The following is a 71,629-nucleotide window of genomic DNA, read 5'->3' as shown; positions in this document are numbered from 1 at the left end:
TGCTTTTCTTTTGGTGAGTTGCTGCCTTATCTGTCTCATAATCCTTTTGCTCCTCTTTTTCTATTATTGGGTTTATTTTGTTGGCTTTGGGCGCTAATTAGGCTACAACACCTAAGGGTCTATTCAGCCATGGTGATTTTATTTATTTATTTTTGACTCATTCTCTCTTTTAACTTATAAATTAAGAGATCGATCTTAGTTAATACCTAAATTATGTGAGTTATTTTCCTGTCGGAATCTTACTATTTAAGAACTTAATATTGAAGGGAACATTGCAATAAAGATAGAAATAATGGTTATGGTTCTTTTTAGTCACTATTCATTCCTTTCTATTATAAATCTCTGGGTTCTTTTTTAGTCACTATTTGAGAACTAGGTTCATTCCTTTTGTGCTCTTTGTTTTTTTTTTTTTTTTTTGGTTTTTGATTTTTCTCTTTTCTTTCTTAGGTTGTCTCCCCCACCCCCCTCCCTTTTTTTCCATTCTTTTCTCCAGCTTTTTTCTCTTTCCTTATTCTTTCATCTCTCTCTGCCTTTTGTTAGTGCTCTCCCTGTATGCATTCAGATAAACAAAGAGCCATCGATTTGGACTTGTGACAGAGACCATTATCAGAGTAATTGTTGTCTGTTCTATCTCCTTTCATTTTAATTATTTGAAACATAAATCTGCACTTGCATGCGTGTGAATTTCTTGTGTAATGGGTAACTTTCATAGTGTTTGGTTGCTGTGAGATATAAACGCAGGATATATTTGTTGCAAAGAGTGTTAATTCCATCAAGAAAATATCAATCTTATGATCAAATGTTGGCACGAATTTCTTAGTTGCTAATGTTTGATAGATCATAACTCATGCCATAGTTGCTCTGATAGTAGCATAGTCATATGATTACAAATTTCTCTTCCATTAATTGCTCCATTAATATTTCTGTAGAAAAATCAGGACTTAGATAGAAAGATCCCTAGATTATAGGAGTAGACGTATCTATAGGAATTAGTTACAGTTGTTTAGATTTTATATTCTTGGTATTACTAGTGTATATAAAAAGCTGAACATCCTAATGTAATCAATTATGTTCCAATATTAAAAGCAGTGTTCTGGCGTGTTTCCTTCCTCATACTTGTTTACATGGTATCAGAGCCAAACTAAATTAAGTGTGAGTTGAGGAAAACAATGGCTGATAATGGAACAAGCAGGGGTGATGGTTCAAAAGTCTCTTCGGGCTCCATCCAACCAATCCCTAAAATTATTCCCACTGCAATATCTGATATTCAGTCCCACACTTCCCTACAAATTACAACCCAAAAATTGAATGGGAAGAACTTTCTCAAATGGTCCCGTTTTGTGATGATGGTCGTCCGTGGTAAGGGAAGACAAGGGTATCTTGATGGAACTATTCCACAGCCGACCCCTGATGATCCAAAGTACTCTGCTTAGGAATCACAGAACTCGATGGTCATGGCGTGGCTTATTCATTCTATGGAGGATCACATTGCTGATACCTATATTTTATTCCCGACGGCGAAAAGTATTTGGGATGCCGTCTCTCTTGCTTACTCAGATCTGCAGAACTCGTCTCAAATGTTTGAATTGAGAACTCGTGCTCGCAATCTCCGACAGGGGGAGAATGATGTTACTCAGTATTATACTGAGCTGACAAAACTCTGGCAGGAGTTGGATCTATTTATCACTCGACCGTGGAAAAGCACGGACGATGCCGTTGCCGATCGCACCTATGATTTCCTGGCTGGCCTGAATCCAGAGCTTGATGATGTCCGCAGTCGTTTGATTGCATTGAAGCCATTGCCGAATATTGGCGAAATCTTTGCAGAAATCCGACATGAAGAACATCGTAGGAGAGTGATGCTTGGCAATTTTTCGAAGACTGTTCAAACTACACCTTCCACCGACTCGTATGGTTTGGTGACTTGTGGTTTGGACTCTCGTACAGATGCGCGAGGCTTGAAGAAATGGTGCGATCATTGCAAAAAACCATACCACACTCGAGAGACATGTTGGAAACTTCACGGTAAGCCTGCTGTCTGGACTCCAAATCGTGCTAAAGGACGTGATGGAAAAGGGATGCAGGTTTCATCCGACGTAGTGGCAGATAATCAACTTGGCACAACCTTCTCAAAGGAGCAGTTAGATCAACTTTGAAAAATGTTTTCTGCAACACAGTCTGCCTCTTTGATAGCCCAGCAAGGTACCTCTGTAAATTCCTTCGGTGGCCTGACTACAAAAGCAGAACCTTGGATTATTGATTCCGGGGCAACCGATCATATGACAGGTTGTGAAAAATTGTTCATGTCTTATTCTCCAAGTCCTGGAAATCATCGCGTTAAGATCGCCGATGGTTCTTTTTCCGCTGTTGCTGGAAGTGGATCCATCCAACTTGGATCAAATATTGTTTTGAAATCCGTATTACATGTTCCCAACTTGTCTTGCAATTTGTTGTCCATTAGCAAGCTTACCCGTGATATGGATTGTATCGTGAAATTTTCTCCTTCTTCTTGTGTTTTTCAGGACCGGATTTCGGGGAAGAAGATTGGCAGTGCTAGGGAACTTGCTGGTCTCTATTACTTTGAGGATGATTTTTCTGTGCGTGGTTTGGTTCAAACGGTTGTTAGCACCTCCTCAAACTCTCGACTTCAGCACATTATTTTGCTTCATAATAGACTAGGACATCCAAGCTTCAGTTATATGACATTTTTGTTTCCATCCTTGTTTAAAAATGATGATTCATTTCAATGTGAAATTTGTCAGTTGGCTAAACATACTCGTGTTCCTTTTCCACCTCAACCTTATCACGCATCTAAACCATTTGCCCTAATTCATAGTGATATTTGGGGAGCATTGTGACACTCGCACGAAAAAAATGGTTCGTTACTTTTACTGATGATCATACTCGTGTTTGTTGGGTCTATCTTTTAAGAGAAAAGTCTGAAGTTGCGACTGTGTTTCAAAACTTCCACTCCATGATTCACACTCAGTTTAATGAAAATATTCGTATGTTACGCACCGATAATGGTAGAGAATTTTTTAATACTGTCCTAGGAGATTTTCTCTTAAAAAATGGTATTGTTCATCAAAGTTCGTGTGTTGATAGTCCACAACAAAACGGTGTCTCAGAAAGAAAGAACCGACATTTGTTAAATGTTTCTCGTTCTCTTATGTTCACAACCAATATACCAAAAACCTTTTGGGGTGATGCAGTTCTCACTGCTTGTTATTTGATTAACCGTATTCCCTCACGTGTGTTGAAACATCAAACTCCTATTGACTATTTTCAGCAATTTTATCCTGACACACGACCCTCTACTCCTTTGGAATTTCGTGTCTTTGGATGCCTAGCGTTTGTTCATAATCTAGATCCCCATAGGAGCAAATTTGATCCTCGATCTCACAAATGCGTCCTTGTTGGATATTCCACCACTCAGAAAGGATACAAGTGTTACTCGATAGAGAGGAGAAAATATTGTGTCCAAAGATGTCACGTTCTTTGAAGACCAATTCTTTTTCCAGAAAAATTCTCTTCAGGGGGAGCACAACTGTGAAGAAAACTTTTCTGAGGACAATTCAAAAAATCCGGATTTATGGGAGTATTTTTGGCATATTTCCCCCCATTCAAACAAGCCTCTCAAGATATCCTCTTTGCCAACCTCAGAGACTTTAAACCCCCCACAAAATCCGTCTCCAGCCACAAAATTTTCAAAGCCCAGAAAATCCGCCAGCTGGTCCACAAAATCCGCCAGCACAAATTTTTCAAAGCCCAAAAAATCAGCCAACTGGACCACAAAATCAGCCAGCTGGATCTCAAAAATTTGTGCTTGATTCGAACTCAATTTCTCCAGAGATATCCCGAGAGAATTACCCTCAAATCCAAAATCCATCTCCGCAAATCTCGACCTTAGAAAAACATCCAAATTTGATTCAAAATCTTTCACAAACCTCTGATCCAAACTATCGGATAGATACTCCACAAAATCAGATTTCCGCAGACAACCTAGAACAGAGCCAAGCTTCCCGTCCAGAACAATTGTTTGATCTAAAATATGCACGGAAAAAAAGGTTCGAAGGGTAATTGCGACCTGCAAGCTCCACACTGCCCAGAATCTGACTCGAAATCAGGTATGAAAGATAAGTTTTCTGATCTCCATCTGCCTGTAGCGGTTAGAAGGGGTATTCGGTCTTGCACCAATCATCCAATATCAAGATTTGTAGCCTATAATCATTTGTCTGACTCTGTTCAAGCCCTTGTGTCAAACCTGGAAGATCAAGAAATTCCACAAACAGTGCAGGAGGCGTTGAACAAACCAGTATGGAAAAAGGCTATAATGAATGAGATGGAAGCATTGGAGAGTAATGGTACGTGGGAAGTGGTACAAAAACCGAAGGGTAAGGAGCCCGTTGGCTGTAGATGGGTGTTTACCATTAAATACAAGGCTGATGGCTCGGTGGAAAGGTTCAAGGCAAGGCTGGTTACTAAAGGTTATACACAAACATATGGGGTGGATTATCAGGAGACATTCGCTCCAGTAGCTAAGAAGAACACTTCGAGTTCTCCTTTCTCTTGCGGTAAACCTTGAATGGCCTTTGCAGCAATTAGATGTTAAGAACGCCTTTCTAAATGGAGACTTAGAAGAAGAAGTTTATATGGAGCTTCCTCCTGGTTTTGATCGAGAAGGCAGCAATGGTAAAGTGTGCAGGCTTAAGAAGTCCTTATAAGGACTTAAGCAGTCACCAAGAGTGTGGTTTGGGAGATTCGCAAAAGCAACACTTCAACAAGGATATCAGCAAGCCCAGGCAGATCACACTTTATTCTTTAAACGGAATAATGAGGGAATAACTATTCTCATAGTTTATGTGGACGATATAGTCTTGATAGGGAGTGATACAATGGAAATGGAAAGACTGAAGAAGGAATTGGCTGCAGAATTTGAAATGAAAGATCTAGGGAGTCTTAGGTACTTTCTCGGCATGGAAGTTGCAAGGAATAAAACAGGGATCTCAGTGTCACAACGGAAATATGTGTTAGATCTTCTGCGAGACACAGGAATGATGGGCTGCAAACCTATGGAAACACCAGTTGACTTCAATAAAAAACTGGATAATAATGGTAACAGCGAGCCGGTTGAGAAAGGAAGATGCCAGCGTCTTGTTGGTCGACTTATCTACCTGTCTCATACTCGGCCGGATATCGCCTTTGCAGTTAGCCGTGTTAGCGAATTCATGCATGCTCCAAATAGTGAACACTTCGACGCAGTCCTTAGAATACTTCGGTATCTCAAGGGCACTCCAGGGAGAGGACTTTTCTTCAGAAAATTTGGAGAAAGAAATGTTGAAGCATACACCGATGTTGATTGGGCCGGGGCAATAGAGGACAGGAGATCAACCTCTGGTTACTGGACTTTTGTTTGGGGGAACCTAGTAACTTGGAGGAGTATAAAACAGCCAGGTGTGGCTAGAAGTAGCGCTGAAGCTGAGTTGAGATCATTAGCTCACGGTATTTGTGAGGCTTTGTGGCTGAAGAATTTGTTAAAAGAAATTGGTGAACCTCTGGAGTCTCCGTTGAAGATTTACTGTGACAACAAGGCAGCGATCAATATCTCACATAATCCAGTGCATCACGACCGGACAAAACATGTGGATATTGAACATTTTATAAAGGAGAAAATAGAAGATGACACCATCTGCGTGACATATGTTCCTTCATCAGAACAGACGGCTGACATCCTTACCAAGGGTCTTTCAACATATTTGTTTGAGAAGTTTGTAGACAAGCTGAACATGTACAATCTGTACAGTCCAGCTTGAGGGGGAGTGTAGAAAAATCATAACTTAGATAGAAAGATCCCTAGATTATAGGAGTAGACGTATCTATAGGAATTAGTTATAGTTGTTTAGATTTTATATTCTTGGTATTACTAGTGTATATAAAAAGTTGAACATACCTAATGTAAGCAATTAAGTTCCAATATTAAAAGCAGTGTTCTGGCGTGTTTCCTTCCTCATACGTGTTTACAATTTCTATTATGTGATTCTTAATATGTGTGATCATGTAAATGTGTTCTTGTTGTTGGTGGACTAGTCCAGCCAAAGAAGGTATGTTTCTTTGTTGTTGCATCTTATAGTGTGCATTACAAGTTTCAACCTGTTGCTACACTTGTAAATAATGATATCTTATTACCTTTCTATAAGTATTCTTTCTGTAATTACTTTGGGTTGTTTTGTTCTTCTCTAAACTAAACATTCATCACAGTGCATTTTGTGATTTTTGACAAGTTAGGGAGGACAAACTTGATATGGATGAGGGTACAATCTCATGTGGCCAAAGTGCTGTCCCATCATGATCATCTTACTCTGATTCCATGATGGTGTACTTGCATGTTTCCCACTGTTAAGTATGAGAGTTCAAAGCAGTAGATGTCTTTTACAAAACCATTCGATAGGTTGGTTTTTTTACTCTTTTCAACTTTGTAACTTCCAAACATAATGTCCAGTTCACATTTGTGAAGAATGCTTATATGCATCTTAGCCTTTTTTTTAATTTGACTATGTTGTTTCCATGGTTGTAGATTTGCAATTGGTGAAAAAAAAAAGAATCAATGTTTGGGGAATAATGAACAAATGATTTACTTTTATAGTAGAATTTAGTTTTTCCTTGTATTTAAAATATTGTTCCTATATGGAGGTTGATTTATATCTGATAAGACTGTGGGATCTGGCGTCGAGTTTAAATGAGAATTTTGTTCTAACTTTCTGGCAAATACACGACTAATTGTCCACCTAGATACAAAGGATATCAAGGTCTGGCCGGTAATTAATTATTCGTTACTTTCTTGAATGTGGTACAGCTAGTTTTAGCTGTTCTAAAATGACTTCATTTTGCAATTTCTTGCCAATCATGCCAAGTTTTACCATTTCAAAAGAACTGCACACAACTTTTGCTTGTGCAAATATCCTAGTGTGCGATACAAAGTTTTAATTCTATTCTTGAAAGGATTTTTTTGTTTATTTTTTTATTTTTCTAATTATTTAGAAACAATGAAAATCTAGATATTATTTTCTTTTTTCCTATTGTTTAATTACATGATTTGGAGTTCACTTCTATTGAAGCAACAGAGGACAGTGGACAGATGAGCGTACACATTTTACATAGGTGAGAAAGGCAAACCCTTTTCTCTAATAAACTCAATTGTTATTGTTAATTTGTGTTTGTATGGTTTCATTTGTCTTTTATAAATTATATTTATTGTTTACTTCTTAGTATTTAAGTGTTACTTATTTATTTATTGATTCATTTCCTTTTTATTTATGTTTATACTTTCGAAGATGAGGTGTTACCAATAGGTAAACATTATATTCATTTCCAGACAATGGCAAGATGAGGTAATACAAAAAAAATGACCTCTAATCTCTTCTTCTTTGTTTTAAACATTTATTCATAATGAAATATTGTCAATTAAAAACAATTTATTTTCTTCAACTACAAATACCTATTAAATTCATTGTTTCCTTATTGGCTTCATTATGTATCCCTGGTTATTAGTATTTATAGTCACTGAATTAGTTATTAAATTTTGTCAATTAATTGGAACATGTTCCCTTACTGTACAGTTGATGGATAAAATTTCTTAAATGCATTTTATGACTTTGTTTCTTTTTTAATTTTGTCCTTTTGTTACTTATTGCAGATGAATTATCTTATGTATTATTTTTTTTTCTATTCAAGTCTTACATAGCTACACAAGTTAATTAATGAAAACCATTTTTATTGTACTGAATTTATTAGTCAATTAAAATCTGTTTAGCGTGGAAGTTATATTTTAGTTTTCTTAGTTATTTACTTTAGGGCCGGCAATATGGGTCACGACACGACGACACGACTCGAAAACGACACGAATTTTGCGGGTTAAGGTTGAGAAAAAAGAGGTTCGGGTCAGAATTGGGTCGACCTGAAATTGACACGAAAAATACGGGTCAATTTCGGGTTGGCCCCGCCTAACCCGAACACGACATGAAACTCGTAAAAAACTAAAAAATACATATATTTTTCATTTCATATTTTAAATTTTATTATTAACTTGTGATATCATAATAGTTATACTCAAAATCTTATACTATTATTTGCTTAATTTCAATGGATGTTATTGTAATTTAGTGTGTTATGAATTTTAAGTTATTTTTAATATGTAAAAAACTAAATAAAAGTATACAATTTTCGTGTCAATTTCGGGTTCACGGGTCAATTTCGTGTCACGGGTCATTTTCGGGTCGTGTCGTGTCAGCTCGTAAAGTGGTCGTGTCGTGTTCGTGTCGCGGTTTTTAAAAAATTTCGTGTCACGGGTCGTGTTCGGGTTGACTGAAAATTTAAAAAAAACAAGCAAAACACGACACGAACACGACACGTGACACGAATTGCCACCCCTAATTTACTTGCAAGACTACCTTCTTTTTCTTTTTTCTTTTTTTTTTTTGGTATGTATTGCTTTGATTATTCTATAAATTAAGAAATAATAGCCTTATTCATATTGCCATTTATATTCGTCCACTTTACTGAACCTATTTGTCTATTAAAGTTTGACGAGGTTGTAGTCCTCTATTTTTCTATGCTAGTTAATTACTCAATTGTTATTTTTATTTTAGTGTATGTAATTCATTCCATTTGTCCTTTGTAATTTCTATTTATTGTTTTTTTTTTTTTACATTTTGTCCTTTTTAATTTCTATTTATTGTTCATTTTTTGATATTTAGATCTTACTAAGCACTTTTTATTTTTTGTTTGTGTTTATACTTTCAAAAATGAGGGGTTGCAAAGAGGCAAATATTCATTATCAAACAATGACAAGAGAAGGTAACACTTCATATATTTCAGTATCCTTTATTATTACTTTTCTGTCACTGGATCTATTTGCAATATTTACTGGAACATGTTTTTTATACATACTTTTCATAGTCACCGGACCATTTTGCATATTTTATCTTCTGTTTTCGTTCTATTATTTCGACTCTTACTCATTTTTCTTCTATTTTTTTCCCTCCTTGGTAGTTTCTGCAAGAATTTGTCCTTTTCTCGATTTCTTTATTGTTCACGTATGCACCATTGCATTTGTATTAGATTTCGTTTCTTCTAAAGAATGCGGATTACGGAAATTTTTTGAAGATCTAAGTTCAAACATAAATTATTGGAATGACACATAAATTGTTCTGAAGTCCAATTCTCTTGCATTCTCTACTACTTCCCCCTTGCCTTCTGTTCTAAAAATAGCTTTGGATGAATGATGATGGGGGTATTGTCTCTACCGTTGCAAAGTGATAGAACCCTGCCCAGGCCTCCTTTGAGATTTACCTATACTAGAAGGGGTAAAAAGGGAAAGGCGAGTGATGTGGTCAGGATTAGTGACGCTGTTGAGTTGGCAATTCTGTTAGAGGAGTTTGTTAGAGAGGAAATATAGGGGAGGCAAGGTTTTAAAAGGCGGAATCCGGCCTCGAGGCGCTCGAGGCAAGGCGTAAACCTCAAGGGCGCTTTGAGGCGTAAGCCTCAAAAACTGCCTATAAAAAATTTAGAAAAAAAAAACAAGAAATCCTATAAACAAGATTTGCATTAAAAACAAGAAATTTAACCAAATATCCACATAAAGACTAAATAATTATCAAAGCCTAATATCATAAGGATCATAATGCACTTCTAAAAGCCTAATCTCCCAAGTCATCAATCATCATCACTACTAAGAGAAGCATCAACCAATTTAAATCTCTCATTGTCCACAAATTCTTGACTGTCAGTGTCAGAATCACAATCTATCCACTCTTCTTCTTCATCCTGTTGCACGATCTCCTTGCCTCTATCACCTAATAATAAAAATTAAACGTAAGTTACTGTCTCTTATATGATAATTAGAGTAAATAATAGAGAAGACAACTAATAATTCATACAGCATATCTTGCCACTAACCTATCCTCTTCTTTTTAGAGCTTTTTTGAGCTCTAGTACTAGTACTAGTACCTTCTCCATCCTCAAAAAGATCAATGTCAAGATTGTCAATTGCTTCATCCGTTTGAATTTCGCCTTCATTTTCATTTCCAGCTATCCATTCATCATCAGATGGCAACTCATCAATGATTAAGGGATCTTCATCTTGCTGAAGTGCCTTTTTTTTTTTTCAAATGTCAATCGTTTAGCTTCTTGTTGAACATGATGTAGACCAAGGAATTTATCTTTTGTGCAGTCAAACGATTTCTTCTCTTGGTATGAACTTGGTTGTGGGTACTCCAATTGCGTTCACATCCCGAAGATGAACAAGTGAGACTCAAAACTCTAATTGCAAAGCTAGCCAACTTTGGGGTACCATCTCCAAATTGGGACCACCAATCATCTGAATTTAAAATTGAGATGAAAAGAATTATTCAAACAATCTAAATTGTTTTATTAGTCAAAATTAATAAGATAGTTTCTACTTACTAGGATTGCATTTCATGTATGATGCTTGAGCTTGACGAAGGCCAAAAAACCCGTTCTGTCGAAATTCATCTAGTTGGAGGTCGGCCCTCTCAGGATGGTTGGAAGGATTATCGGAGTATCGAATCCTTGGATTCAAGTAGTATGCCGCGGTATGTAAATGTTGATGCAACTGAAAATCCCACTTTTTTGTCAATGATCTCCCAAATCTCTTTGTAGTCTTTCTCGTCACCTCCCAAGTTTTTAGCAATTTCCTCTTTTGCCTTGTCCATAGATAGCCCTATATATAAATCCCATGGTGGGCATCTTTTCAGTGTCGAGTAATCTCAACACCTTCACTATGGGTTGTGTAGACTTAAGAACATACCCAACAGCAGCCCAAAACTGATTATCCATCATGACTATCTTTTTCACTTCTTTCCCATCCGGTTTCTTTGCATATGAACTACTGTTCCATTCCTCCGATACAAACATAGATTGTAGAGGCTGCATTAGTCGATAGATGCACTCCAAAGTCAGATAGGCAGTAGCAAATCTTGTTGCAGCAGGTTGAACAAGATCCCTTTTGGTAAACTTTCTCATAAATGACAACACCCAAGGGTGATTATACACAATTGCTAATTTTTTTTGCTTTCACCAAAGCCCTTTTATGTTGTGGCAATTCTCCTAGTTTCTCAAGGATCAAATCAATGCAATGGGCAGCACAAGGAGTCCAAAATAAGCGTTTTCTTTTCTCCATCAGTTTTGCCCCAGCAGCCTTATAAGCACTTGCATTGTCAGTCACAACTTGAACACAACAAGATCTTCCCAAACTTGTTCAACAATCTCGTCAAGCATCTCAAACAATAGATTTGCATCTTTCTTTTGATCAAAGGCATCAACAGATCTCAAGAAACTCTTGTTTGTTTCCAAGTCATTTGAACCTCCTCCATAAATTTTTTAGTAGTAAGTACTTCCTCCTTCAAAATCCATGTTCTAAGCTCATGCATACTTGGGGGTACAAGACTTTTACCATAGTTGTCAATTGATCTACACACATTAAAATAGGTGGGGCTCCTAGCAATATTGAAAGCAAGTGCATTTTTATAAAAGAACCTACCAATGTCAAGACATACTCGAGAACGAGCCTCTCTTGATGTCGTTCTAAGGGAAGGTCTTTCGTTTGCTTACTTATCATCCACATTGTTCAAAAACATGTTCATGGGACCTCTAACTCCTCTATCACTAACCACTTGCAGCGATTGAAAATAGTCGACAAATCCATCACCATAATAAGAGCCAACATCCACCATTTCTTCAAATTTCTTATGCGCTAACTGTTTTTCAGCAGCCCACTTGTTCATATAGTCGTTAATTTCTTTCTTCACATCATCAGGAAGCAAGGTGTTCTTTCATCCTCTTAACACCTCCTTTAATAATTTGATTGCAAAACACACATTGGAGGTAAACATAAGTCATTTTGTCATTTTCTGATGTAATTTCTTTTCCATATTTCCAAGCTGGATCCTATCTCCCACTACGACTACCGCTAGCATTTTGTGGAGGTCTCATACTAATTCCTAACTTTGGAGCAGAGGAACCTTGCGAAGAAGAAGGAGGAGGTGGCGCAAAGAAGGAGACGCACGACAGTCGGCGAAGGAGGAGACGCATGACAGCCGGCGAAAGAGGAGGCACACGGCAGTCGGCGAAGGAGTTGCGAAGAAGGAGGCGCGAAGAACCACAGAGATTTGGCTGTAGTGGTCGGTTTTAGGGTCTCTGGTATTTGGGCTTTTGGGGCTGGCGGGCCCAACTCACTAAGGGTTCAAAAAACTACGAAAAACCCTAAAAAAAAAGGCGGACGCCGGGCTGAGGCGCTGTTCAAAGGCGTGCGCCTCTAGTGGATGAGGCACACGCCTTAACTCCTACCCTGTGAGGCGTAGGAGTTGAGGCGCTTTTCCAGTGCCTCACCTCGAGGCGCGCCTCAAGGCGTGCGCTTTTTAAAACACTGAGGGGAGGGGAGGTGCGCTAGGGAGGGCATTGAATCTTGTGAAAGTTAGCGTTGGTCTGGGAGGGGGAGAGACCTCAAATTCTCTCAATTCTATCTTTCTTTTCCTTTTGGTGTTCGTTTTTGTCGAACTTCTCTGTAACTGTGGAATAGAGGAGTGTTCATCAATAAAAGGAACCAGAACCCAACTTTCTGGGTATTTTCATTTAAATTCCTAGTGTTAATTTTCATTATCTGGATTAAGGCAGGGCAGGTACCTATCAGTTGGTATCAGAGCATCGGTCCATGGCCAATCTTCCCACTGAGTTACGACCGGAATGAGCCGTGGACGTGGAGCGACTCCTCCAGGAAACGGTGCGACTCCTCGGAGCTATGACAGATCTGGTTCCTAGGCTGGAAGAAGACGTGACAATCCTTGCCAAACGAGTAGAGCGGGTGCAAGATGCGATGGCGCGCATGGAAGCTCTCCTAGGACGACACTTTGGAGAACGTGAGCCAGCTCCACAACGAGGAGCAAGGGACAGAGACAGGGAGCGGGAGCGTGAGGACTGACAGCAGTCTCCAGCTCGGCGAGGCCGAGTTAAGCACCGTGGGAGGAGACTTGAGCTGCCCATCTTCACAGAATGTTACTTCTCGATTAACGATGTGGTGGAGAACGAGGTGTTGGCAGCGCAGGTTTATTTAGAAGGGCGTGCGTTGGGTTGGTTCCAGTGGGCGGAAGCGCAGGAGCCATTTGCCAGCTTGAGGGAATTCCGGGCAGCCTTGTTACACCGCTTCAGCCGCGAATGAGAGGGTGACCCAACAGAGAGGTTGATGTCGTTGAAGCAGAGCAGGTCGGTGGCGGAGTACCGCGACACCTTTGAGACGTTGGCAGCGACGTTGAGAGGAGTTCCTGAGCCCATCTTCAGGGGAGCGTTTCTAAATGGGCTGCGAGAGGATATCCGGGCTGAGGTCAAGTTACACCGGCCCATTAACCTTCAAGAAGCCATGGACCTGGCCCAGCAAGTGGAAGACATGAATGAGGCCCAAGACAAGTTTAGGAAGCTACGGGGTAATTATCCCTTTGCCATGGACCTGTCCAGTGGTTCGAAGGATTTTGGAACCTTCCGACGAGCGAAATCGGACTCTGTTATTGCTCAAGTGGCGGCAACCAGCCGAGAACTGGGATTTTGACGACTTTTCGACGAGATCCAAACACGACGGCCTAAGGGACTTTGCTTTCGGTGTGATGAAAAATTTGGGCCAGGACACCGTTGTAAGAACCGGCAGTTGCAGGTTCTCTTGGTGGCCGGAGATGAGTCAAGAGTCGGAGGAGACGAAAGAAGAAGAGGCGGAGCCGCCTGCTAGGTTTCTCGGACGAGGCGGCAGATTTCTCTCAACTCTTTGCTCAGTTTCACCTCCTCTAACACAATGAAGGTAATGGGACAGTTGGGGTCCCGCCAAGCGGTGGTGGTGTTGATTGATAGCGGAGCCTCCCACAGTTTCCTCTCGACTAAGGTGGTAAAGGAGTTGGGGGTACCCTGTGATAATATGGCTTGCTATGGGGTCCAGGTGGGGAACGGAATGAAGTTCCGGCAGCAAGGGGTGTCCCGGGGGGGCCCCGGGGGTGTCCCGTGGGTTCCCCCTGGGGGCCCTAGTGGTGCCCCGAGGGTGCCCGGGGGTGCCCCGAGGGTGTCCCCTTTGAGCTAGGTTGCGCAGACGTGGTGCTAGGGGTTACATTGTTGCAGACGCTTGGGGAAGTTCTTCATGCCCTTTCCCGGCAGTTTAAGTTTCCACAAATGGGATTTCTAATTGAGCTCTATGAGACCGAAATTAAGACTATAGTGTAGGCCGGTCCGGCAGTTCCACTGGAATTGCAAGGGGTGTTAGACTGGTTTGGGGATGTCTTTTGGACCCCAATGGGGCTGCCACCACCCTGAGATTCGGATCATCAGATTGTTTTGACGGAAGGCGCCACATCACCGAGTATTCGGCCGTACCGCCACCCGTATGTCCAAAAGGAGGAGATTGAGCGATTAGTAGCGGAAATGCTGGCTTCAGGAATAATTAGGCCTAGTACTAGTCCATTCTCTAGCCCGGTGATTTTGGTGAAAAAGAGGGATGGAAGTTGGAGGTTTTGTGTAGATTATCGGGCCTTCAATCAACTCACGGTACCCGACAAGTTCCCAATCCCAATAATCAATGAATTATTAGATGAATTGGACGGGGCAGTAGTGTTCTCGAAGCTAGATTTACGGGCTGGGTACCATCAAATTAGAGTTCGCGAAGGTGACATCAAGAAGACCGCGTTCCGCACACATGAGGGGCACTATGAGTTTCTAGTAATGCCCTTCGGACTGACAAATGCATCGGCAACGTTCCAATCCTTGATGAATTTGGTGTTTCGGCCTTACTTGCGCAAGTTTGTGTTGGTCTTTTTCGACAATATCCTCGTCTACAGCCGCACTTGGGAGGAGCACAAGATTCATTTGGCCACAGTGATGGGGGTTTTGCGCGCGGAAAAATTGTTCGCGAATCGGAAGAAATGTGTGTTTGGGCAATCCCAGCTTGAGTACTTAAGGAATGTAATATCGAAGGAGGGGGTCTCGGCCGACCCAGTTAAGTTGCAGGCCGTCCGGGATTGGCCTGAGCCTAAAAACGTGTTGTCCGTGGGTTTCTCGGCCTCACAGGGTACTACCGTCGCTTCGTAAGAGGTTATGGAGCTCTGGTCCGACCCTTAACGGATTTGCTTAAAAAGGGGGTGTTCACTTGGTCGGAGGAAGCCTCGCGCGCCTTCGAGGCTTTGAAGTTAGGCGCGCCTTCGAGGCTTTTAAGTTAGCCATGACCACTCTTTTGGTTTTGGCTTTGCCGGATTTCTCCAAGACCTTCGTGGTGGAGATCGACGCGTCAGGCTCGGGTCTAGGGGCGGTACTGATGCAAGAGGGAAAACCTATAGCGTATTTTAGTAAGGCTTTGCGCCTACTTCCCGTTTGAAGTCTGTGTATGAGCGGGAATTGATGGCGGGTGGTCTTGGCAGTTCAAAAGTGTCGTCACTACCTTCTTCGACGTCATTTCGTGGTACGCACATACCAACAGAGCCTCCGGTTTTTATTAGACCAACGCCTACTCCCTCCTGAACATCTTCGTTGGATTTCTAAATTGATGGGGTATGACTTTGAAGTGCAATACAAACCGGGGGCTGCCAATCGGGTTGCGGATGCTCTATCTCGCCGGGAAGGCACTTGTACTTTATATGGCCCTATTCATTCCTCAGTTACTAGTTACTGGACGTTGAAGCCATCAAGCGTTAGCAGCAGACAGATGCTGTGTGTGCTCAACTGATTTCTTAATTGTAGGTTGGCCAAGCTGACGTTAGAGGGTATAGCTTGCGGAATGGCCTTCTCTGTTTTCATGAACGCATTGTATTGCCCCTGAACTCAGCTTGGATTCCGTTCTTGTTACATGAGTTTCATGATTCCACCATGGGAGGACACTCTGGATTCTTCTGCATTTACAAACGGCTATCTTCCAACGTGTTTTAGTCCGGTATGAAGAAAACGATTCCGGGCCATGTCTCCCATTGTGTGACTTGCCAACGCTCCAAGTATGAAGCTCTTTCTCCGGTAGGTTTGTTGGATCGGCTGCAGCAGATTTGGGAAGATATCTCCATGGACTTCGTTACGGGACTTCCACGGGTAAAGAACATTGATACGATCCTTGTGGTAGTGGATCGGCTGACCAAATATGCTCTTTTTTTGCCCCATTGTCCCCCCTGTCACGGCCAAATAGGTTGCGGAAGTCTTCATCCGTGAGATTGTCCGCTTGCATGGGATCCCTCGTATGATTGTCAATGATCGCGATTCTGTTTTCATGAGCTTGTTTTGGCGGGAACTCTTTAAGCAATATGGCACGAAGTTGCATCATAGCTCTGCCTATCACCCGGAATCCGATGGACAAACCGAGGTCATCAATCGCTGCTTAGAGACCTATTTACGCTACTTTGCCGGCGAGAAACCTAGGTTGTGGGTTCAATTCCTGCCTTGGGTAGAGTATTGGTTCAACACTAATTACAATGCCTCTACTAAGTTCACGCCTTTTCAGGCCGTTTATGGTCGTCCTCCAACTTCCTTGCTCCGCTTCCAGGATGTGCTGGCTGGCCCGCCTAAGGATCCTGTGTTGGAGTCTGACCACACGCCTTCGTTGGTAGAAGATGTCAATCTACAGATGCAGCTTCAAAACCAGATGCTTGACTGCCGGTAGCACAACACCGAATGAAAAAGTTCGCAGACGCTCACCGTCACGAGGTCACTTTTTCACCAGGCGACTTGGTTTTGCTCAATCTCCGTCCATACCGTATCAAGTCCTTGGCGCGCAAGGTTAATGAGAAGCTCTCACCTCGCTTCTACGGACCCTTTCCTGTCCTCGAGCGTGTAGGGGCTGTGGCTTATCGTCTACAATTACCTCCTATGGCTTGCATCCCCCATGTTTTCCATGTTTCGCAATTGAAGGCATTCAAGGGCCAGGAGTATAAGAACCAGTCATTGCCGGTGCGGTTAATTGAGGAGTTGGAACTCGTGGTTGAGCCTGCTGAAATCCTTAATACGCGTGTATTTCCTTGCGGCAACCAAGATCGGGTGGAAGGGTTGGTGGTTTGGCATGGGCTAGCTGGGAGGCGACTTGGGAACCCCTGGATGTGCTCCAACAACAGTTTCCCCACTTCCACCTTGAGGACAAGGTGGCTCTATAGAACCCTGCCCAGGCCTCCTTTGAGATTTACCTATACTAGAAGGGGTAAAAAGGGAAAGACGAGTGACGTGATCAGGACTAGTGACGCTGCTGAGTTGGCAATTCCGTTAGAGGAGTTTGTTAGAGAGGAAATATAGGGGAGGGGAGGTGCGCTAGGGAGGGCATCAAATCTTGTGAAAAAGTTAGCGTTGGTTTGGGAGGGGGAGAGACCTCGAATTCTCTCAATTCTATCTTTCTTTTCCTTTTGGTGTTTGTTTCTGTCGAACTTCTCTGTAACTGTGGAATAGAGGAGTGTTCATCAATAAAAGGAACCAGAACCCATCTTTCTGGGTATTTTCATTCAAATTCCTATTGTTAATTTTCATTATCTTGATTAAGGCAGGGCAGGTACCTATCACAAAGCGTGTGAGAAGAGGGAGATGGTAAACGCTTTGTGAGCAAATCCCAATTTTTCCTCTCCATTTCCATGGGCTCGATCGCTACTTGCAGGCTGTGCCGGAAAGCCTCAATATTGCTGTCGTCGTTGGTGATGATGTCGATTCCTGTGATTTTGAGACCTCTGATTACGAGGTTTTCACAGATGATAATGAGGAAGAAGACACAACCCAAGTTCCTTAATCCCATTTTCTTATTTAAAGAGAGCACCATTTCAGAAGCGCTATCCTTATTATATTTTCCTTTTCTCTTTTTGTTTTCTGGATTACAAGACTTAATTTTGCATTTTCTGCCATCTTTACACTAATCATATTTCCTTTTTCCACCTTTTCTCTTCCTTTTCATTTTTTACCTCTTTAGATTTGCGAGCTATTTGGGTGTGTGGAAAAAGGAGGGACCTTTATTCGAAACAAGTTTTAGGTGGGTTTTCATTCATAGCCATTGTTCTTTCTTAATGTTTATGATTAGAGATAAAACGAGGGAAATCCGAAGAACACCTTAGCTTTACTGAATTTTGATTTAAATGCTTGTTGTGCAGGTTGTTATTTTCGGTGTGAAACATTGATCTAATATTTTGAGTCTTTGTCAAAGTGAAAAGGATGTTGGTAGGACTCTAAAATAAAGAATCTTCGCCAGGTGAGAAATGCTATTTGGATGCATGGCTTTCTTGACAATTAATATCTTTGGATCCGTTCAGTTCGCTAATTCGAGTTGAGATGTGATGTTATGTGGGAGCTTTTTACTATAACAAAAAAGTTAGATGTGACTGTTTCTGAGAGCTTTTTACTGTAGCAAAACTCGAATTCTAAACTCGAATCAGCGAAATGAACGGGGCCTTTTATTTTCTTGGATTGCATAAGAAAGTCTGGTGTAGTCGTGTTATCCTGCAATTAATTAATAAGAAAACCAATTTCGATATCAAAGGATTTTGAGGGCCCATGACCACCGTTGGAACCCGTATGCTCTGAAGATTCACTCTCAATTAGAAATACAGATAGTTGGTTTAAATTATTGTGTTGGAAAATCGGAACTGTTTTTGGAAACAATTTGTGTAAAGCTGTAAATTAGCTAATTAGCTGTCAATCTTTGTATTTTAGGAAAGTATATGTCAGAAGTTATTTCCTTCTCTAGAATTAGCTATATTCCTTAAATCAGTGATTGCTTTCCTGTTTCGAAGGGTGTGTACATGCTTTGTAAATCATTTAAATAGGTGATCAATGAAAGAAAGAATCATTCCCTGAAAAACTCACTTTTCAAGTTGGTATCAGAGCGGAGGCGGATTGCTTGCGGAAATTAGTCTTCTTCTTCCTTTCATTCGATCCTCTGTTTTTTTTTCTCTATCACCATGTCTGACATTTCAAATGAATCCCCCACTGTTCCTCAATCGTCTTCAAACAATCCCACCACCATTGATTCCACAAAAAACATTACAACCACCTCGGAATCCCATTATGTCCAAATCACCACGATTCGATTGAATGGTGACAATTTTCTGAGATGGTCTCAATCGGTGCGGATGTGCATCAGAGGACGTGGAAAGATGGGCTACCTGACGGGTGACAAGAAGGCTCCTGCATAGGATGATCCGGACTATGCTACATGAGACGCTGAGAATTCCATGGTGATGACATGGCTCGTGAACTCCAAGGAAAAAGACATTAGCTCTAATTACATGTGCTATCCGAGTCCCATCGATTATCAATCGACTACTGGGTACTCATTCTTGCGAATTGGTATTCCGCCAATAGGGTTGTGTGTCATGTATGACTGGATCTTTTGCTTGTTACCACCAGAATTGAACCACTAAAATATGGTAGCATGCTAATTTGAGAAAGTGTATATTTAGTTACCAATCTACAACTGTTCTATCTTTCTCTGCTTTTCTGCTCTTCTTTTCGTTCTTATTGGTAGCTATGCCTATCTATGAGAACAAGAGTCTCAAGCATATTTGTACTTTTCATCTTCCATTTTCTGTTGCCTTTAGGAATGTCCGAATGTGTAAGCGGCAAATATGGGATTTGCTAGATTCTGTAGTTCCGGAAATTCCCTCAATCAGAATTTTGTATAAAGAAAACATTTTGTTATTGTTATTTAATTTCTTAGGCTTTTCAATTGGAAAGAAAAGAAATCGAGTGTATGGCCAACCATATATGAATTATGATGGTACTTATCGGTTCGTTCTTGTGCTTTTGCTTGGCAGGTTAGTTGGGCTCTAATACTAAAGTATACTATTGGTGGTGTTTTTCTACCCGTGACATAACTCCCAATCTGGTATAGTTGAGCTTTGTGTAATTGGAATTTGGTTTGCCTTGTTATTTTTCCTTCTCCCCAGTTTGTTCTCTTTATCTATAATATCTCTCCTTTCTAAAAAAAATTCTTTTACTTGTTCAAAAACAAAATCAGGCCTTGTTATTGGAGGTGAGGACAACATACCTACTTTCTTGGCTCGTCACACGATTCCTGGACTTCGTATTGTGGTTGATATGTGCAGCACTATTAGTTGTGTAATAGTCACTGTTTTCTTGTGCATTGAGATCAAGGAAGTACTTTTTTTTTTCTTTCTTAAATGTAGTTGTTTCTAGCCTATATATCCTTATTGTCATTTGTTTAACATTTTCTCTATTAATTTTCTCTCTATTAACTTTATTTCATTCATTAGAATAACTCGTGTCTCAAATGGTTGTTACAACAGTTAACGTTGGTAATACTGCTTTTTATCATAACAGCCGGTGGATATTTGGGAGTTCAGACTTGGATGGACTGGATATAAAATTTAGAGCAGATACTTATTGTTTCATTTTATTTATCTTGTGTTTAGGTATTTTTCCTGTGGAATTAACGGGATGTTTGATGGATCTGCAATTGTCTTCTTTTCATACATTGCTTGCGATTCAGTTACTAACACTACTAAGGAGGTACATAATCTATATACAAATTTTTCTCTATCACATTACATCCTGAATAACTCAATTCTATTGTGTGTATGTGTATAACAAACTCTATTGTAATTCTCTTAAAAATTAAAGAAACAACCATTGGCTCAATTATCTTTGCACGTTGGCGATGTCAATTATCTTTGCACGTAAAGCATCCCCAACGAGACTGGCCTGTTGACATAGCCATGGCATTGACTATATGTTGCGTTTTGTATATTCTTTTCTCATTGTAAATGTTCAAATGACATAACTCGTTTTCATGTATTAGTAAAATTAACTAATGGAAGGCATGAGGGTGCACTTTTCTGAAATAGACGATAACTGTACAAAAACGTAAGACACAAGGTCAAATCATGAGTCATGAGGATAAATGTATAAATGTAACGTATATTCTTTTTCAGTGTAATTTTTCAAATGCCTATTTAAGTGCACTTTTCAGTGTGTACTTAATTGTATTGTTATGGATACATGTTCTAATTTAGTTGCATTTCCTACTTTTAATAGGTTTATTATTTATTATGAGTCTTTTGGTGAACATATTATCGTAATTTAAATTTATAATTGCTGTTAATATCGTTAGTCTAAGGAGAAGATTAAAAAAGTAAAAAAAAAAAAAAAAAAAAAAAAAAAAAAAAAAAAAAAAGAAGGGCTTTGTTCCCTGAGGCATTTTCTCTTCCCTTTTCAAATATTAATTCTTTCTACTAAATAACTTGATGTCTTTTTTTCACTCCTGAAGCATTTTTCCGTGTTTTTCATCCTACCTAACATAATCTTATTCTGAACTATTAGAAGAAAATAATGTGTGCTCTATTATTAAATAAATTAAAAGGGGCGTGATAGTCAAAATCCTAATATACAAATAAAATCTAAGTAATTGCTCCTCATGTGCGTTAGGAAGTGGCTTGAGAACGATAGATTATATGAGAACTAAGGAATTTGTCACTTGCGAAAGTGGTAGGGGGGAAAAAGCACAATAGGGACTTTTCATGAAAACATCAGTCTATCTACTTTATTCCAAGCTGCTGATTTCCACGCTATATTAAATTTGAATGGAGATTAATTACAATAGATGATAATACCATTTGCGCCTACCAATCAGAATCAGAGCAGTTGTGAAGCTTCTTTGAAACTTGATCAAAGTGTGTCATTATGATCAATATTCCATCATATTTAATTTAATAATGGCTGCCATGCATGTGATTCATGATCCAGTGCAGTGTCTGGACACGCCATTTCATAACATGCCATGCCATACTATATGCCATGCCAGGACATGCATGTATGTATGTGTGTGTCCATATATTAATATATATATATATATATATACATATATGTATATGTAAGGGCAGAGAGACCGATGTAAGAAGAAGACAGACATCCTCATTCTCAAATAATGGGGTTAGATCCGCATTAATAGGCTCACGTATTCTCATGCAGCTTAAAATATACATAAATGTGAAGAAAAAGGGACAAAAGCACTGTTGGCCGTTGACCTCCATCATAGGCTAAGTGTTGGAGTGAATCTTTTATAATTTTGTATTCAAATGGGACAATTATAATATTGGTGGTGCTGCCCTCCGCAGGTGTGTAAACATATATTGCCTTCATACCTTCTGGTTTTTTATTCTTTGATAGAGTTCAACTGTTGTAATATTTCTTTTTCTTTTTCTTTTTCTTTTTTGTCAGTGAAATTCTTATCACAAAATTTTTAGCTATAATTAAGATAGATCAGTAACATACAAATGAAAATAGGGTCCTTTATGGTGCCCTTATTGCACTGTGCTGGTTCACAAATCTATCATAATTCTGACAATTTCAAAGTTTGAAACTTGTGAATTCTATCATAAAATTTACAATGTCAAGAATTTTTCTCTTCATACCATAAAAGTTGAATAGGTTCTTCTATATATATACTTTGTTTAGCCATGTTTGTATTAACATGCACGCAGGAGACCCGTGAGTGGTGACCAAAAAAAAAAAAAAAAAAAGAGAAGCAATAGTGCCGTGGGGCATTTTGGCTTTGGTTTTTTTTTTTTTTTTTTTTTTTTACCTAAATAATCACGCTCGTCCATAACCTATATGTGCCATACCAGTACCACACGGCTATGCACGTGGCAGGAATGAAAAAGTTCTCTCGCAACCAATTATCAAAGTTTCATAAATATGGTCTGATGTCCCGGTGCTATGACCTCGTCCGCCAGAAAGTATCTCCGATTCCTTTCGGAGAGAAAGCGGTCAGGTTGACTTTCGATGTCGTGTCATCTCGTATTTGGTCTAGATCTTATCAATGGTTAGATAAGATTGAAAGAAAACTCTGGAAGAGTGCTGTGGTCTTGCTATGGCTCTAAATGATAACAACTAAAGCACCCACTAGTAAATATATTAAAAGCCCACAACAACCTCATGAGAACCAGTATTATTACATATCCCAGGAATCCAAGAAAATATGAAAAGTCACAAACGACAGCAGGAAAGGATCTCCAATCATCTGAAAGAAGTAAGTCACATATTTGCCTTGTTCGTTTCGCTGATTCGAGTTTAGAATTCGAGTTTTGCTACAGTAAAAAGCTCTCACAAACAGTCACATTTATTTTTTATTTTTTATTTTTTTGCTACAGTAAAAAGCTCTCACATAAAATCACATCTCAACTCAAATTCTAAACTCGAATCAGCGAAACGAACGAGGACAGTATTCACGTGGCTAATAAATTTTTAGCCAAAATTAACATTGTTTTAGCAGCTACTATTCGTAAATAAGTTAAGTTAATTCTTCGTTAAAAAAAATCAAGTTAATTGCAAAAGTATGATGTGTGTTGATTATTTACTAGCATGCTTTACCTACACAGTTTATATAGCGCAATTAGTGAATTGTGGTTAGTTAAATATTAAAAGTCCCACATAGACTAAGTATAAGATGATAATTAGTGGGTTTATAAGCCCTTGACTCCCCCTTTAAGGTTGGTTTTTAAGGTTGAGTTCTACCTACTAGGTTTATAACAATAAATATCAGATCCAGTGATCACTATGTAAGTTTAAGTTAAAGCAATTGCATCCAAGAGGAAAGGATTGCCCTTGGATTAATGTTCACAATGTGGATTGTCATAGATTTAGGCCCATATATAGTTGATTTTACAAATCACCATGTCTAAGGGTGTTTATCCAATCCAATTAACTGACCAGACCGGTCTGATCTAATCCATTTTTAACGGATAGCCGATCTCAATTTGATTGGATTGGATGTGAATTCTTAAAAACTGACTCAGATTGGATTCGATCTTAATTTTACTTTCAAAACACTCAATCAAAACTAATCCAACCTCCCTATATTAAAAATATATATTTATAATATTGGTCCAAAATTTAAAATTTATTTTTTTCGCAGTCTCTTTCTTTATAGGTTATTCATTATTTCTTTTCGTTGAACTTTTTATGTTTATCAGATTGTACCTTTATTTTTATTTTTTAAGTTGTTTGTTGGATGTTTAATTAATTTGGAGTTTATACGCTTTTCTAGATTTTTGGATGTAAATTCTTGCTTCATTTTTTTAATGTAGTATTTAAATTTTATCTAGAAGATCTAACAAATTGGGTGGAACACGAAAATAAAAATAAAAAAAAAAATGTACAAAAAGTTCAAGAAGAAAACCGATTGGTACAATCCGTTACAAATCATCTATAATCGGATTGTATTGCATTGGATGATGCACTAGTAATTGGATTGAATTGGATAGAATTTTTAAAAACCGACTTTCAATTTAATTGGGTGTTATATTATCAAAAAGGTTGTATTGGATTGAATGAGCTCCTCTAACTATGTCAAGTGTGCAGTAAGCTACGTAGTATGAGCTACGTTTCTATGGCTGTCACAACGAATGGTGTAATCCAGGGAGGACTGCTACCCGATAGAATGTGGGATCCGTAAAGTCACCTAGTTGAGAAAATGGACTGCCATAGATATCATAAATATAAGATAATTAATGGCTTTATAAGCCATTGGATAAGCCGGTTTTGCAGGGGTTAATTCTACCAATAGGTTCCTAACATGATTCAACTCCAATATATTGTATCCTAAATATATTTGTTGTGACTAAGAAGTCATGGCTATACATACTTGTCGCAGGGTAAAGGAAATGTTCTGTTATAGAGTTCATTCGGTATACACAAAACAAATGCATAATGCTCCCCAAAGTATAACTAAAAGCACCTTATATATATATATATTTTTATTTTTTTTCGATGAGCTAAAATTTTTTTAAAGAAAAAAGAAGAATTGTGCTTACAAAGTAAACAAATTTAATTTAAGGAAATTTAATTTAAGGAAAACTCTCAAATATTTAACCCTCAACACCTTATAAGAATATAAGAAATATTCAAACTAATACACACTGATTAGATAAATTTTGATAAGATTTAAAATGAATTGGCTCACGTATACTGCATAAATACTCTTTATATAATTGATATTCCTGCAGGAAAAACAGCGTGGAAACATTCATCCCAAAGGAGGCCATGAACTGAGAGGAACAAAGCCTCAAATCTCAAGAAGATCAGGAACAATCCCCGTGATATTCCCCATGAAAAGTATATATTTCTATGTGTCATATTATCCCTTGATGAGCTTGGGTCTGCATCAGCAACAGCTTGAAAAACACATGCATCGACCAACCTGCAGCAGAGTTATTATCTATTGATTCTCTTTCTGAAGTAATAATCCGAAACCCCACAATTATTTTTCTTAATTCTGTTTTAGATAGACATTCATTATTTGCATTAATTTTATCCCTAATATATATTCTACAAGCATACCTGTCTTGTTAAAAGTGGTCGGAAATCAAATTAATAATTACAATATATTTTAGGATATACACGTACGTTGCCACATTCATCATTCTTTATTAGTAAAATAAAAAGGAGAGAGAAATTTATTGTCTAATAAGTATACATTTCCAAAATTATTAAAGGGGGAGGGGTTAGATGAATATGCTTAAATAAAGAGTTAGATGAAGTTCACAATTGAGGGTTGGCAATACACTTCAAATTACTTTTTAATATAGTTACCTCATCAGCTAGCTTGTTAATTTTTTGTTTTTGTTTCTATATCGAAAGTCTACAACTGGTGTAGGTAAATATGTCTTCTTAGTAACAAGAATACAAGGCGGGGGAATTCCAAGTAGTCATTTCACTAAGCAACAGACAATATGAGGAGGGAAAAAACAAAGTCCACTTGAAAGTTTGTTCAAATTTAGTTCCGACAAAAAGAGACGCTACTAAACAATAAAAATGTCTTTGGTCTTACTCTTGGAAATAGTACACCTTGCTATTTGTCTGATTAATGCTATACTCTGAATTTTAATATGCTTAAAGTCTCATTCACATTAGTATACAATATTTATGCTCTGAATTTGATTAATTAAACTCATGGAATTATAATTGTAACGTTGTAATTACTTTAACTGGTGAGAGCGGAAGATACTCTTTTCTCTACAAGACAAAATATTGTTCTTTCAATTGTTCTCAACTTGGAAAAGTAAAAATATCGATCGGATCACGTGCATGAGCCAAGTATGTGTGTATAAAATCTTTTGTTTTAAAGAATTTGAGAAAAGGAGTATATTCCTTAATTTCTATATTTCTAGCTAGCTTGCCATGCATGTATGCATGTGCATGCATGCATGTATGCATGTGCATGCATGTCATGGCACATATACCGTGCATGATGAAAGGTAAACATAATACTATAAATATATACAAATATTGAAATAAAATATATCACTGGCGCCTATCCAGACAATAACAGATAGAAAGAGAGAGAGAGAGAGAAAGGTCTTCTATATCTTGTCTCTCAAGATCTAGGGTTTTCCATTTTCTCCTATTATACAAACTGTTCAATCTCATCCACCCATTGTCTTTCCTTAGTTAATGGATTTCGAGGTCTCTTTTTTTGTAATATAGAGTTTTCTTTCTGTACTACTGGCATGACAAAGATAGAGAGTAAGGCAGGTGATAGAGGCCATGATTTCAGAGCCACCGGCCAGAAAGCTCTAATTCCAAATTATGGCTTGTCAGTACTAAGCAAACAAAATTACCATCAAATAATACTGTCAGCCTGTCTCCTTGTGTGAGTTAAGGACGGGAGAAAAAAGTTTATTTGCAAGAAACTAAGATGAAGGGTAGTATAAGTAATTCTGAATGCTCAAAAACAACCCTCTCAAACCAAAACAACGGCGAAAGTGAGAGCGGAGAGAATGATGACGATCAAATTAGTAAGCCTAACAAGAACAATGGAGGATTAAGCTCGAGCAACAGCACGGTGGAGGAGAGTAGTGAGAAGAAATCGTCAGTACGGCCTTATGTTAGATCCAAGGCGCCAAGGCTCCGGTGGATGCCCGATCTTCATCTCCGTTTTGTTCATGCTGTGGAGAGGCTCGGTGGACAAGAGAGTAAGTCCTTTATGTGTATTATTTTTTAGCTATTCTTTCAATTCAAGCATATTCTCATCTCATGTAAAAGAACATTTTTTATAATTGGCTGAAAATTAATATTCTTAAAATATGTTTACAATTTCTATAAAATTAGTATTAAGGTTGATTTGGGATATTATAGGAGCAACCCCAAAATTGGTTCTTCAGCTGATGAACATCAAGGGATTGAGTATTGCCCATGTCAAGAGCCATTTGCAGGTTGGTGTTTACCAGCTAAGAATTTCTAAGTATTATCTTTCAAGTAAATCTTAATAGAGTTATAAGTTAAGTAATAGAGTTAATTATTCTACATTAGTTTTCTTCTTAATTTCTCCATTGACCTAATTCAGTATTTCTTTTCTAATGGACGTTAACTAATTCCTCTTTAACTTTTCTTTAATTTTTTTCATCTTTATCAAATATTAGATGTATAGAAGCAAGAAGATTGATGACGCCGGCCAAGGTACATCGTATATATTAGTTTCCTGCTAGCTTAATTTTCTTTTATAATCACCACAAAATCAGGATTTTCAATCAACTTTCCCCTAATTGTTCTGTTCAATTTTGTGTGTGGCGTTTGTTGACAGTACTAGCCGATCATAGGCATCTTGTGGAATATGGAGACAGAAATATTTACAACCTCAGTCAACTTCCTATGCTTCAAGGATACAATCAAAGACATAATTCCAGCTTCAGGTAACAATTCACACAATATAACTACTGTAAATTCTGCTTGTATATAACTTCATTCATTCATTTGCATCAAAAAAAAAAAATCCCCACCAATTAATCGATCAACTTGTCATGTCCTAATTAGATATGGATTCGACGACCCTTCTTGGAGTTCTTATGGAAACTTGAGACAATATCCCAGATCAGATGGATTTTATGGCACCACAATCTTTGGTAGCACTACAACTAGCAACTGGAGTAGTACAATTCCTTGCAGCTTTCCCACAAGGAATAATACTATTTCCTCTTTGATCACCGAGAACTCAGCTTGGAAAACTCATAATAAACAGAAGAATGATCACCAATCTCCCCGCCCTCAAACCCGATTAAGTATCCCAAATGATCTCAATGCTGTAAAACATTTGCAAGCTGTTAATAATGCTCCTAGAGAATCCGATTCGGTAACTACTATACAAGAACAAAGCAAGAATTTGAAGAGGAAGGCTTCAGATTGCGGCGAAAACCTTGATCTAGAGCTGTCTCTTAGGCTAACTTCAAGAAATAATGTTATGGATCATAAAAAGAAGGAAAGAAGTGCTTTTGGAGAGGACGAAGTTGATAGTAGTTTGTCTCTGTCATTGTCATCGAATCCCTCCTCAAAGCCAATTAGAAGGTTGAAGGAACAAGCTGCTGATAGTAGTTGCAAGGAGATGAACGGAAAGAGAACAAGTACTCTGGATCTGACTATATGAATTAGGCTAATTCTAAGTGAGATCTTGAGGTACTTGTTCCAAAAAAAAAAAAAAAAAAAAGGTTTTTGTACGTTCTCTTTTGTACGAACACAATCATATCAATATCGACCAGCTCGTTCTTTGTTCTATTTCTTACTCATTTCTCCTGTGTTATTCTATTAGCACAATATATCTGCCTATCTGCAAACTTGAAGTATTGGTGAACAAATAATTATATGATTTGGCAAATCTAAAATGTAAATTCAATATGTAATTCTTTGCCCTTACAAATTTTTTTCCCATTGTTGGGGGAAAAAAAAAAATTTGCACTCGGGTCTTTACCTTGTTATTAGCAGATAAATAATTACTCTTATAAGCATGTAAATATTTGAAGTTAGTTTGCAAAAAAGCTCATGAAACTTCGCGTTTAAAATTGGCAAGATCAACATTCTAAATACAAATTAAGATTAATAGAAAAGTCTGTTTGGGACGCAATAAGAGAAGAGAATATTGGGAGGGACATATATGTAAAACCCTTCACGCTAAAATTCTTAGTCAAGCTTTCTTAATTTTCAAGAAAAAACCTAGCTAAGATGAGCTGATTATGTACTTGTTATTTATTCCTCGTTATACCTATAGTATTGCATCCACCACGTGAACATAATCTAGGTATTGTTCGACGAATCAAGTTATAAGTTGCTTTTTGATTTATCAGATGGAAGAAAACTATACGAAGATTGATACTTTATGTTTGGCCAATGTTGTTTGCCATGTCAAATGTTGACGGCTATAGATCTTCAGATGAGATTAATTAATTAATGTGGAAAACCATTTCTTGTCTTATAATATTTGGCTCTGGTTGAGTTAATTTAGGTAGATAAAAAATATTGAAGTGAAGAAATTGGAGTAATTGGTACTTGGATAGCATTTTAAGGCATCCAGAATTCGACTAAAACAAAAAAGATTGTTGAACTAAAAAAAAAAAAAAAAAAAGGACAAAACAATATTTGGATAGGATTTTAAGGCCCCAAGAACTCAATTGATACAAGGATCAAGCTTTTGGGATTCATAATTCTCCTTATTCAGAAAATCTTGATTCATTGTAGTTAGGGCTCGGCGTTGAATTGGTAAATAAATTGAGCAAAATAAAATTAAAAATAAGGATACAGCTATTGAATGGAAGTACTTAATTAGAAAAAAAATAATGAAGGAATGCTTAATAAACACTTTTTTTAGAAGTATACTTGTGTACAAATATAACTGATTAATATATCAATTAGCAGTGGCATGTGCCTCTATCCAAATTTTGTAATTCTAATTCTCTCTGAAATTTTCTCAAAAATGTTGATTGTGCCCCTATTTAAAGGAAAAATAGATAACTACACCCACATTTAATAAATAAAATTGATAATTATGTTTTCATTTCGATAAAAATATCTATAATTTTTAATACTGTCTCCACTAAAAAAATAATAAAAAATAATTAAAAAAACTCGCTTCATCACTAATATCAATTATTAACAGCTCCTGTGTAATATATCCAGATGATTTCCGCACGTGGCCTAGTTTATTAGCCCGATCTAACTAAAATATAGCAAATTCTGGGACATCTTTGGTTGTTCCGAATGCGCATGTATATCTTTATGTTGCGTTCTGTATGTAGCTTGAGTCTCTAATGCTTTCAAACTACTTTTGTTTTAGGGAAATAAATCAAGAGAAAACGACTTGAAATGGTTCAGATTTTTTTTTTTTTTAAAGACTTCAAATGGGGTTTAAGCAGTGACATATATATTATCTGCAAAATAGATACCACGAATTATGCCACTAAATTCTTATTAGGTATACAAAAAATATTAAAGAATTTGATTTTAATGTTTTTAGGCATGGACAGAACTTGATCATCCTGTTGTCTTTTACATTCTAATAATGGAAAGAAATGACTTTATAACTTTCATACGACCAAGTCAATTTGGTAAACGTAAAACATGCTTCCTTAGAGTTTTGTGCATTGTTGCCCCCAACTTTTTAGATTTTCTTAAATATGACCCCAAACTTCTAGTTTTAACAATTAACCCTATAAAATTTCTAAATAATTGTAATTTCCCATTTTGATTAGCTTCCCCATAAATTGAAAATAGAAATTCCACGTGCCCCTCATGCTAAAATGGATCTCATGTCCGCTAAAAAAATCCAAAATATAATTCAAATCGTAATGCAAATTTTTCAAATTCAAATGTTCAATATAATGGGAAGTCAATAAATAAGGGACATTGGAATAGTTTAGAAAGTTTATGGGAATTTGTCAAAATTAGAAATTAATTATGGGGCAAAATAACAAAAGTAGAAAAGTTTGGGCAGCGACAATGTAAAAAAACCTTTTTCATTTATTTAGCTATTCTCAGGAAGTAAACTCAACATATTGGAAACATGATTGACTAAACCATGATTTGTTGCTTATTACAATTAAATTTGTTTAGACGGTGAATGACTGCTTCTGAGTATCAATCGCATTGGTGAGCTGATTGGAGTCATTCAAGTCGATAGAATACTTTACAAGAACATAACGTGCGGAAAAATCAATGAACACGCAGATTTAGAGTGGTTCACTTTCAATATGAAGGCTATGTCTATTATAGAGTCTCGGGGTTTCACTATATCTTGTAAAGAGTACAATTACAATGAGAAATAAGAAAGGGAGAGAGTAGATGAGGGGATTTAGAGAGAGAATCTAGAGAGGGAGGGAATGGATACAAGACATGAGTCGTTATTTGATGAATGAGATCCGAATGAGATGTCTAATTCGTGATCTTAATCCCCCATTTATAGGAGACGATCACTAGTTTCCTTTTTCCTTGAGCTAACATGCTGTCGATTGGAGAATGCATAGTTTCCTCTTCCTTCAGTTGACCTTTCCATTTCTTATTTCCTGATTTGGTTTGTGGTTGCTTTCCTCTTCAATATTGATTTGATTTGTGCCTTTAATATCATATTTGATTGTATTGGATTCCGTGGCCTCTAAGGAACTTTCTTTCTTGATTTATCCATAGCCAGTCAATTTTAGTTGACTTGTTACTCTAAATGTTGTCTACATGTACAGCTGTGATTTTAGTACTGATTTTATCCCTAACACTGATCTTCTCTCTTATCATTTTTAGCTTATTTTCTTATATTCTATTCGCAGAGTATACGAGTTAAGACTACATGTAGATTTTTAAAAATTGTGATCATAGATAGCTTGCATGGGTTACAATCAATTATTTATAACTTCTATTTCGACCTTTCGCATTTGCTATTCGTTAGTAAAAGGAAAATGAATAAAGACGTTTTAAATTAGTCTTTCCTCCTGCATCTTTGAAATAGAACAATGAAGCAAGCTTGTTTTATTACGTATTAGAATTGGAAAATGAATTATTGAGGACTTCTGGTGCATCATGCTAGCACTTTATGTTTAAATATTTAAAAATAACACGATATTTAGTCATATTTATACATTATATAATTTAATACGAAATTTAAATTTAGTGCAATATGTAGTTTAATATCTAATACGGAAAAAATAAAAAAAAATAAAAAAACATGTATTGGACATATTGTATAATTTTACACACACACACACCCCAAAAGGAAAAAAAAAAAAAAAAAAAAAGAGTCATATTTAAAGACATAAAGGTTCTCAAAAATATCCAAGTCAAGACCAGGACAGGGTTGGGATCAAGGACCGTGATTTTAGTTTGACTTTCAGGACCAGGGTCATGGTCTAGGGTCTAGTTTCGAACTGGTGTCGAGGTCAGCTTTTGAGATTGAAATACATGTTATTAGGGTCACATTTTAATATTAAGGCCTCATTCATTTCACGATTCGAGTTTTCAGATTTAGGTTTCTACTGTAAAAAGTTCTCAAAAAATGTCACATCAAAATTTTTTACTACAATAAAAAGTTCTCAGAAAATATCACATCTCAACTCAAATTGAAAACTCAAATCCCGAAGTGAACAAGGCCTAAGGTTGAAGTCAAGTTTTGAGACCGACGTCACTGTAAAATTTTAAGGCCAAACTCAAGGTTGCCTTTTAGGACCAAGTTCGGGGTCAAGGTCAAACTATAATTTTCTAGAAAAAAAAAAATTTGAGGGGTCAAAATGAAATTTTACTTTTTATAAATTATTTTTGATACCTTAGTTTTTTAAAATTACATCTTTATCCCATCGTTTTAAAAAAAATTATAAATCTCTCAACTTTTAATAAAATTATATTTTGGTCCCTAACCTTTTCAAAAATTAAGTTTTCTTTCTTAGTGTTAGAGAATTACATATTAACCCTTAAATTTAAGAAAATAATGTTTTTGCCTGATTTTGCAACCAAAAAAAAAAAAAAAAAGCCTTTGCAAAGAATCCCCTCCCTCCTTCTGCCCATCCCTTCATTCTCCTCTCAACAGTACTGGAGTTTGGGTTTTGTTTTAGGGGGCACAAACTAAAAATGTTAAAAGCGCTAAAAAAAATAAACCTCTAATATTATTAACTAGTTGTTTTTTCTTTGACATATAATTAACTAGTTGGAAATATGTTATACACGTGCATATTGATCTATTTATTGAACTTTTTGATACGTCAGTTTAAAATTTGGAAGAGTTTAATTTTTATTCAAATTTATTACTCTTTTAAGCGTTTAGTTTAGTAAAGAAAAATATATTTAAGTAAAATGGACTAAAATGCACGTTTCAATCAAAATATGTTTGTTTTTGAATGAATTGTTTCTACGGTATAGACAAGTAGAAAATATTCAAATATTAAAGATTTTAGTAATTAATTTTGATTAAAATTTTTTTTTTGACGTACATGGAAAATAGTAGTTGGGAGTGTCAAAAAGAAAAAAAAAATGATGTTAAAGTATGCATGGACATACTTGAAAAAATGATATAACTTCAACAAGGGGAAATTAGAGAAAATATGTTTATGTGAAAGTAGTAACTGAGAGTTTATTTGAAAAAAAAAATCAATCTTAAATTAGGGTTACATTTGAGATATATTATTTTAATTGGTCATTTAAATTTTTTTTCTATGAGGTTCACGTTTGATACAATAAAGAGTATATGGAAAAAAATTCTAGAAGGGACGAATTTGAAAGAAAATTATTTTTATGAGAGTCAATTAGAAAAAATAATTCAATGTGGTACATTTAAATTTAAAAGATTTTATAGGAAAAATATCAAAAGAACAATAAGAAAAGAAAACCAAAAAGGAAAAAAAAAAAAAAGAAAAAACATGTACAGATTGGATTTTGTAGAAATATATTTGAAATTCTAGTTAATAGAAGGGCACATATGAAAAAGTTTTAAAAAGACCATATGCTAAAAATGAAATGTCAAAAATCTAGGGGTGCAAATGCACCCCCGGTTCTTCTCATCCTCTCAATATTGGGTGGGTGTCGAGGTCAAAGTCAATCTAAGCCGGGAATAAGACCTGAATTTGTCTTCTTAATATTTAAATATGTAATACAGTACGATGAGAAAACAAACTGGTGTAGTGTAACAATAATTTTATACGACAAGAATTAAACACCTTACAATATAAAAACTATAGAATACAATAGAAAAACTGTGGATCACCGAACGTGTCTTAAGTGAATATTAGGTAAAATAGTAAGTAAGCAAATAAATGGATAAATATTAAGTAAATAATATATTTACTTGACAAAGAATCAGTAAGTTGTGTATATACTCTTAATATAACAGGTAATATAGGAACTACGTATACCCCAATACCCGAGTTTAATAAAGCAGGTATTCTCATGCCAAAATCCGGACAAAAAAAAGTACTCATATAGTAAATACAAATTGCAAATAAAATGTTTATCGATTACAAAGAAAATGATTAAAACATGTAAATAAATTTCAACCGTTGATCTTATGTGCTTTGATCTTGGCCTTTAATTCCCAAAGTCGCTACTCAATGTTCATGACGTGAAGGTCGTCGTCATTAGCCGTCAAGAGCGTATCTTGAATATATAATCCGATTTTAAATTCCCGTTATATTTTACAATAATTTCTTTAAAAATGAACATTTATCAAAATAATCTTATTTGAGAAAATTACATGGTTTGTGATGGTTTTATATGTAATACAAAGAGAGATTAAACTGTGCTCTCTCGATCGCCACACCACACCAGCTCTGTGTTTAATCTGGTGATTTGAAAAAATCTATGGTCTCTTTAATTTTATTGGTTCGAATTTTTAATTTTAATTTTGTTATTGTTAAAAGTTCTTATAAAAGGTCACATATAATTTTTTATGCTACAGTAAAAAATTATCATATAAAATTACATCTTAATTCAAATTAAAAACTCACGAGACTTATAATCATAATCGTAAGAAAGTGGTTTTTTCCTGTAATTTCCCAAGAAAAAGAAAAATCACTTTGAAGTAAGCCTATAGTGAAAGAAGACTGGCCCAAACCCATAAGAATGGTTCATAACGATTCCAGTCCATGCAAACCCAAAATTGAAAACCTTTGGTTGGATTGATCACAAGGATCCCTGTTTATTTGCTATTAAAATAAAAAATAAAATAAATAAAATAAAATAAAATAAAAAACAGCAAGAGAATCCTTTGTTTTCTTCTACTCTGTAAAGGACATGTTAGAAGGTGTTTTAACAAAATTGATTTTTTATTTCTCTTTGATAGAACAGAATTAATTTGTTACCTAGTATGCTAATCATCCCAACGTTTACCCAGAAGCCAGAAGTTAGACAATCTGAACATAGAAAAGAAAACCATAAAAATTGTACGGTGTAACTAGGTGATCAAATTTTCTCTGCTGGAGAAAATCAAAACAGTACCCCTTTAATTTTGGGTAAATCAAAATTAAATTATACGTTTTGTTCATGTGTTTTTGAAAATTCAAAATTAACCTTAATATATTTAATCTATCCCAAAATTATATTCCACATTTTTTTTAAAGAAGTAAAATAAAACCATTTATTTAAGTGGCCAAATTGTTGAAAATGACATAAATATCCTTAAAGGTAAATATTTAATGATTATCTTAAATATTAATAACTTAATTTAGAGAAAAGAAAAGGGAAAATTTTCAATAAAATAAATTCTATCCTTTTTTTTTTTTTTTTGTTGAAAAAAATCCAAAACTTAACATACTAGATTGGTCTAGCTCTATACAGGACCTAACGCCCTAGTCATTGAGTACGACTGTTGGATTTGGACAAGGTAAATCGGTCTTGTCTTACACTAAATCCTGCTTTATTGTCACCCAAAACATGTTGGCTCGTTTTTTTCTTGATTTTATTTAGTTTTAAAGTGAATTTTTCAAAACAATTTTACGTAATTAAAGGCTAAAATAATGTCTTATAAATAGTAATTATTGAGACTATTTTCAGTACTTTAAAAGCTTTGACTAGTTAAAGGGTTGTTTTATAATTTTGGCTAAAACTCCTATTTTTTCACATAAACTTTCTAAATATGTGCACCTTTCTACACATGAGATTTTAGGCGGACATCCACTTGTTTTGCATTTCAGACATTTGTTTGTACTTGATTATTTTAAGTTTGCTTAAGACCAGTTATATATATGCATGGTGAGTATGCTTGGGCTGCCCAATATTCTCGAATATATATATATATATGTAATTCACCCTTAGTGGGAGAGTATATATGTGGTTCCTAGTGTGTTTGATAAGATTATTGTCAGTATCCTATTGTTAAGACAAGTTGGGGTATACATGGACCAATTAATCTTATGCAAAAGGGAACATAAATAGTGCAATAGCTCAACTTGTAAAATATTCCAGCCCAAGTAATTAACATTCGTGTGCTTAAAGTTCCACTGCAATAAATTCTGGAATCATATTCCCTTATGCTCCCAAGTAACGTAGCTAGAAATGCATAGAATTCTTAGCTACTGCTCATGTCAAAAAGATTTGAGAACAACTTGAGGTTACTAAATTTGAGTTGAAATTTTTACCAACTGTTTAGTACATTGTTATCAGTAAAGCGATGAAGTATTGAAATATATGTCGCAAATCACTCCCATATATAACTCACAACTTGATGAAATTTTCAATATCCGTTGATCTCTAAGCATTAGTTAAAGTCGATTCCTGCTCACATTGTTCTCTCTCTCTCTCTCTCTCTCTCTCTCTCTCTCTCTCTCTCATAAAACTATGCGTGTATATATGTATACTTATATAAGCTGAACAACAAGCAGCAAGAGATTAGGCAAGATTATCAAATGGCTTGCATAGACCCGGTTGTCCTTTCTTGCATCCCAAAACAGGATTGTGGAAGCCAAACTCTACAAAGAATTGCTAGGCAACTGCAGTTTTACAAACCGCCCAAACTAGACAGAGAGGACCAAAAAGACGTTGGCAGAGGTCCAATTTATGCGATCAACGAACAATTGTCGGCTTGTGCCGATTGGAGGAAGAGAAAAGCGGCCGTCCTAATATGCCTTTTTGAAGGTCCTCAAGGCGAGCTGCGAGTTATCCTTACCAAGAGATCCATGAAATTGTTGTCATATCCAGGTATATATGTGTGTGTGTGTGACTAACATTTTCTATTGGGACTTCATAAATCCTACGCCAATTAATCTACATGTCATGGCATGGAGTAAATATGCAAACAAACTGCGCAAGTACGTACGCCATGTATGATCAATTGGTTTTCTTACGTAAATTTTTTTTTTTATAAATCAAGAACCTACTCAAAGTTACAACATGACAGTTTCTATATGGCTGAAAAATCAGTAGTACTGATCATTATTACTGATATTTAATTAACATTCTTCAAGTAAAAGGAATGATGGTTTGAGTGCATGAATCCAATCCTAATAACGTTAGGGGTTTTTTATTTCTTTTTACTCTGGAAAATAGGAGATGTAGCATTGCCTGGTGGAAAAATGGAGGAGGGAGATGTAGATTATTCAGCAACTGCTTTAAGAGAAGCTATGGAAGAAATTGGCTTGGATTCAAGTCTAGTTCAAGTTGTTGCAAATTTAGAGCCCTTTATATCCATGCAGGTTTTAGTTATTTTTTTTTATTTTTTTTTTTGGTTATATATATTCCGATGAATAATTGATGAATATATGGTTATTAAAGAGATGTGCTAATTGAATTTTGTGCGGTAATTTTGTGCAGCATCTACTTAAGGTTATCCCTGTCATAGGTCTTCTAGATCGAGCAGAGGATTTCAAACCTGCACTCAACATTGACGAAGTTGATGCTGTTTTCGACGTACCTCTGGACATGTTTCTCAAGGTTTGTGTGATTCCATTTTCTTGTATATAAAATTTTCATTTAGACATTAACGATGGAATTATCGATATCGAATTTACCAAAATATCGGCAGAAATATTTTTGGTGGAAAAATATGTAAACATAGAAATTCATCTTAACTTATTAAATTTTAATTGAAGCTTTTAAAAACTCTAAAATAATTAGTATAGTACAAAAGTTAGGTAACTTTGACAATTAAAATACTAGGATATGATAAATATGTACGATAAGAAGACTTAGAGTATGGTAAATTATTAGCGAACGCAATTTCAAGTTAAGTAAACTAGCTAATTGAAAAAACAAAAATATATTGAAGTTTAACCTAATCAGGTACCTTATATGCTTAGGTCATATAGGATAAGATGAAAAAGTATACTTATGTTCAGCGGCGGAACTAGAAATTTTTTTAAGAGAGACATGAAGTGAACAGAAATTTTAACTAAAATAACAATACCATTATTTTAATTGAGTTTAATTCACTTTTTGAAGTTTACGGTTCACAAAATTATGGATTTATATAATATTTTAGTTGATTCTGGCTTTGATTTCAATTGTTTTCATTTATTGATTTGGGTTTGATTTCGATTGTTTTGATCTGTATATTTTATTTTCCTGATTTGGATTGAAGTTTGATTAGATTATTGTTTTTTATTTTCTTTAATTTTTTATTATAAGTTTTTATTTTTATCTTTTGAACGTTTTGAACTATTTTTATGTTAAAGGGAAATTTATACATGTTTTAAAAACTAACCTCATGGTACTAAAAATATGTTTCTTAAAACTTGAAGGTACCTATTTAATATTATAAAAAAAACACCAAGTATTAGGAGCATGTTTCACTATATCACGGGGTATCAAAATGATTTTATTTCAATTAAAAATACAAGTATCTTAAACTTCAAAAATTAAATTTTAGGGTATGATTGAAATTTTACTAACTCTGTTTATTTCACCGATTCGAGTTTTGCTACAGTAAAAAGCTCTCAAAAAAAGTCACATCTAATTTTTTTATTACAGTAAAAAATTCTCACATAAAGTCACATCTTAACTCGAATCAACGAACTAAACGTATTCTAAGAATATTAATATAATATTACAAATTAGATATTTCAAGGGGAGCAAATTAAAAGTAGCCACTTGGATGGAGGGCAGCGCTCCACCACTGCTTATATCAATAGCGAAAAGAAGTTCAAAAGTATTGGGAATACTTTCTTGGTTTAAAACATATTGGCATCAACGTGTGGATACTTTTCGTGGTACTTGACAACTTGCTTATATGATTTTGGAATCAAGAATGACTATTTGTCTTGTTATATCAAGTAAATTAACTTTGAAAGAATATCAAATTGACTCCAACACAATATACATAAATATATATATGTATAATTCTAGAAAATATAAATATATATACATGAACTTGACCACATGCAAAAGTAAAATTCAAAATAAAAATATACATAATATCGAAATTTTACTGAAATATGATTGATATTTTACGAAAAATCTTATGAAACTTTTCTTAAATTGCCACCAAATTCTTTTATTTTTAAGCTTTAACGGAAATTGATATTTCAATAAAAAAAAATTAGACTTTTTCTTGTGTTTTCTCTTTTTTGAGAACACTGATGTTCTCTGTTTATCAGTCGTCAAATATGTATTAAATATAGTTAAAAGTCAAATCAAATTGAAAGAGTAATACATATCCGACAACTAATAAGTAAAGAATACCAATATTTCTAAAAAAAATAGAGAACACTAGGAAAATTCTCAAAAAAAATTAGTATTTACGAAAATTTTCACAAAAAAATTCCCAAATATTCACGAAAAGCTATTGAACCCCTTTTTTAATATGGAATAAAATTATTTTAGTATCCTCTGTTATATAATAAAACATCTCGTTGGTATCCTGTGCTTTTAATAATATTAAAACGGTACATTCACTTTTAAATAAATATTCTTTAGATACATTGACACAAATTTTGATACATAAAATGTCCATTATATCCTTCTCACTAGTTAACAACAAGTAAATAATTTTTTGAAAAAAATTAAGAAAATAATTTAAAACATTTAAAAATTAAAAAAATAAATCAAAATAGATTAAACTATTTTTAGAAAATACTTTTAAAATTATTAGTTTCTATTTCATTAACGAAAAGGGCAGTTTGGACATTGTATGTCCTAAAAATTAGTCTCAAATTATCAAAAAAACAATTCTTTTAAAGTAAATGTGTTATTTTAATATTATTAAAAATACAGAGTACCAAAATAATTTTATGATTATCTCTTTTAATATTTATATTGTCAAAGCACAACCATTTATGCAGAAATAACGATGAAAATGTCCATTTTTTAAACATTGGCTGTTGTAGCAATTAGATTATTTTCTTATTTCTCTTTTTCTGCTTTTTCAACATTTCATCCCAACAATACTACAATATATATATATATATATATATATATACACACACACACACACACACACAAACAAACAATTGTTAAAAGGTATCGCTAATAGTTAGTTCTTATTTTAAATAAGCAAAAACTTTGTATGAAAAGAAAAGGAAATGATTTTAGAAAACTAAAAGACAAAAACCTAAAAATAATAAAGAAAAAAAAATATCATTCATAACTCTCATCATCAAATTTTAGAGAAGAAAAAAACGGAAGATGATGAGAGAAATTGACCTTTCAAAAAAAATTGCGGAGCTCCCAGGCCTGTTTCTAAATTAATAGGATCTTAGCTGGACTTTACGCATTAAAAATTTTTTTATTAAAAAAAGATTAGTTCGATCTAATTTTGACCAAACTTAAAATTTGGAAAAAAAAAAAAAAAGGTTGGGGCGATTTCTTACTATCGATGTTTGATATTAACATGGAATTTAACTATTGGTCCTAAAATGTTGGAAATGTGACACACGTCCAATCCTATAGCTTCCGTTCTCACATATAAACACTATTCTTAGCGTGGAAGATAGTCTGAATTTCATAATTTAAAAAGAAAGTGTAGAAAGGTTGTGCAAATATAACTTTCGATTATCACTACTGAAAGTTTACGATAAATTTTTAAGCAGGTTTTTTCACACTTAAAATTTATGTGGCAACTAAAATATGTTAGTGAATCACGTCTCTTTTTCAAAATTAACAATCTTGATTTGCTTACTTCATCGATTTAGTTATTATTCTTACAATTATCGTCTTTTGTTACACGTTTTTTCTCTTTAAACTTTTCATTTGAAATGACTCATGGATCGGGTCTATGTTTTTCAAGGACTCTAATTATGTCTTAGAGTCATTTGAATATGCACTAATATTTGTATTTCTCTTGTTTGATATGAAATTTTCGTTGGTTAGTTTACTAATTCATCTAAAAAATTTAAGTTGTTAAGAGGTGGGTCAATAATAATTTTGATATTTTGACACTTCTCTTCACGTGTGGGCTGGACAATGAGCAACGGTAAATTAATTAGAAAGTCCAACATGTGAATATTTAAACCCGATATATATTAAAAACTCAACGCATAATGACAATTTAAATGAAAATAAAGAATGTAATTATGAGAGTTTAAACTCAAGACCTCCTTTTCTGATACTATGTTAGTTTATCAATTAATCCCAAAAGGTTAAGATGTTAGGAGGTGGGCTAATAATAATTTTTATATTTTAACATCTTTTTTAACAAAAGAAAAAAGAAGAAAATAATAAAAAATAAAAAATAAAAAATAAAAACGCTTCTTTTAGTCTACTCCACTAAGTCAAATTCGACCGCACATTCTTTATATAGGACAGCAAAACTTTTTCATCGTCTACGCTATCTAAAACAAAGATAATTTCGTATCAACTTGGTGACATTTAGTTTGATATAATGGAATGAGAATAGAAATATAAATTACAAAGTAATAGAATGGTAATAAGGATAGATTAAATAATTTATTCAAATTTTGTTGTTTAGTTGAACATTGGAATTACTATTGGAATCACAATTATTATGTTTATTAGTCTTTAAAATATAATGGAAAAGCATATGTTTTGACTAAAATACCCCTTCAATAATCATTAATAATATTTAAAAAAATGAGATACTGAAAAGGGCATTTAAAGTTAATTTTAGTACATTGGAAGGGATAATTTAGAGAGAGAATTTAAATTAAAATCAGTTTTGAAATAGAATAATCATTCAACCGGTTCCCTTTAGCAATTTTTATTTAACTATTTTATGGAATAGTTATTACAAAAAAATAGCAATTTTTAAGTGTTTTTGTCCAAACAAATTACATAAGAATGACTAGATTCTAGAAATCGATATTTCATTCTAATGGTCAATCTATCAAAATAAACGTACCCTTATAGTAGTTGTGTATTTATTAATCCGTCGTGGAAAAGGATCGGAATAGAAAGGGAACTGTATTAGGAATCAATATCATGCATTCTTGTTCAGCTCTAATATTATATTGTTTTTTCTTTTTTTTTAGGGAGTTTCTCTAATATGACTAGAAAAATAAACTACTATTAACTCCCTATTGAGGGGTAGTCATTTCATGACCGGAAGAAGGTCGAGTGCCTAGTTCAAATAGGCCGAATAGACAGAACAAGCCGAACACCTGGTCCAAATAGGCCGAACAGACAGAACAAGTCGAACACTTGGTCCAAACGGGATGAATAGGTCGAACACCTGGTCCGACCATCGGGTTCAACCACATGCCGAGTACTTGGTCTGAATAGGTTAAATACGCCAAACACTTGATCTGACTACTGGGTCAGACCACAGACGGAGCACCAGGTCTAAATAGGGCGAACATGCAGAACAAGTCAAGCATCTGGTCTGAACAGGCCAAACACCGGGTCCGAATAGGTCGAGCACCTAGTCCAACCACAGGCAGAGCACATGGTCTAAAAAGGCTAAATAGGCAAAACACCTGGTCCAACCACAGGCCAAGCACCTGATCTGAACAAGCCGAACAAGTAGAACAAGTTGAGCACTTGGTCCGAACAGCAGAACACCTAGTCCGAATAGGCTGAACACCTGCTCTGACCACCAGTTTCGATCACAACCTAAGCACTTAATCCGAGCACTCTCCGTTACCGATTAACAGAACAGGACAATTGTCTAAGTAGCCAACTGACTACCACGTGGCCTCCTCTCTGCAATCTCCATTGGGGGCTCCCTCCACGTACAAGAGCGTGACACATGTCGTATGATCAGTACCACTTTACACCGAGTTACCTCTAGATTTCAGGTCGCATCTGGGCACTACTTTGCTCTGGAAACACTATAAATGCCAAAATTATTAGCTCCAAAGGTACATACAAACTCTATACGTGGACTCTGTCTCTCTATTAATCGCTCTCGATCAGTAATCTGACTTGAGCATCAGAATGCCTTTAGCAGACACCACGTCAGTGTCTTCCTCACTTTGAGGCCATCTGCCCTTTTGTTGTAGGTTAGAACAATTATAGGGATCCGTCCCGAATAGTGTTAGGGCATGCGCATAAAAGTGATAGGGATTTGTCTGAATATCTATCCCTAACAGTGCTAGGGATCCGACCATAAGAGGTAGAGAAGAGAGCCCGACTACCATCTACTTCTGCATGCGGTGTTGTGCTAGATTTGAGCATCAACACTCCTTACTTTCTGTCTTCAGATCTGTATCATAAACTATTTATTTTGTATAATTTTTTAATTTAATGTGATTTTAACCAGACTTAATGGTTAGAAACTGGTCATACTAATAGGGAAGTCTTACCGAAGAAATTCCCTTTCTTTTTTAACGGTATATTCTGGCAATAAATTTTCTAATCTGACCTTCCATATAAAAATGCTTTGCGTGAAGCTTGAGCTCCCATAAAATAAAGATGACTCCACCATTTTGTATGGGCACACCCCTGAGACCCCGATATCAAGGAGCCAAATAGAAATGCTCTCTACCCCATCAAAATCCCACTTCCCTAAAAATCAGCAATCACGTTGATGAAGGGGAGTGGAAATTGCGTTCTCGTCCTAGACTAAACTAACAATGCGGACGGATGCGTATAAAATATAGAAGTTTAATATGATATTTATTCAAATATTGAAGGGCGTCATAATATTAATCTGAAATAACAAATTTCTTCATATTTCCTACATGAATATTTACGTTACATAAATACTATATGATAAATACTATATTACGCTTTTTTATTTTTATATGTACTTGAAAGTACGTCTTTCAAGTAGGACTATAATATAATTCACAGCATATTTTGAATACTCTTTTTTTTTTTTTTTTTTTTTTTTTTTTTTTTTTTTGCCTTTTTGGCCAGAGTAGGGGTTTGGGAAGACTTTCCGCTCACCCTCACCATGTACGGTCAATTATATATTTGTCTACAAGAAATTGGAGAGTAGTTATAAGGTTAATAATTGCTTTATTATGTCATGGACTCTTTGTAAGTAGCTTCTATTTTTATATTGCATTAATGGCATTGCTCTATTTCTGTGTTTATGCAGATGGACAATCATAAATTCGAGGAGAGAGAATGGATGGGTTGGATGTATGTTGTCCACAACTTTGAATTTTTGTCTGATCAACATGGGGTTCTTGGCATCAGGGGTTTAACTGCAAGCATTCTTATTCGAGCTGCCTCAATTATCTACCAGCAAGCCCCATGCTTTGGACAACATCATCTCCCTGACTTCCAACAACTGCAAAGGACCTTGATGTAATTTCACATGATGTATAATATCATATAACTAGCTTGGATGATCAATATTAGAGGAGCTTAGATTATCCCAATTATATACTGTTTGATAATGAATACCATATACAATTATTTAGCATATCAAAATTAATGAAGGTGTATAATTCAATTTATATCTCTTACCCCCCCAAAAAAAAGAAGAAAGAAAAGAGAATCAACAATTATATTCATTTTCAGGCAACCTGTTGAGTTAGCTAGGTGTTGTGATGCAGAGAGTTCTATATATAAGTAGTCATTTTTATATTTTATTGTCGTTTATTTTAGTTTTTTAATTTAGTTTTATTTTGTAATAGTTTGTCGATTATATTTAGTGGTGTTTTGTTATCGTTTTTGAAAGTGAGTTATAAATAGCTACCTTCGTTATTGTAATAAACAAACTTGAATATTGAGAGATTGAATACTATGTACTCGTAAAATCATAGGAAGGTAAAAAAAAAAAAAAATACACTAATGATACCGCTAAATTTGTACGAATCAGTTTTGTATTTCTTTTCATATTTCTCATTTTTTATATGATTTTAATCAAATCTAACATCTCAAAACATATGTGGTATGTAGTAACGGGCTTACTGTAGAAACATATGTGGTATCCAAAACCAAAAGGAAAAGAAGAACCCCATAAATGTCTGCTTGTCCAAACTTTGATAAATTTTTCTTCCAGCTGAAAGAATCGAAGGCCATGGTCTATTTTTTCATCGAGACTTCCAGAGAAAATCCGCTAAGAAAATTCCATTATTCCATTAATACAAAATATATTTTTTCAATACTTCGTTAAAGAAATCCTGCAATTTCCTTTCCTTAAAGACGAAAAGAACCTTATTTAGTCAAAGTAAAGGCAATACACCAAACACCATAAGCAGACTATTATTATACCCGTGATTCCAAATGACGAATGTTCCTTGCGACTACGAGAGATGGCTACTCGTCTACCAACCACTGAAACTTCTCCACATTTTCACCATGACAAAGATGTTTAACAAACCAATGTTGCTCAACTTGAAATAATAAATAAATAAGACTCTACAATTAAGCACCGTCAAAGCCCTCGTTGCCTTCACATTTTCAAAAGTCAATATTTTATCTTACAAAATATGTACTTTCTTATCTTCAAATGTGAAATATAATCGAATTCCCATGGGAAACTTCCCTTATACCAATACTTTCATATAGAGAGAGATCGTCACATAAATATTTTCCTTTTGAATCCATCCATATTCCTCACTTTACAAAATTATAAACGCAAAACTTTATCTACTCAATTAGTCAAACTGAAGCGACACCGCCGCATCGTGACACCGCCGCATCGTGTTTTAGGCCAGTATGGCGCTCCCAGAGGCCTATGCGACGGTGACGCCTGCTGTACCCTCATGGCTAAACAAAGGCGACAACGCGTGGCAGATGACGGCGTCGGTGCTGGTGGGGATACAAAGCATGCCGGGCCTGGTGATCCTCTACGCCAGCATAGTGAAAAAGAAGTGGGCGGTCAATTCGGCCTTCATGGCTCTCTATGCCTTCGCCGCCGTGCTCATCTGCTGGGTTCTCATCGGATACCGAATGGCGTTCGGCGACGAGCTCCTCCCATTCTGGGGCAAAGGCGCCGTGTCCCTTGGCCAGAAGTTCCTCATCAACCGGGCCAAAATCCCCGAGAGCATCCGTCGAAACGACGACGGCTCCATCGAGAGGGAGACCGTGCCGTTTTACCCGATGGCGACGCTGGTCTACTTCCAGTTCACTTTTGCGGCGATCACGGTGATTTTACTAGCCGGGTCGGTTCTTGGGAGGATGAGCATCAAGGCTTGGATGGCTTTTGTCCCTCTTTGGTTGCTGTTTTCTTATACGGTTGGAGCTTTCAGTTTGTGGGGTGGAGGGTTTCTTTACCACTGGGGAGTTATTGACTACTCCGGCGGATATGTTATTCATCTCTCTTCTGGAATCTCCGGTTTCACAGCTGCTTATTGGGTACATCAGATTCTCTTCACAAATTACTTATTCTTTTTTTTTTTTTTTTGTGCTGCCAATAAATTAGTTTAATTTGTTACCGGCCGGAGATAGATGATTATTAACAACTAATTACCTCCATTACAGCTTAACATTATTTGCTAATTGCTACATAGATATTTTTTAAATTGTTTCCTTTAGGAAAATTACTCGTTTGCTCCATTAAACTGAAAAATAAGTTGGTTCTCTTCATTGAAATAAATTTAAAAAAAAAACAATTTTTTTTAAAACGAACAAATTTTATATATGCTGAATTTCATCATGTATTAAAGTATCATCATGTCTTTTGGTATGAGGTGTATATATACTTATTCTATTAAAAAAATATAATTAACTTGGTCAATTCAGTACCTATTTTCAGTTTTCTAAGAAAACAAAAGGGCCTAAAATTTGTCATTACGAAAAATAAAAAGCAATTGTAGTAGGCGTTTTTTTTTTTTGGAAGAAATAGTACTGGGTGTTTTTAATGCGTTTTTCTAATGCCAGCAAATATGGCCATCCAATTAAGAAGACGAGTGGTACTCTACCACGGAATCCATTAGACTAAATCCCTATCACTTGTCACGAGTTGTGATATTGATTGGTGCTTTTGACTTTGGGTCACAGGTAGGTCCACGGCTGAAGAGCGACAGGGAAAGATTCCCTCCAAACAACGTGCTGCTCATGCTGGCGGGCGCCGGGCTGCTGTGGATGGGGTGGTCAGGTTTTAACGGGGGGGCGCCATATGCTGCCAACATTGACTCCTCAATTGCGGTGTTGAACACCAACATCTGCGCTGCCACTAGCCTCCTCATGTGGACTACTCTCGATGTCATATTCTTTGGGAAACCGTCGGTGATCGGAGCCGTCCAGGGAATGATGACCGGACTAGCATGCATCACACCCGGGGCAGGTATTATTTCTAGCAAAACAATTATCTTCCTTTGAAACGAAAATTATAGTTTTTTTACAGAGTTTTTCTGGGAGAACTAAAAAAAATTAACTATTTAATAATTTTTTATTTTTAACTGTTAGATCTGTATCATAAATAATCTGTTCAATTTATTTTTTTAATCTGATATGATTTAAGTAAGAATCAACCATTAAAAACTGTCTCTTAGGGAAGTCTTACCGGTAAAAGTCTTCTGTTTTTAAAAATTAATTGTAGTATTTTTAAAATTGACTAAATTGCATTTTTGGTTTGGTAACAATTAATTAATTATTGAAGGATTGGTGCAATCGTGGGCGGCTATAGTGTATGGAATACTTTCTGGTAGCATTCCGTGGGTGTCAATGATGGTGCTTCACAAAAAGTCTAGTCTATTTCAAAAGGTTGGTTAGTTTTCACACTCCTCATAAATAATTACTTTTTATTTCGACTACTTTTGCTTCTTCCTTTCATATTCATGTGTTTATGTACGATATGCTATACATATATATATATATATATAGTTGTGCAGTAGACAATTGATAAGAATTTGTAGGCTGTCCTACTTGCTTGTTGGTTTTTCCCACTACTTTTGTCTTTCTGTGAAGTCTAGAGAAGATAGATAAGGTGATTGAAAGCTTGATTTTGAAAGTCTTTTTCCAGTTTGGTTTTTGAAGTTTACTTTTATTTTATTTTATTTTTTTGGATAATTTTTGAAGTTTACTTATTATTAGTAGTAATTTATTCACATGGGTTAACCTAGAAATGAAGCTACAGATTTTTATTTATTAGTAAATATTTCAACAATTGCATAAAAAACCATGTAAACCATGTGAATAAAGTAGCTACTTTATGGAATTGCGTAAAAAAAAATCCATAATCCATAATTTGCTAACAAAAATAACTTTCTTGTAGGCTAGCTTCGATTTTGAACACCTTTTTTTCAACTTTTCAATTTCCCCCCTTCTTTTTGTGCCCTAAACAATTGATAGCATTATCTTGAGCATGTCGTCCTTATCACAATTGATTTTTCTATTGGAGAACATGAATCACAATTCAAACAACATGGAACTAAAATTTTGTACGGTGGGAACAAGAAAGAAGATTTCACGGCGACCTAAGTCCGACCAAATCTTCACGATATTAATTAATACAAATGATCTGCTATATTCGATAATAATGGCTTGTTTGATTCAATAACTCAAACTGTGAAGATTTAAATTTTTTTATTAAAATTGTAGAATCTAAACTGTTGTGATTTGAAATGTTATTTGGATATGCAAATAAATTGTAATTTAAATTAAGAATAAAATTCAAACTGTGCTTGGATAAAGTATTGAAAACTGTCATTAGAGTTTTGCAACAAATCTTATAGAACCTCATTATAAATGACATTAAAAAATTTACAATATGGGTGATGATTTGTTCCTCTCTTCATTATGAACACATTAAAAAAATCATCTCAATCGGAATTAAAAGGAAAAAGAAGTTATTACATTTTTAAGATTGAAATTGAAGAGAGAGAAAAAGTATAATCTAAAATTGTTAGACTATTGACAACAATTCTAATTGTTAGAATTTAGGGGGAGATGAATTCTAAAATCAACAATTTGAGTTGTCCTCGAACTATTGTTACTTGTTTGAATTGTTCTTGAATTTTCTTCTCCTAAATACCAGTTTAAATCTTGAATTAAAGTTTGAATCCTAAACAACAGTTCTAATTGTTAAAACAAACAGAGGCAAATTTGTTTGTAATTCAATTGCTATGAATTTTATTTTATTTTTTATTTTTTAATAGATTAGATTACTCTTTTAAATCTTAGTTCTTGGTTCCGCACTGAAAGGAGACAAATAATTTTTAAAATATATGAGCCTAAATTTTTACTTTTTATTTTTTATTAATATTTTTTTAATTAAATAATTATATTAATTAAAAAATATTAATAAAAAATAAACAGTAAAAATTGAGACTTGTAAGATAAATATAACAATTTTCTCTTCGTCATCTCCCTCTGTCTCACACATGCCAATTTTTTTTTTTTTTTGTCGTTTGTCTCTTTTCCATTAAATTTAAAAGGATTCAAATTCTTCCCCAGAGTCGGCATTTAAATTTTTTTTAAAAAAATAAAAAAAAGCAACTATCATTTTCAACAATGACTCAATATAACAATTTTCTCTTCGTCATCTCCCTCTGTCTCACACATGCCAATTTTTTTTTTTTTTTTGTCGTTTGTCTCTTTTCCATTAAATTTAAAAGGATTCAAATTCTTCCCCAGAGTCGGCATTTAAATTTTTTTTAAAAAAATAAAAAAAAGCAACTATCATTTTCAACAATGACTCAATGCGCTAGTGACAGAATTCATATTCTTTCTTATCCTATTTATCTTTTCGTTAAGTACAAGCTGAATTGACCATAATAAACTTGCTTTCTTCAAATGTATGATTATTCGTTGAATTCATATATCTTAAAAAGTCTTCATTACTTAAATTTCTTCTTTTTTTGTGACCCACCCGCAATACTAGTTTCTAGAATGACATGAAATAGCAAATTAAAAGAAACAAAGTTAAGTTAAATAAAGGAGAATTTGGTGGGACATGGTTTTTAATCTTCACGTTACATTATGTAGAATAAGAAAAGTATAGTGGTTTGACGGGTTTTGATAAAAATTACAAACTATGTCAAGATATATTTTTTCTTACCATGTAACAGGACTCTCCTAAATAAAAATACTATATTCTGGGTGAAAGAAAGTTGCCATAACCAACTTGAATTATTAAATTGGATGCCAGAAACAAATGGTTGATCTTGAAATTAGCGAAAACAAGTGGATATCATTCCAATTTGTGGTCCGAAAATCATTTTTGAATATACCAATTTCATTATTATTTTTCCTGAAATTTTAATAATGAATTGACAAATTAGCTCTTAATGTCATAAGATCCAAAAGATTTCATAGCAAAAGAAACTCTCATATTCCTTGTGTATATACTTACGTAGTGCCTAAAAACAATGTTTGAATGAATGTTCTCTTCTCTTGTAGGTGGATGACACCCTCGGAGTATTCCACACACACGCGGTGGCCGGACTATTGGGAGGCCTTATGACGGGTCTGTTTGCGGAGCCAGAGCTTTGTCGGCTCATACTACCTAGATCCGATTCGAGAGGAGCATTCTACGGTGGAACAGGCAGAGTCCAGTTCTTGAAACAAATGGCGGCCGCCACGTTTGTCATCGGGTGGAACATAGTGTCCACAACAATCATACTTCTTTTTATAAGGCTATTCATTCCGCTGAGGATGCCGGACAATCAGTTGATGATCGGAGATGACGCCGTCCACGGAGAAGAGGCCTATGCGCTGTGGGGAGACGGCGAAAAGTACGACCCGACGAGGCATAATAGCTGGAATATGCCAACGTACGGTGAAGAAGTTGCGCCTTCTCCTTATATTACTGGTGCAAGAGGTGTGACTATCAACCTTTAAGTTGTTTATTTGTTGTTTGTGTAAGTAGAATTTTTGAAGTCCAAGGAATTTCAATGGTAAAGGCGGTTATTGTTTGTTTTAATTGTAAAATTATTAGCTTTTGAGGTAGGCGGCGAGACAATATTAGGTCACGTTGCAATTACTAAATGCTCTTTCATGAATTTTGTATAATTCGAGGCCTCCTATGTTGAATCTTTTTTTTTTTTTTCTTTTTTTTTTTTAAGAATTTAACTGCTTAATAAACATTTTTCCTAGAATTCTCCAGAAAAAGAAAAAGAGAGAAAAATCTGTGATTTTGTCTATAAACACTGTATTAACATGAAATTAAAAAATAAAGGCTATTAAAGAAATAATTGTGATTTACCAAACATCTATGAGAAATCCACCCATAGTTTTGTACAAATAGGAGTCGAAAAGTAGGAACCTATTTGAGAAGCCCCAGCGATGCATTTGAGCTAGAAGGAAGAAAAGTCAACAAAAGTGGATCCAACTTTTAACCAAATATTGGAATCTAGAAAGAGACAGACACGTTTCAGGTTTCCTACGACGAACCTAAATTAAAGGGACACGTGCCAAAATGAGATGATCAAACACCTACAATCGAAACCTTTCTCCGCTTTCCCACTCTTCCAGATCCCAATTTTCTCTCTCAAGTCTTTGCTAATCAAGTTAAAATATAAGCAAAACATTTAAAATATCTTACAAATAGCAAAAACTAATATATTTATATAATTAATCCGTGATTTCGTAGCATTAAACATCAGACTCATTATAATAGTTATTGCGTGACCTTGCCCTTCCTATATACATATTATTAATATATACTAAAGGAGAGGCAGGATTCATTGTACAGTAAATGAACAGTGAATTCCCGGTTTTGCCCCTCCTTTCTGATGCTTAATTTTTTTAATGCCCATTGTGTCCTGTTATGTTATTTTACATTTTTGCCCTTGATTTTTCCTCATTGTTTGGCTTAGTTAGAGGGGCATTTTTGCCATTGCATTTTTAATGTTGATTTTTTCTGCCTTCTCTCTCTCTCTTGGTCTTTGTGGCTTAGTTTGGTAGTACTGTAGATTTTAAAAAAAGTGCTTTTAGCTGTGCTGAAGGAAGAAGCAGCTGTTCTAAGAAGTAGCTGAGTGTTTGGTAAACTGTAATTATAGTAGCTGTGCTGGTTTCAAAATCAGTATAATAGCGTTTGGTAAATTTTGAGGTGGAATTGCTGTGGGTATGTAAAATGACCAAAATAGACATGATATGAAACTTAAATATATATAATTATTTTTGGTATTTAAAAATACTTGTTTAACTTTAAAAACACATAATGTTATGATTTTGAATTTTTTAACAATAAATTTATGATAATTAATTCTCTTTTTTTTTAATTTCTTCATTCACAATATAATTACAACTAAAAGAAACATTAGTGACAATTACTCAGGGACAGTTGTAGTCTTCAAGTTGTGGAATTGTTTTGTGCTCTCTCTCTTGCAAAGCTTGGCAGAGACAGTTGCAGTCTTGATAACGCAACAAAATACCATAATTATCAATTTTGGTGGGGTTCTTCTCAAAAATTTGTAAGAAAATATGATAAATTTGTTGAGAAATTTCATGCCAAGAAACGAGCTAAACCAAATGATAGTTAATTATAGGACTACAAATAAAGAACATTTCAAACATATTCATATACATACAGATACACTTACGTAAATGAACAAATTCACACGTTGATGGGTGAGGCCCTCGGATCGGGCTAGGTGGAGCCGCCTAGCTTCAATTAGGATTATCATTTCCTAATCAAAATACCATTGGTATAATAGGATTATTAATGAAGCGAAGCTATGCCATTTATTTATTTACCTGCATTGGATTGTTTAAGTAAAAAGAAATAAATATATGAAGTATTGTTTTATGGCACATTTTGCTATTTTTTTTACGTGCTTATTTTTTTTATAATAAAAACTTTATTGATAAAATTCAATAACAAGGGCAGAGGACAAAGGTATCCTCAAACCAAAAAGAAACAAAAATGGCCAGGTGTGAAAAACTGACTAACATACAAAACGAGCAAGATAAACACATAATTGGTATCTCCAATCAATTCCCTATTACATCTTTCCAATTCAAAATGACCAAAGTAAACGGGAACCCTGAAACAGCCCATAGCAATGCATAGAACTTTGTCTTCTCAAAAATATCAATTGGCCCCCATCGCCTTTTCCTAAAAAAGTATGCCATTCCGTTCCATCTATAGAGACCAAAGTATAAAGGCTCACAAGAATAAAAAACCAACTGAAAAGAAAACGGGTAACTGAATGAATGAATATATGCAACCTCTTTCACATTTGTCCGTGAGTAGGAAAAAAAATCAGACTGTAAGGTAGATAAAAATCATATAACAAACATCTTATATGAAGTAAATAATTCATTCAAAATTACAAAACATGTTTACCCTTTTTCACGGTAGCAAGCAACACAGAGAATGAAATGGGGAAAGCCCACTCCTGGAATAATAGGATGCTCATGCCTGAAACCAAACCAAAAGCTGCCTAATAGCATCACTATTTATTTTACACCTTATTTAAGGTCTAACATTAGTATTGAATATCCAGTTGAGAATTCTACAGAAGATGATGTAAACGACTCAATGCTCCCTTCCCTTTCAAAAAGATTGTCCTTCGATCAACCATAGGGCATATTCCATTCTTATTGAATTCATTCTATTGAGAAGCTTCTTTTAGATAAAAAAGAACCGGGATTGTGGAGCTGTGAAACTGCAAAGCCGACTACAGATAAAATGCAAAATATTCATTTCTTCAGGGTCTTGCCAAAGGAATATGTAAAAGCCTGTGACATCGGCCAATCTGGATGCTCCAGTAAGTTGCGAAACAATGCCACTAGGAAATCCATTACCCTGAACATTTGTAAGATGAGATACAAAAACTGCGTATTTGGTGATCTATTAATCACAATAATAGAAACCAAAGTGGTATACAAAAAAGTAAGATGAATGGAGGATAACAAATTTAACCATTTCTTCCCACGACATTTAAAGAAAAACGGAAAGCACTAAAACGAAAAAAAAAAAATCTTATGAATAACAAATCATCTCTTAAACCTCTTCAAAAGTAAATGAAAAGAAATATCTTCAAAGCAATTGTAGAAGCCTTTATAGGCCAAAAAAAATTCATCCTCCAACAATATTCTAATTTTAAGTTTCCCATTTCTCTCCAACTAAAGAATCTAAATAACTTCTAGAATAATAAATTACACAGAATTCTAGCTTTCCTACTGGTGCAGAATCCACTTTTCAATGAAGAAAGCCCTGCAGTTTTTGGGAAGACCAAAAGCAATAATTTACTATAACAATGTCTAGCCGTCCAAAAATAACAATATAGTCAGCAGTCTCACAACCCTTTTTCATCACTTGTATCATTAAGTTGCATATAGCTAATGTAACTATCGAGCTTTGCACATGAATGTCGAAATGAAACCTTTACCTCGTCAACCAAAGAAGACCATTGGTGCAGCTGGATGATCCTTTTGCTGTTTTAGCTTCAACCTCAACACTCACCAAACTATACAACTGGTTGAATTGTTCAGGATTCGATTGATACTTGGTTTCCAACCTCTACAACAAAACCAAATAAGAATAATAAAGGGGCATCTTAAGAAAGTAAATCTTGTATAAAAGTCAAAAGACATTTTATTTAAAGGCAAAAAAAAAAAAAAGAGAAAACACCAAAGAGAATTATACCGAAATTGCAATAGAATGGTAAAAAATGGCAAAAGATCAAATTGTTGAAGCTGCAAATAATTAACATAGCCAAACATTCAAACACATAGCCTGCAAATAATCAACTTCCTATTAACCTGAGCTTTGTCAACTTCCTATCAAAAAGATCTTCAAAAGACATCTCTTTATCATTAAAGATTCTATGATTTCTCTCGATCCAGATGCCATATAAAATAGCTAGAATCAAAGCTCTCCAAATTGTCTTGGTTTTTCTCTCCCTCCCAAAACCGAAAAAATTGTCCACCAGTATAGAGTTACAACAGAATTATCACCTACAGACAAAAACCTCTTTTATTTTCACCTCCCTATCCTTTTTAAGACTAAAAAGCCTTGGAAAAGTGATTGCAAAAGGCTGTCATTTTATTTTTACATATCATACTTGATGCTTTCTTCTCTCAAGGATATATTTTCCTTTCTTTTTTTTGTTTTCAAGAATTAAGGATTATTAATGTATTAGGTCATGTTCTTCTCTCTTTCGTTTTTTTTCTTTTTTATTTCTTAATGTCTTAACATATATACTCATGGTAAACTAGAAGCAAACTCATACCCAGATAAGAAACCACAATCAGATAATTAATTATCTTCTTCAACGAGCTTCAAGGATACATCCATGTTCTTCCACCATCTCATTTTTATCTAGATTTGTCTAGCAAATGTACTTTAAAAAATCGATTTTGGCCTCCAAAAATCTCTACCAAAGTAAGCCCAAATCGACATTCAGAGAAAAAAAAAATCCGTGACCAATTCCACATTTAGAGGATAAACAAAGGGTTTACGGTTTACAGAGCAGAGAAAAAAAAATTTGTACAAAATCTGGAAACCCAAATCGACATTCAAAACCCAAATTTCATCAAGCCATACACCAAATCGACATAAAAAAAAAGCTCAATCGAGTACTTACAGATGCAGAGATTGTGAGCTCCAATCAGATCCGATCTCAGCTGGCGACAAAATCTGGAAACCCTAACACGAGCAAAACCACCAACACCGAGAGAACAGAGATTTTGGGGACTCCGCCGCCGACAATCGCAGGAGATAAACGGAGAGAGGGAGTCCGAGAGAGAGAAAAAAGATAAACGGAGGGAGAGAGCTTTGACTGAGAGAGCGGAGGCTGAGGCTGAGAGAGGCTAAGGTCAGAGAACACGAGAGGAGGCTGAGGCTGAGAGTTCCAGGAGAGGGCTGAGGCTGTGAGAGAACGAAGGAGTTCAGAATGATAGGTTTAGGTTATTTTGGGAATAACTAAAATTTCATTAATGAGGGTTTCAGATTCCCGTATAATCTGAAATCAGAAGCACCAACACAGCTGCTTCTAATTTCAGCTGAGAAAGAGCTTTTAGAAAAAAGTGATTTTAGCTTCCCAAAATCCCTACCAAACTAAGCCTGTGTCTTCTGGAGCCTTCAATCGTTGTCTTCTGGAGCCTTCTATCGTTTCCTCATCTTTGTGTCTTCTTCATTTTTTTTTTCCGCCCCAATTGCTTCTCTCTTGATTTGGTTTCTTTGATTCCATTTGGCCACGAGTGAACATCCATGGTTTATGTGATATTTGTTGTGGGTTCTTTGATTTTTTTCTTGCGGGATTTTGGCTTGATTTTTGGATGGTTTTTTGCTTCGTTTTGCTGTTTTCGCCTGATTTTTGGATGCTTTTTTACTTCGTTTTGCTGCAGGTTTTTTGAAATTTTTTCTTGCATGTTTCTTTCTTGGTCTGATTTGCTCATTTAGTTTGGTTTCCCCTTTATTTTTTTGTCGAGTCCATGTTCTACTCATTTCTGCCTTTTTCTCTTTTTTTTTTTCCTTTTTTTGGTTGGGTAAAAATTTTTCTTGCATGTTTCTTTCTTGGTCTGATATGCTCATTTAGTTTGGTTTCCCCTTTATTTTTTTGTCGAGTTTTCCCTTTATTTTTTTCTCGAGTCCATGTTCTGCTCATTTCTGCCTTTTTCTCTTTTTTTTTTTCCATTTTTTGGTTGGGTTTTGCCTTTGTTGGTTTGATTTGCTCATTTAATTTACTTTTTCCCTCTATTTTTGGTCGACTCAATATTATGTTTTTTTCTTTTCATTTTTTTTTTCTTTTTTTGGTTTTTGTTTCAATGGCTGGTTTCTTTTGTCATTGCCATGCTTCAAGAGGTATATATTTTTTTTTTGCTTTTATTTTGGTGGTTTTTCCTTTCTTTTTGTTTGCTATTCACTTTTGTCATTGATCTATTTCAGGAGATAAATTTGTGCAAAAAGAAGGTTCTATGAGCGTCTTTTGATATTCTTTGTTGCTGACTTCACCTGATATACAGATAAGTATCGATTTTTTTATTTTGGATTGATTAATTTGTTGATCTGTGATATCTAGACTGCTGATTTGGCTACCTAGGTTGATGATTTGTACCCAAATTGTTGCAGACGCATTTACTTAGGTTGATGATCTGTACCTTAAACATAGATTCTTTTGCTCTAGATTCATTAATTTGTTGATCTGTGATATGTAGATTGCTGATTTGACTGTCTAAATTGATGATCTGTACTCATATTATTGCAGACACATTAACTACTTAACTTGATGATCTGTACCCATATTATTGCAGAAGCATTAAATGAACTGTTTCTTTTTTTTTTTTTATCGTTAGTTAATTCCTGAAATTTGTGAAAAATCTGAAAAAAAAAAAAAATTGAAAGCTTTTCCTTTTTGTTTTTTGTTTTTTTTCCTTTTTTTCCCTTTTTTGTGTTTCCTAAACTCATTATTATTTATCTATTATTTAGTTTTTGCTTAGTATACCGTATGTTGAATCATATGATTTGAATACTTCAACTAAACGTCCTCTTACTTTTTTAATTCTTACAGACCAACTTTGTTTTACTACGTGTCCTCTTATAAATCATGTACTGTTGAAATTTTTTCCCTCATTTACTCTTTATAAATGCTACTGCTATATCAACATTTTGTTATCTATTTGTCCCTTGCTCTCCCGTGACTTTGCTTTGTCTCCTTCATATTTCATCTCACGTTATTTACTACTCTGCTACATTCTCAATCATTGATTGCTCTTTCTATTCCTGTTCTTCTCCCTTGTGCTTGGCTTTTAATCCTTTGCATTTCATCTTCGATCATTTATTACTCTGCTTTAATCCTACTCATTTACCACTCCAACTTCCGGCCTTTGTATTTACTCACTTTCTTTGCTGGTTTTTGACTGGTTGCTATTTCATATTTAAGGCAGTGTTTATAGTGCTCCAGGTATTACTTATAACCTTTGCCTATAGCCATTCACTATTTGTTAATCTATGTCTACTTTTTTCTTTTATTCTCTTTTCTTTACATCGTAATTATTATTGGGATGGATTTTGACATCTTGAACTTTATATAAACAATCCCAAAACAACTGTGTTTGGGTTTATCTCACTTCCTCTTCCTATTCCCTCTAAAGCCGAGAATTGAAACCTGTCCAACTTAGAAAGAGAAAGGCATTCTTGGTTGTTTAAGTGAACGTTGCTCCATCTAAAGCTAAATCCACCAACTGAATTTAGTTTCCAGGTTGATTTCAGTACCACTTATTTAATCCTAATTTTTTGATGACTTTAACTTAGTTTGGTGTATTGGTCCTTTTTTCCTGTTGGTGTCAAGATTTTATCTTAGTTTTGATTCTTTATTGTTCTATTCTTATTATTTGAGTTAGGAAACTGTCTTCATATCATCTTTCTTCTCCCTTTTTACTTGCTCTAACATTTTTTTGCTTTTTGGCTTTTTAGTTTCATCTTGGCATATTTACTACTCATTCTTTTAAACTAGCTCTACCTGATTTCTGTTTCATTGGCTCATACTCACTATTTCAGGCAATATTCGTTACAGGTACTTTCACTAACTCTTGCCCATATTTTCTTCATTATCACATACGCATATATCTGTACACATTTTTGCTTAATATATTTAACCCTTACTTGGTTTTGTATATGACAATGATACTTACAATTAAATTTGATCTTTTGACCTCTCTATAGTGGGTCCAAAATTTGTTGACAAGAAATGCCCCTTACTCATATTGAGTAAAATGATTTAAATGTTTTTCCTTTTTTTCTTTTTCTTCTTCTTCCTCTTCTATAGTATGTGGCAATGATGATGATCAGTTTTGGCCTATTCAATTTCATCTAATGTGTTCAAAAATTACTGTGAACAAATCTATCTTATTTGAATTTCCAATTTTTCTTTTCTTTTGACTAAAATAGTTTAAATCTTTCTCTTTTTCTTTTTCTTTTGTTCTCCTTTTTTACCCCCGAAAAATTTAAGACCATTTTCACATGATTTAAATTTTATCTATTTCTATTTACTAAATTCTTCCATATTATTTCTTTTATCATTTTACAAATTTGATTTCCAATACAGCAACAGTATCACCTCCCCTGTTTTGGTGTTCATTTTTTTGTTTGTATATAAAAAACGTTTTGAACTTAAATATATTTTTCCTAATCGTTTCTTTGATTAGCTTTATATATAAAAAACCGTTTTTCTTCTCAATATTTGAGCCACAATTAGACAAAGCTTTATGTTTGTTTCTTTATTTGTATATAATTTCATCTGACCAAGGAGCATCACGTTGGCTTTGAAGCAGCTGCATGGTACTAGCATTTTGTAGATGTCAACCTTACTACAAGACGTTTAATAAATCATGATTGCATCTTAATTGACAAAGAAGTAACAATTTTTATAAATACTAAATTACATACTATTTGATACAGTACTGAACATTGTAATATAACTAACTTTTTAATCTTTCCTATCTACAACACGAAGCAATACAAAAATCGATACGGGCACGAGATTCAAATATCATTTGTCAAAAATGTAGAACAGGACAGGATATATAATATTGGTAATTTCTTTATTGCCTAAAATAAACCAACATATTAGTACATCAAAATTATTATTAACATATCAACATATTAATAATACTTTTTATTGACTGAATAACAGATGTTATTAAAATCATCAAAAGTATCCAAGCAATTGAGAAGACAAACAGATGACAGCCATCTAGAAAATGACTAAAAATCAGGTAATATCACTATTTCTAAATTCTTTATTTTAATTTTCCTAATTATTATACTAATATTTTCAAAAATTCCTATTTTACAGCTACAGCTCCAAAGAACCATCAAAAAAAGAAAAGTCAAAAATGTAATGTACAAATATTTTTACTAGACCTTTATAGTAGACCTTTAAACAAATACATATATATATATATATATATGTGTATATGCATGTATATATAAATTAATGCTGTAATGTAAAAACTCATGATTTTCTTTATAATATAATAATTTTTTCCGCAGCAACGCGAGGGCAAAAAAACTAGTATTAACTATAACTAGTATTCACTATTATAAACATGTTGTAGTTTTCTTTGTTTCTCTCTAGCAGATTTTTGACGAAACAATAATAATAATAATAATAATAATTATTATTATTATTATTATTATGATAATGGGTCATTGTAAATCGTGGGGCCATCATCGATTCAAACACCTGAATCTGTTCCACTATAAAATCAAATTTGATATTAGAGGACCACTGAAACGGATTCAACATTAGCAACCTCAGAAAACAAATAAATAAATAATAACATAAAACTAAAAGACCTGTAAAATTTGCTTCCTAGCTGGCTACTAGTACTACTCCAAAGACATCTCCATTAACCGTGACCTCCGCTAAGATTATGTGCCCCTTCCTATCTCCCATGTCCTCACCACTGAAACTGCATCTAATTCATTTGAGAGCTCCCATAATTTGTGTACTGCGACGAACTTACGAAGCTCTCAAGAATTCAGACCATAACAATGGCCACCATTCACCACAAGAAACCCCGCATTTCCCCACTTTGTTTGGGCAAAGACCCCAAGTGGATGACCCCCGAACTACACTCGATTCGATCTCGCCACTTGGTCATTCATTTTCCTTGTTTTTTATGTTTCGGAAATTTTTTTTCTCGTGTATAGTTTACATTCCAAGACAAATGCAACAAGTGGGTTAGCTCAACCTCATAAACCACAAACAACTATACGGTAGAAGGGAGTATAATTCACTACTTAAATTCCACTCCACCCAGAGAACTTCAAAAGAAGGGGAAAAAACGTTAACTTACTTGATGGGCTTACCTGCAAGGAACATAAAAATCAAGTTCTAGTCCGAATGAATTTCAGTGCTTGGAAGGAATTTGCACAACTATGGAGCTTACTTGCCTCACTGAAGCTGGAGCACTATGCACGTCTGCTCACCACTCACATCTGTGCAACAACCCGTCTTCTTGAAGCCATTGAGACCATTCGAGACGCCCTCACCCTTGGTGATTGAAGCCAATGAGGGTAAATATGGCCCCACAACACTAAACCACACTTTCTTTTCATAAAAAATTATACTCATACACACAGGTCTCGTCAACAGAAAAAGCTGCTCTTGCTCTTAACATAGACACAGAACAATCTACACAGAATAACAATAACTGATATGGTATCTAGGGCTCAGAACAATGAGTTTCAATTCAAGGTTGGGATCTAAAAGATAATCTTTAACAATGACAAAAGAGAGATTAATAGTACGGTTTCATAGATGAGAACAGATAGAATAATGTTATACCAATTCCAATCGTTCTTGAGCAAAAGGAAGTTCTTGTTTCTAGACATAGTGCTAGCAACCAAACTCAATTGTGAATGAAGCACCGAAGGTACAAAAATAACATTCGGTGTATATATTCCCACTACTGTTTCTACGATTCCATAACAAAAACTTTACATTAATCAAACCGTTCCCAATCTTTCAATATGTTTGTTGAAGATTGCATTGGGGGTGGGGCAGTCAAGCTTCCGACACCAGAGTCAAAAGAGTCCCATCGAGTTGTTACTGATACAGCCTTGCTAGTGTTGTGAAATGGATTGGAGTTTCTTGCTTTTAGGGCATCCAGTGTGTCCACCAAGTGCTGGACACGACGTACCTGTTAAAGAGATATATAAGTTGATAATAGAGCAGCCTTCAGGGGGGTCAATATATTATACATCCCTGAGGCCAAATAAAATTACAGTTATACCAATAGTTATAGAGAACCTCGTTTTTTAGCATAAGACTTGAAGGCATCACATTTATGTTTCAAAAAGATGATCTATTGCACTACAACAATGAAAATAAAAAAACATAAGGCGCATCCCTCTATTTCATGCTTCTGGGACATGGGAGGGATGCTCCTTCCAGATACAAGAAAATGTTGGCAATGATAAAGTTAGCAGAAGATGTCTAGGCTTCAGGAAGATTGACTGCTGAACAGAAATGTAGAAATACATAAGCAACCAAAAGTGTCAAGTGTATAAAAGAAGGAAATTACGGTGTGCACACCAATCGCATTTTGCAGATCATATATCAGTAACTTGGATATCGACAATCATGGTAAAAGGATATGAATTACAAAATCCCATGCACATCCATCAACTAATATAAAAAAACCAGGCGAAAGGCCGCACAACTCTAGTGGACTTCCGAAAACAGTATCCAGAAGAATGAGGAGATAGTGTACTCCTCTGTGAAGCAAATAGACAACAGATGCGATCGTGTTAGGCAGACTATGGAAGAATGCTTAAACTGCAGTACTTAAGCAATCCTTCACTTGTTTCCTGTTCCCACGTTGCCTCTGTAGTGCAGGCTCTCAGTGTATACCAACTTGCAAATAGAAGATGGGTTCTAAAGTATTCAACAACAAATGGAATTGGAAAGAAATATTGCCTGGTCCACTTTCACAATATCTTTTAACTCCATAAAATTTCTAGATTATAAGTGTGATATTCAGAAAAACAAAAAGTATTAATGGAATTAGTTACATGCAGAATTCCAGGACCAACAAAAAAAGACAACTATGTAGAGTTTACACTTAAATTATAGCAATAAGAGCATCTCAAAGAAGGCTACACGTTTCATGTTTTTAGCCAAAATGGCTAACAATGCGACTTTTTTTCTTTTTTTTTTTTTTTTTTTGGCTTTTCTCTGTTCTAACCGATAGCCAAATGTTTAGCTATTTTGGAGAATACTTTCAAACTCGCCAAATGTAACGAGCACGAATGTGCTAGCCATTTTTTTTAATCATTTTATTCTTTGATTTGACATAAAGTAAAAGTAAAAATTAAAAAAAAAATCAATTATATTTTAAATTCAAAAAAGATAAAAAATAAACATTTAAAAATAATCTATTTTTAGTTAAAATAGGAAACTATGGTTAGAGTGGCTCAACCAAAAGTTGCTAATTAAGCTAAAATTTAGAGTGTGTTTGGTTCGAGGGAGAGATGGAGAGATCAAGGGGGTGGAGGGAGAGAGGTGGAGAGAGGGGGCAAATCACTTGTTTGATTGGAGGGAGCGGAGGGAAAGGAGAGGTGACGGGATGTGCTCTCCCTCATGGCCCACCAAATTGGATCCTTGTATCAATAGAAGGATTCAAGCAATCCATCAAGTTTAACATTTAAAAGACTGTTTTACCCTTTAAATAAATTATTAACAAATAGTTTAAATGGACAATACAATAATTTAACAAATAACTATCATCTATTCTTTCAACTCTCCCTCCCTCCTACCAAACATCGTGAAGAATTACTATTATCCTCTCCATCCCTCCAACTCTCCATCCTCCAACTCTCTCCATCCTTGCTACTCTCCATCCCTCCAACCAAACTGACCCTTAGGGAGTCCTCTTGGAGATGCTATAATTCATGTAAAAAAAAAAGACATCCTCTAGTGTACACCTACGTACCATATAGCGTATGCAAACCACTCCTTAGTGAAGATAAGCAAACATCAATCCTTAAGCCAGTGTAATCACGTCATAAAGGGTGTGTTTGGTTTCGTTTCCAAAACGTTTTTTACGTTTTTCAAAGAGGAAAAATGAAATTGAAAACGAAACGGCGTTTGTTTAAAAAATGTTTTGAAAACAAAAACGAAACAAAAACAGTGAGAATGATTTTTGTGAAGGAATTTTAAAAACAGTTGAAAGTTGTTTTCACTTTTCTGTTATCATTTTCTAATACTTATCAACAATATTATAATATAGTAATTAATAATTATAATCAAACATGATTTCACTATTTTATTATACTCAAAACAATCTTTTAAAAAACCAACCAAACGCAATTTCAGAATCGTTTTCAGAATGATTCTCAAAACAATCTCATTTTTACTTTTTATTGAAAACAAAATTATTTTAAAACCAATTCCAAACGCACTCAAAACATCCTATATTGGATATAAATGAATATGATACAGTCACTTTAACCTTCCCCTTTCTCTTCCATCAAAGAAAAGATGATAGCTTCTTTTTAATCAGCGATTAATGCTGTAAAGCAAATAAAAGAGTAGGGAGGATTCTAGTATACAAAAATGTTGGCAATGAATCTCTCAAATTCCCTCCAATTCAGGGATGGGCAAAAGGTTTCAAAGAAAATAAAATGTAGAGTATGTAGGTTGCGGCCTTGTGTAAGAACAACTCTAAGGGGCCTCCCTAAATTTTAGCTAAACTAGCTAGAAAGCTATTTTAGCTAGTAATTTTTGGGTGAGCCAATTAAACCAGGGTCCCTAGTCCCTACTTTAGCTAAACCTAGATTAGTTTTCTATTTTTTGAATTTAAAATATAAATAACTTTTTTTAACTTACTTTATGTCAAATAAAAGAATAAAATAAATAAATAAATAACTAAATAGCTAACCCATTATTGCTCGTTACATTTGACGAGTCTTAAATGTATTCTTTAGAATAGCTAAACATCTGGCTAATGGTTGGAGTGAAGGAAAAAAAATAAAAAAGTCACATTGTTAGCCATTTTGGTCAAAAACATGAAGAGTGCGTTTGGAACTCGTTCCAAAATGATTTTGTTTTTTATATGAAAATGGAAGTAAAATGTTCTCAATCTCAGACATAAATCATTTTTGAAAATGTGTTTAGTAGTTTTATCAAGAGATTGTTTTCAGTATAAAAAAAAATCCATTAATGTCCCTCTCTCTCTGTGCTTGAGAGAGGAGAAAACGAAAATAAAAAATGAAAAACAACTACAAATCATTTTTCATTTCTCTCCTATTTTACACTAAACCAAAAAATCATTTTCATTTCTATTTTTTGCCTTTAATTGTGCCGAACGCCATTTCTCTCCCGTTTTCATTTTTTCTTTCTCAAAAAACGTGAAAAACAAAAACAAAACCACCTTCAAACACAACCGAAATGGCTAGCCCCATTGGGGATGTCTAAGGAGTAAAATAGAAGGAACATTAAAAGATAATGTTGGATTTGATACAACAAATGGTAAATACGAACCTCGGCCTTCCGTTGCATTTTCGCTTCTCCTTCAGCCTCAATACCATCCAGTTTAAGCAACTGCCTCATAAGCAACTCTGTTGTCACATCAAACTCCTTCTCCGCAACCTTGGTTCCATTCCCCACAGCCACTTCTAAGGCAGCAACCTAATAAATCATAAACAACCCGTATAAGTCCCTGAAATTGTAGCCTTATTTGGTGAGTAAACCTTTTAATAAAAAGAAGCAATATTCACCCTTTCAGCGAGATTAGCAACCTCCGCTCGGACCTCAGCAACAGCTTCGCATGCGTTTGACATCTCACAGCTGTTGTTCAGCTCCTCAAGCTTCCTCTCTTGGCTTGCTGGGTCCTCCAAGAGTAAAAGTTTCGAATTATCCTTCACTCCTGCCATGTGCAAATGTTCCTCATCCTCCTTTTCTTTTCCCCTGAACAAGAGTCTCTGCTCATTGGGCGCCAAACCGGTTTTATATAAAAGGGCCTTCTTTATGTCCCCTGGCAATGAATCAACCAAAGCAAGCTCATATAAATCTCAACAAATAAAAAGAAACCGTTAAAAAAAATTCTGACCAAAAGTCAAGCAAAGTAACAACACACCAACTTCACGCTATGAAACAAAACAAATTTCCATATAAAAGACAATAATAAAATACAATTGCCAAACAATGAGTGGGTAAAGTTTAGCAACCACAAATAACCATAAAATGCCATGACCAGTTACCAGCTTCAACAAACTACAAAAAAATTCAATAGCAAAATGAATAAGAACAAATATATAGTCTAGTAACCATTTTCCCAAATAATAAATATACAAAATTTATGTTTAAGCAACAATTTCTGCCAGCGAACCCACCAACGTTGTACAATAAATTCCCACAAAAAGTACATACGAAATTAAAGCATTCTTATGTGCACGAAAACCAATTCAAATAATCTAGTTCCAAACACAATCAGTTCGGTGAAATATAAAGGTAACGTTAATAAACAACGCGAATAAAAGAACAAAAAGTACTGAATAGCACAAAACCGTAACAAAATCCCAAGTTCGATTGAGAAAAAAAGATCCACAGTGAAACGGAAGCGATCGAGAGTAGAAGAAGAAAAAGAGAGTACCGAAAGTGGAATGGGCGGAGACAAAGAGCTCGTAGTGGGCCGGGCCGTGGGAGACGTTGATCTTGATCATGGGCCCACGGGAGGAAGCGCCGCCGGAATCGCCGTCGTCGCGCATCTGGACCAACATCCCGCCGGGCCTCATCCCACAATCGATCTCCTCGCTCTGTGGGCCCACCGGTGACCCTTTGGGGTTCGAAGTCGAAGTCTTCTTCTTCATCGTCGAAACTCGAAGATTTGGTCGGGACAAAACTGCGAAGAATCGAAGTGTGGTTGGTGTTGGAAAAAGGATAATGGATTGAAAAGAGAGGAAACTGCTTTGCCGGGTGTACGGCCTACGAATAGTTCGGAACTAATGTAAAGTGAAAAGTTTTGGAAGGAGTCTTACGAAACGGGTTGAACAGCTGCATAGAAACGTATTTCAAATGGTTTCGTCCGTCGTCTAGTGCAGAGCGATCTAACCTCCATTTGATACGACGTCGTTTTCTAAGCCCAAATAATCCTTCCGGACATTTTAAGGGATATACTAAAGGTGTCAAACGTGCCGTGCACATCCAATACAAGGCCTGTGACGGGCCTGGGCTGGGCCTGGCACGGTCCTGCACAGTGCAGGGTCGTGTCTGGGCTGGACTTGAGAGAAAAAACTCAGGCCCGCGACCCTAATTCATATGGGTCAGGGTTGGGCTTGGGCTCAGACCCTTCACGGGCCGGCTCAACAAATTGTATTTTTTTAAAAAATTTAATTAAAAAAAGAAAATATATCATACGTCTCCAAAAGATGTGATTTTATTGAATTGACATAATAGGAATAAGTACACATAAATGACTACCTCGTGAAAAATCTTGCCAAGTAAAACCTATGGGGAGATCGGGACAAAACCTTAGCGAAAGAAGAAAGAGTGCAGTAGGAAGGAATAGTAAATTACAAACCTAAGTGCTTCCAAAAGATTATGTTATTTCTAAGTTAGAAAAATATTTTTGCATTGAATCATCCGTGTATTGTTGTTTTCGTCTTCTGGTATCTTCTCAGTCTTTAACACACATTAGCCCCTCCAAGATATCTGGATGCATTATGTTTTTCTTCTCGTCAAAAATTCAGTTGCTAGCGCTAAATGCTTGGTCCGATCTACCGTCGACACTAGAGTTGTCAGAATGTCACGAGTTATTACAAGCAGTGTTGGAAAACGATCGATCTTGCTTTTCCACCACTGTAAGATGTCTAGTTTGTCGTAAAATTTGCTTCAAAATATTTTATTAGTTCGGTAGACGCTTGTGTTGATGACGATCCTGCCGTTTTTTCTTTCTTCTTCAAGAAACTCCTTGACGATCCTTTAGGTCCCGAACTGCTAGTTGACGTCGAAGTTCCCTGTTCTTTTTAACCTATGCCGTATTTTGCTTCATATAAACAAAATACCTTTTCTAACATTCTTTTAGCGTCAGTAATAGTTAGTTGCATATCTATTCCTAAATTTTTTGCTGTAGCAGTCATCAATGAGTCAATCCCATCTACTCCGCACCTAGGATCTAAAATGGTTGCCAATGCATATAACATAGGACAACCTGACCAATAACTTTTAAATTTATTTTCCATTAACTTAACTATATCTCCAAAAAGTTATGTATCCATATAATAAGAAAATGTTTCTGAAATATTAAATAGTTGATGTAAAGCTAAATGTGCAGTAGGATAATAAACTCCAGAAAGTAATTCAGTAGCATTGTAAAAAACTTCCATAAATTTTTAAAAAATACTCACCAATCTGTCAATCTGTATCGAAAAGTAAAAATTAATCGTTCTTACTGTTTACATACGTCGTGATAAGCTGTGAATACGAGAATGCTGCCTTCAACATTAAATAGGTGAAATTCCACTTATGTCTCACGTCAGTTGGAAACTTTCTTGGTCGCATCTGACTGTTCCTGCAATATTATTTGAATTCTTGGAGCCGAGCACCATAACTAGATATGAATGATAAAGATTCTCTAATATTTGTTAGATTAGATGAAATATGTTCAATTCCTGCCTAAACTACTAAATTAATTTTGTGACATGCACACCGTTGATGAAAACTCCCTCCCCCCCACCCAATTTTCTATCCCATAAAACCCAAAAATTTCCATTATTGTACCAAAAATAGATTATGTGTTATGAGAATATGGACATAAATGAAAACCAATTATTGTAAAACTCATTCGTCATCAACATAATGCGCCGTGACACATAAATATCTAGTTTTATTGCACCCCTCCCATAGATCAGAAGTACAAGAGACAATAGCATTAAAAGTCTTAAAATTATCAACAAGAGATTGTCTCATTGCATAAAACACTTTCATGCAATCAGAACGAGTTGTGTTTATACTTACTCATTTAAATTGTGTGCAGAAGACCGTCTGGATGAATTCTTCGAACAACGCATCATCTGCAAAAGAAAGAGGCAATTCGGCACTAGCTAGAAATTTAGCTAGTGCCTCACGAGCACGTTGTGCATCATATGTAAAATTTTGTAACCCCTGTAATGTGAGTGATAGTGTTTGTTGGCGGGAGTCCACACTCCCACCTTGGTGCAACGGTAGATATACTTTTCCATGTCTATCTAGATGACCAGTACCCCCACCCTTTTTATTAGAAAAGTGTTTTTTACAATACTTAGATACCGCATGAATTTCCATTTCACCTGTTTTTGGATTTAGTCGGGGCTCCTCGGTGAAATGCTACCATGCCGGAGAAGTTCGCAGTCTTTTTCCCTTGCTGCGTTATCCAGCTTCCTTGTTGTGCACTGAAGCATTATCTACCAGAGCATTTTCTGGTTCAGTGGGGTTTGGAGGCCTTATTTCATCTTCGAATAATGCCTCATCACCAAGCTCAGGAAAAGCAGTGAAATCAGGGAAGTTTGATGCGGCCATTTTCTGGAAATTGATTGAGCTTGAACTTTGTAAGTAAAAGAGCAAGAAAATGAGTGATCGCGAGAAAAAGCATAGAATCAAAAGCAAAAAGACAAGATGAGAGATAAAATGAGAGTGAGATGAGAAGTTAGGAGTGAATTATTGTGTGTGATTTAGGGTGGAATTAAGGGGTATTTATATGGCATTTTTGTGGCATTTTCGGATTGTTACTGTTGGGCCCCTCGCATGCCGAACGGGCGGCCCGTGACAGGCCTAACGGGAGGCCCATCACGGGCCAAACAGGAGGACCGTCACGGGCCAAATGGGAGGCCTATCACGGGCCCACGAAAAGGCCCAATGGTCACATTTAGAATGGTCTGCGGGCCGTTTCGCGGGCCTGGACCGGGCCGAATCTGGGCTTGAGCCGAACTGGGCTTAGGCCTGGCCGCGAGTGTTCACGAGCTCGAGCCGCGGGCTGAGAAGCCAAGGCCCAGCTCTAGCCCATTACACGTACCGGGCTAACACGGCCCATAACAGTAGCGTACCGGGCCGTGCCGAATCTGACACTATTATGGGCTGGGCTGGGCCGTGCCATCCATGGATGGCCCGGCCCATTTGACAACACTAGGATATATAGAGGCAATTGGCCTTTAATCAAGGATTTTTTAAGAAAATAACTGATGTTTTGTAAAATTAGTAAAATGGTCATTTTTTTAATTAACTTAATGATCAAATACTCATTAATTTAGTAGTCAATTACTGATACTAATGTATCACTGATTGACTTAGTGGTTAATTATTGATTGAATTAAGTTTATCACTGATTTACTCGATGATTTTTCATTATCAATTAATCAAAATTGAGTAGTAATTAATTAATTTTAATCAATAAATGACATGTTCATGAATGATAAATCACTAGTAGATTATAATAATGAATCGATTACTTAAAAAAATGATCATTTTGTTAAAATAAATAAATAAATAATCGACTATTTATTTAGAAAATAAAAGGTTCAGCCATTTATTAAAAAAGCTTATCAAAAAACAACTATTTACCTAATTTTTTTAATTACTTTTACTTTTTTGGCTGGAATGGAAACAGTTAACTATTATTATTATTATTATTATTATTATTAGAATTAATCTCATAAATGGTTCCTGAGATTTAGTTTCAATTTTACTTTAGTCTCTGACATTTCAAACGTCACACAGATGATCCCTAAGGTTTGATTATGTTCAGTTTTGGTCTTTCTATCAGTTTGGTGTTAAATATTTAACGGAATCTATAGAAATTATAGACTGAAATTGAAAACATATAAAGTTTAGAGACTAAAATAATACAAAAAATTAAAAGTTAATTTCCACAAATATACCTAAAATTTTAACTATTTCTAATTTTGAACTCTAATTTACACAGATTCTATCAAATTTTAACGCCTAGTTGATTGAAAGACCGAACCTGAAACAAAATAAAACCTCATGGACCATCTGTGCGACGTTTGAAAAGTTATGCACTAAAATAAGATTGAGTGTAAACCTCAAGGACTATCTCCGGCGACACCAGTCGGAATTGGCCACTCGCCATAATTGTTCTTCTATCAAAGTCTTTGCCCTTTCGATTATTTTTTTTTTTTTTAGGGATTTTTGCTTTTTCACGAAGATCATGATCAAATTCAAGGATTTTATAGAGACGATGGGTTCGGGTGCATGGAGAAGTGACACGTGGCGGTGGAGAAGTGACACGTGGCGGTGGAGAAGTTTCGTGGTGGCGTTAGAAGGTGCTGGGAGAGTGGCATTTGGTGACACCGTGGATGACATGTGGAAGGTGGTGGACGTTTCTCGACGAATGATCATTCTCAAAGAAGTGAGAGAAATATTATGGAAAAATTGAACTGTGAAGTGTGAATCCTTGTGCTCTGTGGTATTTTGTGCCAAATGTGGTGGTGCCCGCCCAACCATGGCGAACTGTAAACCATGTTGAAAACTGAAAGCTATTATATTCTATTACCTCCTATTTATTTAATAATAAAGATCTTAATTAATTGTTATTTAATACACAACTAACACAAATATTTTTATGAGAATAAGTTTTTAAAATAATAAAGACTGCATAGAAAAAAAATTATACAGGGACGCATTTTGCAAAACTGTATTTCAATCGTAACATATGGGTGAAAAAACATTTTTTTTTTTTTTTAAAAAAGACATCAAAAAAGGATTATACTATAGTCAAATCTTTTCAATATATGCAAATAAAAAAAACAAAAAAAAAGTTAAGCACATAAACAAATGAAATAAATTATATTAATAGAACTACAATAAAGTAAAAAAGTGCATTTCAAAATAACTGTAGAAAATAAAAAACAGGCCAAAAAAAAAACACACACACACACACACAAAAACACAAAACGAGATTTATTGAAAAACGGATTGTTTTTAAAATTATTTATTGGGTACATCTAGAAAACGTATATGAAATTGTTTCTTAAAAAAAATTAGGTAGCGACATAAATGAAAATAATTATTTCAATAGGACGATCAGGAAAACAAATGAGGATGATACTTGAAAGACCTAAAACATTTTAGAATTGATTATTAGAATTTCATTCATACTTATTTACGTCGTCCTTTTAATTAGAATAATCTTGACAAATATCCTTTAAAAATGCATGAGTTAGAATTTTATTCATACTTATTTATATCGTCACTTCAATTAGGATAATCTTAAT

At 35.2% G+C, this 71,629-nt stretch overlaps 5 protein-coding genes and 3 long non-coding RNA genes across 9 annotated transcripts; 6 read left to right on the top strand and 2 right to left on the bottom strand.

The window, feature by feature from the left end:
- Positions 1 to 1,454: 1,454 nt before the first annotated feature.
- Positions 1,455 to 2,156, top strand: LOC112090903. Its single transcript, XM_024163230.1, has one exon. It carries the CDS (start codon positions 1,455 to 1,457, stop codon positions 2,154 to 2,156), a length of 702 nt encoding a protein of 233 aa, XP_024018998.1.
- A 15,993-nt stretch (positions 2,157 to 18,149) lies between these two features.
- Positions 18,150 to 20,068, top strand: LOC112090907. The gene is made up of 3 exons (XR_002901897.1): positions 18,150 to 18,238; positions 19,803 to 19,873; positions 20,006 to 20,068. It is a non-coding gene; the product is annotated as an uncharacterized LOC112090907 (long non-coding RNA).
- Positions 20,069 to 26,701: 6,633 nt separating this feature from the next.
- On the top strand, positions 26,702 to 28,423 carry LOC21395278 (two-component response regulator ORR22). Its single transcript, XM_010094511.1, has 5 exons — positions 26,702 to 26,978; positions 27,142 to 27,218; positions 27,426 to 27,462; positions 27,587 to 27,695; positions 27,817 to 28,423. The coding sequence occupies exons 1-5, from the start codon at positions 26,702 to 26,704 to the stop codon at positions 28,421 to 28,423; spliced, it is 1,107 nt and encodes a 368-aa protein (XP_010092813.1).
- Positions 28,424 to 36,487: 8,064 nt separating this feature from the next.
- Positions 36,488 to 44,538, top strand: LOC21395277 (nudix hydrolase 15, mitochondrial). The gene is made up of 4 exons (XM_024163234.1): positions 36,488 to 36,930; positions 37,279 to 37,424; positions 37,543 to 37,662; positions 44,165 to 44,538. Exons 1-4 carry the CDS (start codon positions 36,639 to 36,641, stop codon positions 44,378 to 44,380), a joined length of 774 nt encoding a protein of 257 aa, XP_024019002.1. The 5' UTR covers positions 36,488 to 36,638; the 3' UTR covers positions 44,381 to 44,538.
- Positions 44,539 to 45,455: 917 nt separating this feature from the next.
- LOC21395275 (ammonium transporter 2) lies at positions 45,456 to 51,008 on the top strand. Its single transcript, XM_010094508.2, has 4 exons — positions 45,456 to 46,374; positions 47,020 to 47,305; positions 47,621 to 47,724; positions 50,362 to 51,008. The coding sequence occupies exons 1-4, from the start codon at positions 45,736 to 45,738 to the stop codon at positions 50,800 to 50,802; spliced, it is 1,470 nt and encodes a 489-aa protein (XP_010092810.1). The 5' UTR covers positions 45,456 to 45,735; the 3' UTR covers positions 50,803 to 51,008.
- A 2,629-nt stretch (positions 51,009 to 53,637) lies between these two features.
- LOC112090906 lies at positions 53,638 to 55,646 on the bottom strand. Its single transcript, XR_002901895.1, has 3 exons — positions 55,497 to 55,646; positions 54,300 to 54,430; positions 53,638 to 53,713 (listed from the first exon to the last, which is right to left on the bottom strand). It is a non-coding gene; the product is annotated as an uncharacterized LOC112090906 (long non-coding RNA).
- Positions 55,647 to 57,535: 1,889 nt separating this feature from the next.
- Positions 57,536 to 59,789, top strand: LOC21412012. 2 transcript variants are annotated; one of them, XR_002901894.1, is made up of 4 exons: positions 57,536 to 58,112; positions 58,412 to 58,427; positions 59,547 to 59,628; positions 59,709 to 59,789. It is a non-coding gene; the product is annotated as an uncharacterized LOC21412012 (long non-coding RNA). The 2 variants fall into 2 exon arrangements; XR_002901893.1 differs by having other exon boundaries at positions 58,328 to 58,427.
- Positions 59,790 to 61,104: 1,315 nt separating this feature from the next.
- On the bottom strand, positions 61,105 to 66,385 carry LOC21395274 (BAG family molecular chaperone regulator 4). Its single transcript, XM_024163232.1, has 4 exons — positions 66,016 to 66,385; positions 65,141 to 65,397; positions 64,905 to 65,051; positions 61,105 to 61,560 (listed from the first exon to the last, which is right to left on the bottom strand). Exons 1-4 carry the CDS (start codon positions 66,230 to 66,232, stop codon positions 61,363 to 61,365), a joined length of 819 nt encoding a protein of 272 aa, XP_024019000.1. The 5' UTR covers positions 66,233 to 66,385; the 3' UTR covers positions 61,105 to 61,362.
- Positions 66,386 to 71,629: the final 5,244 nt, after the last annotated feature.

Source organism: Morus notabilis, unplaced genomic scaffold, assembly GCF_000414095.1.
Source record: "Morus notabilis unplaced genomic scaffold, ASM41409v2 Scaffold490, whole genome shotgun sequence".
Taxonomy (NCBI): Eukaryota; Viridiplantae; Streptophyta; class Magnoliopsida; order Rosales; family Moraceae; genus Morus; species Morus notabilis.
Note: the sequence above shows the minus strand (reverse complement) of the source record. Positions and strands in the feature narration are given on the sequence as shown.

Bases quoted from the DNA above. Each gene is read 5' to 3' on its own strand.
- LOC112090903 (XM_024163230.1), top strand. From the start codon at position 1,455: ATGGCGTGGCTTATTCATTCTATGGAGGATCACATTGCTGATACCTAT.
- LOC21395275 (XM_010094508.2), top strand. From the start codon at position 45,736: ATGGCGCTCCCAGAGGCCTATGCGACGGTGACGCCTGCTGTACCCTCA. The intron at 47,306-47,620 runs GTATTATTTCTA...TAATTATTGAAG, and splicing joins ATGCATCACACCCGGGGCAG to GATTGGTGCAATCGTGGGCG. The intron at 47,725-50,361 runs GTTGGTTAGTTT...CTTCTCTTGTAG, and splicing joins AGTCTAGTCTATTTCAAAAG to GTGGATGACACCCTCGGAGT.
- LOC21395277 (XM_024163234.1), top strand. From the start codon at position 36,639: ATGGCTTGCATAGACCCGGTTGTCCTTTCTTGCATCCCAAAACAGGAT. The intron at 37,425-37,542 runs GTTTTAGTTATT...AATTTTGTGCAG, and splicing joins AGCCCTTTATATCCATGCAG to CATCTACTTAAGGTTATCCC. The intron at 37,663-44,164 runs GTTTGTGTGATT...GTGTTTATGCAG, and splicing joins CTCTGGACATGTTTCTCAAG to ATGGACAATCATAAATTCGA.
- LOC21395274 (XM_024163232.1), bottom strand. From the start codon at position 66,232: ATGAAGAAGAAGACTTCGACTTCGAACCCCAAAGGGTCACCGGTGGGC. The intron at 65,398-66,015 runs GTACTCTCTTTT...ATTCATTGCCAG, and splicing joins CTCCGCCCATTCCACTTTCG to GGGACATAAAGAAGGCCCTT. The intron at 65,052-65,140 runs GTGAATATTGCT...ATGATTTATTAG, and splicing joins TTGCTAATCTCGCTGAAAGG to GTTGCTGCCTTAGAAGTGGC.
- LOC21395278 (XM_010094511.1), top strand. From the start codon at position 26,702: ATGAAGGGTAGTATAAGTAATTCTGAATGCTCAAAAACAACCCTCTCA. The intron at 26,979-27,141 runs GTAAGTCCTTTA...GGGATATTATAG, and splicing joins GAGGCTCGGTGGACAAGAGA to GAGCAACCCCAAAATTGGTT. The intron at 27,696-27,816 runs GTAACAATTCAC...TGTCCTAATTAG, and splicing joins AGACATAATTCCAGCTTCAG to ATATGGATTCGACGACCCTT.